The following is a 72089-nucleotide window of genomic DNA, read 5'->3' as shown; positions in this document are numbered from 1 at the left end:
ACCCAACCAACACAACCAACCCAACCAACACAACGAACCGAACCAACACAACCAACCCAACCAACACAACCAACCCAACCAACACAACCAACACAACCAACACAACCAACCAACCAACCAACACAACCAACACAACCAACACAACCTGCACAACCAACACAACCAACACAACCAACACAACCAACCAACCAACCCAACCAACCCAACCAACCCAACCAACCAACCCAACCCAACCCAACCCAACCAACCCAACCAACCCAACCAACCCAACCAAAACAACCAACACAACCAACACAACCAACCCAACCAACACAACCAACCCAACCAACACAACCAACCCAACCAACACAACCAACACAACCAACACCACCAACACAACCAACACCACCAACACAACCAACACAACCAACACAACCAACCAACACAACCACCACAACCAACTAACCAACACAACCAACCAACCAACACAACCAACCAACCAACACAACCAACCAACCAACCAACACAACCAACCAACACAACCAACACAACCAACCAACACACCCAACCAACCAACCAACACAACCAACACAACCAACACAACCAACCAACCAACCAACCAACACAACCAACACAACCAACCCAACCAACCCACCAACCAACCCAACCCAACCAACCCAACCAACACAACCAACCCAACCAACACAACCAACCCAACCAACACAACCAACACAACCAACACAACCAACCAACACAACCAACACAACCAACACATCCAACCAACCAACCAACACAACCAACACAACCAATACAACCAACACAACCAACACAACCAACCAACCAACACAACCAACACAACCAATACAACCAACACAACCAACCAATCAACCAACCCAACCAACCAACAAACCCAACCAACCAACCAACCCAACCAACCAACCCAACCCAACCAAACCAACCAACCAACCAACTACCAACCAACCAACCAACAACCAACCAACCAACCAACCAACACAACCAACCAACCAACACAACCAACACAACCAACACAACACAACCAACACAACCAACACAACCAACACAACCAACCAACACAACCAACCAACCAACCAACACAACCAACCAACCAACCAACCCAACCAACCAATCAACCAACCCAACCAACCAACCAACCCAACCCAACCCAACCAATCAACAAAACCCAACCCAACCAACCCAACCCAAACAACCAACCAACCCCAACCAACCAACCAACCAGCCAACCAACCAACCAACCCAACCAAGCAACCAACCCAACCAACCAACCCAACCACCCAACCCAACCAACCAACCAACCCAACCAACCAACCAACCCAACCAACCAACAAACCCAACAAACCAACCAAACCAACCAACCCAACCAACCAACCAACACAACCAACCCAACGAACCAACCCAACACAACCAACACAACCAACACAACCAACCAACCAATGCAACCAACTAACCAACACAACCAACCAACCAACACAACCAACCAACACAACCAACCAACCAACACAACCAACCAACACAACCAACCAATCAACACAACCAACCAACACAACCAACACAACCAACACAACCAACACAACCAACCAACCAAGCAAACAACCAACCAACCAACCAACACAACCAACCAACCAACACAACCAACACAACCAACACAACCAACACAACCAAGACAACCAACCAACACAACCAACCAACCAACACAACCAACCAACCAACCAACCAACCCAACCAACCAACCAACCCAACCAACCAACCAACCAACCCAACCCAACCAATCAACAAAACCCAACCCAACCCAAACAACCAACCAACCCAACCAACCCAACCAACCCAACCAACCCAACCAACCAACCAACCAGCCAACCAACCAACCAACCAACCAACCCACCCAACCAACCAACCAACCAACCCAACCAACCAACCAACCCAACCAACCAACCAACCCAACCAACCAACAAACCCAACCAACCAACCCAACCAACCAACAAACCCAACCAACCAACCCAACCAACCCAAAACACCCAACCAACCCAACCAACCCAACCAGCCCAACCAACCCAACCAACACAACCAACCCAACCAACACAACCAACACAACCAACCCAACCAACACAACCAACCCAACCAACATAACCAACCCAAACAACACAACCAACCCAACCAACACAACCAACACAACCAACACAACCAACCAACCAACACAACCAACACAACCAACCAACCAACACAACCAACCAACCAACACAACCAACCAACCAACACAACCAACGAACACAACCAACACAACCAACCAACACAACCAACACAACCAACACAACCAACACAACCAACACAACCAACCAACCAACCAACACAACCAACACAACCAACACAACCAACACAACCAACACAACCAACCAACCAACACAACCAACACAACCAACCAACCAACACAACCAACCAACCAACACAACCAACCAACCAACACAACCAACGAACACAACCAACACAACCAACCAACACAACCAACACAACCAACACAACCAACACAACCAACCAACCAACCAACACAACCAACACAACCAACACAACCAACACAACCAACACAACCAACCAACCAACACAATCAACACAACCAACAAACCAACCAACACAACCAACACAACCAACCAACCAACCATTCAACCAACCAACCCAACCAACCAACCCAACGAACCCACCCAACCCAACCAACCCAACCCAACCAACCCAACCAACCCATCCAACCCAACCAACCCAACCAACCCAACCAACACAACCAACCCAACCAACACAACAAACCCAACCAACACAACCAACACAACCAACACAACTAACACAACCAACACAACCAACCAACACAACCAACACAACCAACACAACCAACACAACCAACACAGCCAACACAACCAACACAACCAACCAACCAACCAACACAACCAACACAACCAACCAACCAACGACACAACCAACACAACCAACACAGCCAACACAACCAACACAACCAACCAACCAGCCAACATAACCAACACAACCAACACAACCAACACAACCAACGCAACCAACACAACCAAGAAAACCAACACAACCAACACAACCAACACAACCAACACAACCAACACAACCAACACAACCAACCAACCAACCATTCAACCAACCAACCAACCCAACCAACCCAACGAACCCACCCAACCCAACGAACCCAACCCAACCAACCCAACCAACCCAACCAACCCAACCAACACAACCAACCCAACCAACACAACCAACCCAACCAACCCAACGAACCCACCCAACCCAACCAACCCAACCCAACCAACCCAACCAACCCATCCAACACAACCAACACAACCAACCCAACCAACACAACCAACCTAACCAACACAACCAACCAACCAACCAACACAACCAACACAACCAACACAACCAACACAACCAACCAACCAACCAACACAACCAACACAACCAACACAACCAACCAACCAACCAACCAACATAACCAACACAACCAACACAACCAACACAACCAACGCAACCAACACAACCAAGACAACCAACACAACCAACACAACCAACGCAACCAACCAACCAACCCAACCAACCCAACCAACACAACCAACACAACCAACACAACCAAACAACACAACCAACCAACCAACACAACCAACACAACCAACACAACAAACACAACCAACACAACCAACACAACCAACACAACAAACACAACCAACACAAAAAACCAACCAAGCAACCAACACAACCAACACAACCAACACAAGCAACACAACAAACCAACCTACCAACCAACACAACCAACACAACCAACACAACCAGCACAACCAACACAACCAACACAACCAACCAACACAACCAACACAACCAGCACAACCAACACAACCAACACAACCAACCAACACAACCAACACAACCAACACAACCAACGCAACCAACACAACCAAGACAACCAAGAAAACCAACGCAACCAACACAACCAACACAACCAACCAACCAACCCAACCAGCCCAACCAACCCAACCAACCCAACCAACACAACCAACACAACCAACACAACCAACCAACCAACACAACCAACCAACCAACCAACACAACCAACACAACCAACCCAACCAACCCACCAACCAACCCAACCCAACCAACCCAACCAACACAACCAACTCAACCAACACAACCAACAGAACCAACCAACACAACCAACACAACCAACACATCCAACCAACCAACCAACACAACCAACACAACCAATACAACCAACACAACCAACACAACCAACCAACCAACACAACCAACACAACCAACACAACCAATACAACCAACACAACCAACCAATCAACCAACCCAACCAACCAACCAACCCAACCAACCAACCAACCAACCAACCCAACCAACCAACCAACCCAACCCAACCAAACCAACCAACCAACCAACTACCAACCAACCAACAACCAACCAACCAACCAACCCAACCAACCACCCAACCCAACCAACCAACCCAACCAACCAACCAACCCAACCAACCAACAAACCCAACCAACCAACCCAACCAACCAACCCAACCAACCAACACAACCAACCCAACCAACCAACCCAACACAACCAACACAACCAACACAACCAACACAACCAACCAACCAACGCAACCAACACAACCAACCAACCAACACAACCAACCAACACAACCAACCAACCAACACAACCAACCAACCAACACAACCAACCAACACAACCAACCAACCAACACAACCAACCAACCAACACAACCAACACAACCAACACAACCAACCAACCAACCCAACCAACCAACCCAACCCAACCAACCAACCAATCAATCAATCAATCAATCAATCAATCATTTTTATTTCTGCCTCAAAAAAGTGACAGAGGAGCTGCAGAAAAAGCTGTCATAGACAGCTTGACTGAGCCGCAGCCCCCATTATACCGGGCAGCAGTGACAGGCGACGAGAAAAAATAACAAAACAAACAAAAGAAAACAATTCAGAGAAAAACACATTAACACAAAAAAAAATCTTACCACTAGATTGTACATGTGGGCAATTTACATGTTCATCCAAACATCATTGCATAAGTATCTTTCAGCAGTACAACAAAAGCACAATGAATCAAACAAAACAAATTAAACAAAACAAAAACACCTCTTAGTGCAGTTTAAAGAAAAAAAAATCATTTTGTAACACAGTCTATGTATAAGCAACGCAGCTCACGATTAGTACAGGTAGACAAGTTGAAATTGGCAGATTTGTATGTGTTTAGAAGAGAAGGAAGTCTATATTGCAGGCGTTGTTTACCGGTATTTATGCGTGGTGTAGGCACCAACCAGGTTTCAGGCTCTCTAAAAGGGTAACTCGCTTCTTTTTCTTTCAAATTTGCCAGACGTCGAATATAACTTATGTTATTTTTGGTTTCTAGTTTAAAACGCACACTCAGTCGATATTGATATAAATCAAAGATTTTGATTATGCCAGTTTCACGAAAGAACGCTTTGCTGGGTGCTCCATAGTCCGCATTAAAGACGTAGCGAAGAAACTTTTTTTGCAGAACATGAATTTTTTGTAATGAGGAATACGTTGCAGTGCCCCATACAAGCTGGCAGTAGTTAATATGGGCACAGAACAGTGTGTTATATAGAAGTAGTTTAATTGATTTAGGAAGAATGTATCTAATGCAGCCAATCGTGCCTGTTACCCTGGCTAACTGCCGGAAAACATGATTTGTGTGATCTTCCCAAGACATGTGCGAAGAAAATACTACACCTAGGCATTTGAAGTGATCAACTATTTCTATTTCTCTCGAGTTAAAGGTAATACTATCGTGTGGGGTGATCGGTTTGTTTCTTGGTCGAAATATTACAGCTTTAGTCTTTCTTTCATTCACGCGCATATAGTTTGATTGTGACCATCTTTCCAGCGTGATCATTGTTGTGTTGCACATTTGTATCAGGTCATGAATGTTACTTCTGGAGAAAAAAATGCTAGTATCATCGGCATATATGATAAACCTGACATTTGGGTTAATGTTCACAATATCATTAAGGTAAATGTTGAAAAGTAGGGGCCCAAGTATGCTTCCCTGTGGGACACCAGAATAAATTTCTTTTATTTCTGAATATGTATTATCTATGTTGACAGTTTGTTTCCTTTTTGACAGGTAAGATTTTATTAGTTCTGCAGCCTGGCCCCGAATTCCGTAGTGCCATAGCTTCTCTAGAAGTAACTTATCATTAACCAAGTCAAATGCCTTTGAGAAGTCTATGAATATTCCTATTACGAGCTCTTTGTGTTCAAACTGTGTCAGAATATATTCTTTTTGCTCTAAGAGTGCTAGTTCAGTCGACTTGTTTTTCCGGAATCCGAACCAACCCAATCAACCAACCCAACCAACCCAATTAACCCAACCAACCAACCAACAACCAACCAACCAACAACCAACCAACCAACCCAACCAACCAACCCAACCAACCAACCCAACCAACCAACCAACCCAACCAACCAACAAACCCAACCAACCAACACAACCAACACAACCAACACAACCAACCAACCAACACAACCAACACAACCAACCAACCAACCAACACAACCAGCACAACCAACACAACCAATACAACCAACACAACCAACACAACCAACCAAACAACCCAACCAACCCAACCAACCAACCCAACCAACCCAACCAACACAACCAACCCAACCAACACAACCCAACACAACTAACACAACCAACACCACCAACACAACCAACAAAACCAACACAACTAACACAACCAACAAACCAACACAACCAACCAACCAACACAACCAACCAACCAACACAACCAACCACACAACCAACCAACCAACCAACCAACCAACACAACCAACACAACCAACCCAACCAACACAACCAACCAACCCAACCAACAAACCCAACCAACCAACCCAACCAACCAACCCAACCAACCAACCAACCCAACCAACCAACAAACCCAGCCAACCAACCAACACAACCAACACAATCAACCCAACCAACCCAACCAACACAACCAACACCACCAACACAACCAACCAACCAACACAACCAACCAACAAACACAACCAACCAACCAACACAATCAACCAACCAACCAACACAACCAACCAACCAACACAACCAACACAACCAACAAAACCAACACAACCAACCAACCAACACAACCAACACAACCAACCAACCAACACAACCAACACAACCAACACAACCAACAGAACCAACCAACCAACCAACCAACACAACCAACACAACCAACACAACCAACCAACCAACCAACCAACCAACACAACCAACACAACCAACCAACCAACCAACACAACCAACACAACCAACACAACCAACCAACCAACACAACCAACACAACCAACCAACTAACCAACACAACCAACACAACCAACCAACCAACCAACCCAACCAACCAACCAACCCAACCCAACCAACCAACCAACACAACCAACCCAACCAACACAACCAACCAACACAACCAACCAACCAACAAAACCAACCAACACAACCAACCAACACAACCAACACAACCAACACAACCAACACAACACAACCAACACAACCAACACAACCAACACAAGCAACACAACCAACCAACACAACCAACCAACCAACCAACACAACCAACCAACCAACCAACCCAACCAACCAATCAACCAACCCAACCAACCAACCAACCAACCCAACCCAACCCAACCAATCAACAAAACCCAACCCAACCAACCCAACCCAAACAACCAACCAACCCCAACCAACCAACCAACCAGCCAACCAACCAACCAACCCAACCAACCAACCAACCCAACCAACCAACCCAACCACCCAACCCAACCAACCAGCCAACCCAACCAACCAACAAACCCAACCAACCAACCCAACCAACCAACCAACACAACCAACCCAACCCAACCCAACCAACCAACCCAACACAACCAACACAACCAACACAACCAACACAACCAACCAACCAATGCAACCAACTAACCAACACAACCAACCAACCAACCAACCAACACAACCAACCAACACAACCAACCAACCAACACAACCAACGAACCAACACAACCAACCAATCAACACAACCAACCAACACAACCAACACAACCAACACAACCAACCAACCAACCAAACAACCAACCGACCAACCAACACAACCAACCAACCAACACAACCAACACAACCAACACAACCAACACAACCAACCAACACAACCAACCAACCAACCAACACAACCAACCAACCAACCAACCCAACCAACCAACCAACCCAACCAACCAACCAACCAACCAACCCAACCCAACCAATCAACAAAACCCAACCCAACCCAACCAACCAACCAACCCAACCAGCCCAACCAACCCAACCAGCCCAACCAACCCAACCAACACAACCAACCCAACCAACACAACCAACCCAACCAACACAACCAACACAACCAACCCAACCAACACAACCAACCCAACCAACATAACCAACCCAAACAACACAACCAACCCAACCAACACAACCAACACAACCAACACAACCAACCAACCAACACAACCAACCAACCAACACAACCAACCAACCAACAAAACCAACCAACCAACACAACCAACGAACACAACCAACACAACCAACCAACACAACCAACACAACCAACACAACCAAGCAACCAACCAACACAACCAACACAACCAACACAACCAACACAACCAACCAACCAACACAACCAACACAACCAACAAACCAACCAACACAACCAACACAACCAACACAACCAACCAACCAACCAACCAACCATTCAACCAACCAACCCAACCAACCAACCCAACGAACCCACCCAACCCAACCAACCCAACCCAACCAACCCAACCAACCCATCCAACCCAACCAACCCAACCAACCCAACCAACCCAACCAACACAACCAACCCAACCAACACAACAAACCCAACAAACACAACCAACACAACCAACACAACTAACACAACCAACACAACCAACCAACACAACCAACACAACCAACACAACCAACACAACCAACACAGCCAACACAACCAACACAACCCACCAACCAACCAACCAACACAACCAACACAACCAACCAACCAACACAACCAACACAACCAACACAGCCAACACAACCAACACAACCAACCAACCAACCAACATAACCAACACAACCAACACAACCAACACAACCAACGCAACCAACACAACCAAGACAACCAACACAACCAACACAACCAACACAACCAACCAACCAACCATTCAACCAACCAACCAACCCAACGAACCCACCCAACCCAACCAACCCAACCCAACCAACCCAACCAACCCATCTAACCCAACCAACCCAACCAACCCAACCAACACAACCAACCCAACCAACACAACCAACCCAACCAACCCAACGAACCCACCCAACCCAACCAACCCAACCCAACCAACCCAACCAACCCATCCAACACAACCAACACAACCAACCCAACCAACACAACCAACACAACCAACCCAACCAACACAACCAACACAACCAACACAACCAGCACAACCAACACAACCAACACAACCAACCAACACAACCAACACAACCAACACAACCAACAAACCAACACAACCAACCAACCAACACAACCAACCAACCAACCAACCAACCAACACAACCAACACAACCAACACAACCAACACAACCAACACAACCAACTAACCAACACAACCAACCAACCAACACAACCAACACAACCAACACAACCAACACATCCAACACAACCAACACAACCAACCAACCAACAAACATAACCAACCAATCCAACGAACCCACCCAACCCAACCAACCCAACCCAACCAACCCAACCAACCCATCCAACCCAACCAACACAACCAACCCAACCAACACAACCAACCCAGCCAACACAACCAACCCAACCAACACAACCAACCCAACCAACACAACCAACACAACCAACACAACCAACACAACCAACACAACCAACCAACCAACACAACCAACACAACCAACACAACCAACACAACCAACCAACCAACACAACCAACACAACCAACCAACCAACACAACCAACACAACCAACACAACCAAGCAACCAACCAACACAACCAACACAACCAACCAACCAACCAACATAACCAACACAACACACAACCAACGCAACCAACACAACCAAGACAACCAACACAACCAACACAACCAACACAACCAACACAACCAACCAACCAACCAACCCAACCAACCCAACCAACCCAACCAACACAACCAACCCAACCAACACAACCAACACAACCAACACAACCAACCAACCAACCCAACCAACCAACCCAACCAACCAACCAACCAACCCAACCAACCAACAAACCCAACCAACCAACCAACACAACCAACCCAACCAACCAACCCAACCCAACCCAAACAACCCAATTAACCAAACCCAACCAACCAACCAACACAACCAACACAACCAACCAACCAAACAACCAACCCAACCAACCCAGCCAACCCAACCAACACAACCAACCCAACCAACACAACCAACACAACCAACCAACCAACCAACACAACCAACACAACCAACCAACCAACACAACCAACACAACCAACACAACCAACCAACCAACACAACCAACACAACCAACAACACCAACACAACCAACACAACCAACACAACCAACCAACCAACCCAACCACCCAACCAACCAACCCAACCAACACAACCAACCCAACCAACACAACGAACCGAACCAACACAACCAACCCAACCAACACAACCAACACAACCAACACAACCAACCAACCAACCAACACAACCAACACAACCAACACAACCTGCACAACCAACACAACCAACAGAACCAACACAACCAACCAACCAACCAACCCAACCAACCCAACCAACCAACCCAACCAACCCAACCAACCAACCAACCCAACCAACCCAACCAACACAACCAACACAACCAACCCAACCAACACAACCAACCCAACCAACACAACCAACCCAACCAACACAACCAACACAACCAACACAACCAACCAACACAACCAACACAACCAACACATCCAACCAACCAACCAACACAACCAACACAACCAATACAACCAACACAACCAACACAACGAACCAACCAACAAAACCAACACAACCAACACAACCAATACAACCAACACAACCAACCAATCAACCAACCCAACCAACCCAACCAACCCAACCAACCAACCCAACCAACCAACCCAACCCAAACCAACCAACCAACCAACCAACCAACTACCAACCAACACAACCAACACAACCAACACAAGCAAGCAACCAACCAACACAACCAACACAACCAACCAACCAACCAACATAACCAACACAACCAACACAACCAACGCAACCAACACAACCAAGACAACCAACACAACCAACACAACCAACACAACCAACCAACCAACCAACCCAACCAACCCAACCAACCCAACCAACACAACCAACCCAACCAACACAACCAACACAACCAACCAACCAACCCAACCAACCAACCCAACCAACCAACCAACCAACCCAACCAACCAACAAACCCAACCAACCAACACAACCAACCCAACCAACCAACCCAACCCAACCCAAACAACCCAATTAACCCAACCCAACCAACCAACCAACACAACCAACACAACCAACCAACCAAACAACCAACCCAACCAACCCAGCCAACCCAACCAACACAACCAACCCAACCAACCCAACCCAACCAACACAACCAACCAACCAACCAACACAACCAACACAACCAACCAACCAACACAACCAACACAACCAACCAACCAACCAACCAACACAACCAACACAACCAACAACACCAACACAACCAACACAACCAACACAACCAACCAACCAACCCAACCACCCAACCAACCAACCCAACCAACACAACCAACCCAACCAACACAACGAACCGAACGAACACAACCAACTCAACCAACACAACCAACCCAACCAACACAACCAACACAACCAACACAACCAACACAACCAACCAACCAACCAACACAACCAACACAACCAACACAACCTGCACAACCAACACAACCAACACAACCAACCAACCAACCAACCCAACCAACCCAACCAACCAACCCAACCAACCCAACCAACCAACCCAACCAACCCAACCAACACAACCAACCCAACCAAAACAACCAACACAACCAACACAACCAACCCAACCAACACAACCAACCCAACCAACACAACCAACCCAACCAACACAACCAACACAACCAACACAACCAACACCACCAACACAACCAACACCACCAACACAACCAACACAACCAACACAACCAACCAACACAACCACCACAACCAACTAACCAACACAACCAACCAACCAACACAACCAACCAACCAACACAACCAACCAACCAACCAACACAACCAACCAACACAACCAACACAACCAACCAACCAACCCAACCAACCAACCAACACAACCAACAGAACCAACACAACCAACCAACCAACCAACACAACCAACACAACCAACCCAACCAACCCAACCAACACAACCAACCCAACCAACACAACCAACCCAACCAACACAACCAACACAACCAACACAACCAACCAACACAACCAACACAACCAACACAACCAACACATCCAACCAACCAACCAACACAACCAACACAACCAATACAACCAACACAACCAACACAACCAACCAACCAACACAACCAACACAACCAACACAACCAATACAACCAACACAACCAACCAATCAACCAACCCAACCAACCAACCAACCCAACCAACCAACCCAACCCAACCAAACCAACCAACCAACCAACCAACCAACTACCAACCAACCAACAACCAACCAACCAACCAACCAACACAACCAACCAACCAACACAACCAACACAACCAACACAACCAACACAACCAACCAACACAACCAACCAACCAACCAACACAACCAACCAACCAACCAACCCAACCAACCAATCAACCAACCCAACCAACCAACCAACCCAACCCAACCAATCAACAAAACCCAACCCAACCAACCCAACCCAAACAACCAACCAACCCCAACCAACCAACCAACCAGCCAACCAACCAACCAACCCAACCAACCAACCAACCCAACCAACCAACCCAACCACCCAACCCAACCAACCAACCAACCCAACCAACCAACCCAACCAACCAACAAACCCAACCAACCAACCCAACCAACCAACCCAACCAACCAACCAACACAACCAACCCAACCAACCAACCCAACACAACCAACACAACCAACACAACCAACACAACCAACCAACCAATGCAACCAACTAACCAACACAACCAACCAACCAACACAACGAACCAACACAACCAACCAACCAACACAACCAACGAACCAACACAACCAACCAATCAACACAACCAACCAACACAACCAACACAACCAACACAACCAACCAACCAACCAAACAACCAACCAACCAACCAACACAACCAACCAACCAACACAACCAACACAACCAACACAAGCAACACAACCAACCAACACAACCAACCAACCAACCAACACAACCAACCAACCAACCAACCAACCCAACCAACCAACCAACCAACCCAACCAACCAACCAACCAACCAACCAACCCAACCCAACCAATCAACAAAACCCAACCCAACCCAAACAACCAACCAACCCAACCAACCCAACCAACCCAACCAACCAACCAACCAGCCAACCAACCAACCAACCAACCAACCAACCAACCAACCCAACCAACCAACCAACCCAACCAACCAACCCAACCAACCAACCAACCCAACCAACCAACAAACCCAACCAACCAACCCAACCAACCAACAAACCCAACCAACCAACCCAACCAACCCAAAACACCCAACCAACCCAACCAACCCAACCAGCCCAACCAACCCAACCAACACAACCAACCCAACCAACACAACCAACACAACCAACCCAACCAACACAACCAACCCAACCAACATAACCAACCCAAACAACACAACCAACCCAACCAACACAACCAACACAACCAACACAACCAACCAACCAACACAACCAACACAACCAACCAACCAACACAACCAACCAACCAACACAACCAACCAACCAACACAACCAACCAACCAACACAACCAACGAACACAACCAACACAACCAACCAACACAACCAACACAACCAACACAACCAACACAACCAACCAACCAACCAACACAACCAACACAACCAACACAACCAACACAACCAACACAACCAACCAACCAACACAATCAACACAACCAACAAACCAACCAACACAACCAACACAACCAACCAACCACTCAACCAACCAACCCAACCAACCAACCCAACGAACCCACCCAACCCAACCAACCCAACCCAACCAACCCAACCAACCCATCCAACCCAACCAACCCAACCAACCCAACCAACACAACCAACCCAACCAACACAACAAACCCAACCAACACAACCAACACAACCAACACAACTAACACAACCAACACAACCAACCAACACAACCAACACAACCAACACAACCAACACAACCAACACAGCCAACACAACCAACACAACCAACCAACCAACCAACCAACACAACCAACACAACCAACCAACCAACCAACACAACCAACACAACCAACACAGCCAACACAACCAACACAACCAACCAACCAACCAACATAACCAACACAACCAACACAACCAACACAACCAACGCAACCAACACAACCAAGACAACCAACCCAACCAACACAACCAACACAACCAACACAACCAACACAACCAACACAACCAACCAACCAACCATTCAACCAACCAACCAACCCAAGCAACCCAACGAACCCACCCAACCCAACCAACCCAACCCAACCAACCCAACCAACCCAACCAACCCAACCAACCCAACCAACCCAACCAACACAACCAACCCAACCAACCCAACGAACCCACCCAACCCAACCAACCCAACCCAACCAACCCAACCAACCCATCCAACACAACCAACACAACCAACCCAACCAACCCAACCAACACAACCATCCTAACCAACACAACCAACCAACCAACCAACCAACACAACCAACACAACCAACACAACCAACACAACCAACCAACCAACCAACACAACCAACACAACCAACACAACCAACCAACCAACCAACCAACACAACCAACACAACCAACGCAACCAACACAACCAACACAACCAACACAACCAACACAACCAACGCAACCAACCAACCAACCCAACCAACCCAACCAACCCAACCAACACAACCAACACAACCAACACAACCAACCAACACAACCAACCAACCAACACAACCAACACAACCAACACAACAAACACAACCAACACAACCAACCAACCAAGCAACCAACACAACCAACACAACCAACACAAGCAACACAACAAACCAACCTACCAACCAACACAACCAACACAACCAACACAACCAGCACAACCAACACAACCAACACAACCAACCAACACAACCAACACAACCAGCACAACCAACACAACCAACACAACCAACCAACACAACCAACACAACCAACTCAACCAACGCAACCAACACAACCACGACAACCAAGAAAACCAACGCAACCAACACAACCAACACAACCAACCAACCAACCCAACCAGCCCAACCAACCCAACCAACCCAACCAACACAACCAACACAACCAACACAACCAACCAACCAACACAACCAACCAACCAACCAACACAACCAACACAACCAACCCAACCAACCCACCAACCAACCCAACCCAACCAACCCAACCAACACAACCAACCCAACCAACACAACCAACCAACACAACCAACACAACCAACACATCCAACCAACCAACCAACACAACCAACACAACCAATACAACCAACACAACCAACACAACCAACCAACCAACACAACCAACACAACCAACACAACCAATACAACCAACACAACCAACCAATCAACCAACCCAACCAACCAACCAACCCAACCAACCAACCAACCCAACCAACCAACCCAACCCAACCAAACCAACCAACCAACTACCAACCAACCAACAACCAACCAACCAACCAACCAACCCAACGAACCACCCAACCCAACCAACCAACCCAACCAACCAACCAACCCAACCAACCAACAAACCCAACCAACCAACCCAACCAACCAACCCAACCAACCAACACAACCAACCCAACCAACCAACCCAACACAACCAACACAACCAACACAACCAACCAACCAACGCAACCAACACAACCAACCAACCAACACAACCAACCAACACAACCAACCAACCAACCAACACAACCAACCAACCAACACAACCAACCAACACAACCAACCAACCAACACAACCAACCAACCAACACAACCAACACAACCAACCAACCAACCCAACCAACCAACCCAACCCAACCAACCAATCAATCAATCAATCAATCAATCATTTTTATTTCTGCCTCAAAAAAGTGACAGAGGAGCTGCAGAAAAAGCTGTCATAGACAGCTTGACTGAGCCGCAGCCCCCATTATACCGGGCAGCAGTGACAGGCGACGAGAAAAAATAACAAAACAAACAAAAGAAAACAATTCAGAGAAAAACACATTAACACAAAAAAAAATCTTACCACTAGATTGTACATGTGGGCAATTTACATGTTCATCCAAACATCATTGCATAAGTATCTTTCAGCAGTACAACAAAAGCACAATGAATCAAACAAAACAAATTAAACAAAACAAAAACACCTCTTAGTGCAGTTTAAAGAAAAAAAAAATCATTTTGTAACACAGTCTATGTATAAGCAACGCAGCTCACGATTAGTACAGGTAGACAAGTTGAAATTGGCAGATTTGTATGTGTTTAGAAGAGAAGGAAGTCTATATTGCAGGCGTTGTTTACCGGTATTTATGCGTGGTGTAGGCACCAACCAGGTTTCAGGCTCTCTAAAAGGGTAACTCGCTTCTTTTTCTTTCAAATTTGCCAGACGTCGAATATAACTTATGTTATTTTTGGTTTCTAGTTTAAAACGCACACTCAGTCGATATTGATATAAATCAAAGATTTTGATTATGCCAGTTTCACGAAAGAACGCTTTGCTGGGTGCTCCATAGTCCGCATTAAAGACGTAGCGAAGAAACTTTTTTTGCAGAACATGAATTTTTTGTAATGAGGAATACGTTGCAGTGCCCCATACAAGCTGGCAGTAGTTAATATGGGCACAGAACAGTGTGTTATATAGAAGTAGTTTAATTGATTTAGGAAGAATGTATCTAATGCAGCCAATCGTGCCTGTTACCCTGGCTAACTGCCGGACAACATGATTTGTGTGATCTTCCCAAGACATGTGCGAAGAAAATACTACACCTAGGCATTTGAAGTGATCAACTATTTCTATTTCTCTCGAGTTAAAGGTAATACTATCGTGTGGGGTGATCGGTTTGTTTCTTGGTCGAAATATTACAGCTTTAGTCTTTCTTTCATTCACGCGCATATAGTTTGATTGTGACCATCTTTCCAGCGTGATCATTGTTGTGTTGCACATTTGTATCAGGTCATGAATGTTACTTCTGGAGAAAAAAATGCTAGTATCATCGGCATATATGATAAACCTGACATTTGGGTTAATGTTCACAATATCATTAAGGTAAATGTTGAAAAGTAGGGGCCCAAGTATGCTCCCCTGTGGGACACCAGAATAAATTTCTTTTATTTCTGAATATGTATTATCTATGTTGACAGTTTGTTTCCTTTTTGACAGGTAAGATTTTATTAGTTCTGCAGCCTGGCCCCGAATTCCGTAGTGCCATAGCTTCTCTAGAAGTAACTTATCATTAACCAAGTCAAATGCCTTTGAGAAGTCTATGAATATTCCTATTACGAGCTCTTTGTGTTCAAACTGTGTCAGAATATATTCTTTTTGCTCTAAGAGTGCTAGTTCAGTCGACTTGTTTTTCCGGAATCCGAACCAACCCAATCAACCAACCCAACCAACCCAATTAACCCAACCAACCAACCAACAACCAACCAACCAACAACCAACCAACCAACCAACCCAACCAACCAACCAACCCAACCAACCAACCAACCAACCCAACCAACCAACAAACCCAACCAACCAACACAACCAACACAACCAACACAACCAACCAACCAACACAACCAACACAACCAACCAACCAACACAACCAGCACAACCAACACAACCAATACAACCAACACAACCAACACAACCAACCAAACAACATAACCAACCCAACCAACCAACCCAACCAACCCAACCAACCCAACCAACACAACCAACCCAACCAACACAACCAACACAACTAACACAACCAACACCACCAACACAACCAACAAAACCAACACAACTAACACAACCAACAAACCAACACAACCAACCAACCAACACAACCAACTAACCAACACAACCAACCACACAACCAACCAACCAACCAACCAACCAACACAACCAACACAACCAACCCAACCAACACAACCAACCAACCCAACCAACAAACCCAACCAACCAACCCAACCAACCAACCCAACCAACCAACCAACCAACCAACCCAACCAACCAACAAACCCAGCCAACCAACCAACACAACCAACACAATCAACCCAACCAACCCAACCAACACAACCAACACCACCAACACAACCAACCAACCAACACAACCAACCAACAAACACAACCAACCAACCAACACAATCAACCAACCAACCAACACAATAAACCAACCAACACAACCAACACAACCAACAAAACCAACACAACCAACCAACCAACACAACCAACACAACCAACCAACCAACACAACCAACACAACCAACACAACCAACCAACCAACACAACCAACACAACCAACACAACCAACAGAACCAACCAACCAACCAACACAACCAACACAACCAACCAACCAACCAACACAACCAACACAACCAACCAACCAACCAACACAACCAACACAACCAACACAACCAACCAACCAACACAACCAACACAACCAACCAACTAACCAACACAACCAACACAACCAACCAACCAACCAACCCAACCAACCAACCCAACCAACCCAACCCAACCAATGAACCCAACCAACACAACCAACCCAACCAACACAACCAACCCAACCAACACAACCAACCCAACCAACACAACCAACACAACCAACACCACCAACACAACCAACACCACCAACACAACCAACACAACTAACACAACCAACCAACACAACCACCACAACCAACTAACCAACACAACCAACCAACCAACACAACCAACCAACCAACACAACCAACCAACCAACCAACACAACCAACACAACCAACACAACCAACCAACCAACCCAACCAACCAACCAACACAACCAACACAACCAACACAACCAACCAACCAACCAACACAACCAACACAACCAACCCAACCAACCCACCAACCAACCCAACCCAACCAACCCAACCAACACAACCAACCCAACCAACACAACCAACCCAACCAACACAACCAACACAACCAACCAACACAACCAACACAACCAACACATCCAACCAACCAACCAACACAACCAACACAACCAATACAACCAACACAACCAACACAACCAACCAACCAACACAACCAACACAACCAATACAACCAACACAACCAACCAATCAACCAACCCAACCAACCAACCAACCCAACCAACCAACCAACCCAACCAACCAACCAACCAACCAACCCAACCAACCAACCCAACCCAACCAAACCAACCAACCAACCAACTACCAACCAACCAACAACCAACCAACCAACCCAACCAACCAACCAACCCAACCACCCAACCCAACCAACCAACCAACCGAACCAACCAACCCAACCAACAAACCCAACCAACCAACCCAACCAACCAACACAACCAACCCAACCAACCCAAACAACCAACCCAACCCAACCAACACAACCAACACAACCAACACAACCAACCAACCAACGCAACCAACACAACCAACCAACCAACACAACCAACCAACACAACCAACCAACCAACACAACCAACCAACACAACCAACCAACACAACCAACCAACACAACCAACACAAACAACACAACCAACACAACCAACACAACACAACCAACACAACCAACACAACCAACCAACACAACCAACCAACCAACCAACACAACCAACCAACCAACCAACCCAACCAACCAATCAACCAACCCAACCAACCAACCAACCAACCCAACCCAACCCAACCAATCAACAAAACCCAACCCAACCAACCCAACCCAAACAACCAACCAACCCCAACCAACCAACCAACCAGCCAACCAACCAACCAACCAACCCAACCAACCAACCAACCAACCCAACCAACCAACCAACCCAACCACCCAACCCAACCAACCAACCAACCCAACCAACCAACCCAACCAACCAACAAACCCAACCAACCCAACCAACCAACCAACACAACCAACCCAACCCAACCCAACCAACCAACCCAACACAACCAACACAACCAACACAACCAACACAACCAACCAACCAATGCAACCAACTAACCAACACAACCAACCAACCAACCAACACAACCAACCAACACAACCAACCAACCAACACAACCAACGAACCAACACAAACAACCAATCAACACAACCAACCAACACAACCAACACAACCAACCAACCAACCAAACAACCAACCGACCAACCAACACAACCAACCAACCAACACAACCAACACAACCAACACAACCAACACAACCAACCAACACAACCAACCAACCAACCAACACAACCAACCAACCAACCAACCCAACCAACCAACCAACCAACCCAACCAACCAACCAACCAACCCAACCCAACCCAACCAATCAACAAAACCCAACCCAACCCAACCAACCAACCAACCCAACCAACCCAACCAACCCAACCAGCCCAACCAACCCAACCAACACAACCAACCCAACCAACACAACCAACCCAACCAACACAACCAACACAACCAACCCAACCAACACAACCAACCCAACCAACATAACCAACCCAAACAACACAACCAACCCAACCAACACAACCAACACAACCAACACAACCAACCAACCAACACAACCAACACAACCAACCAACCAACACAACCAACCAACCAACACAACCAACCAACCAACACAACCAACGAACACAACCAACACAACCAACCAACACAACCAACACAACCAACACAACCAAGCAACCAACCAACACAACCAACACAACCAACACAACCAACACAACCAACCAACCAACACAACCAACACAACCAACAAACCAACCAACACAACCAACACAACCAACCAACCAACCAACCATTCAACCAACCAACCCAACCAACCAACCCAACGAACCCACCCAACCCAACCAACCCAACCCAACCAACGCATCCAACCCAACCAACCCAACCAACACAACCAACCCAACCAACACAACAAACCCAACAAACACAACCAACACAACCAACACAACTAACACAACCAACACAACACAACCAACACAACCAACACAACCAACACAACCAACACAGCCAACACAACCAACACAACCCACCAACCAACCAACCAACACAACCAACACAACCAACCAACCAACACAACCAACACAACCAACACAGCCAACACAACCAACACAACCAACCAACCAACCAACATAACCAACACAACCAACACAACCAACGCAACCAACACAACCAAGACAACCAAGACAACCAACCATTCAACCAACCAACCAACCCAACGAACCCACCCAACCCAACCAACCCAACCCAACCAACCACACCAACCCATCCAACACAACCAACACAACCAACCCAACCAACCCAACCAACAAAACCAACCAACCAACCAACACAACCAACACAACCAACACAACCAACCAACCAACACAACCAACAGAACCAACACAACCAACACAACCAACACAGCCAACACAACCAACACAACCAACCAACCAACCAACATAACCAACACAACCAACACAACCAACACAACCAACGCAACCAACACAACCAAGACAACCAACACAACCAACCAACCAACCCAACCAACCCAACCAACACAACCAACACAACCAACACAACCAACACAACCAACCAACCAACACAACCAACCAGCACAACCAACACAACCAACACAACCAGCCAACCAACCAACCAACACAACCAACACAACCAACACAACAAACACAACCAACACAACCAACACAACAAACACAACCAACACAACCAACCAACCAAGCAACCAACACAACCAACACAACCAACACAACCAACACAACAAACCAACCAACCAACCAACACAACCAACACAACCAACACAACCAGCACAACCAACACAACCAACACAACCAACACAACCAACCAACACAACCAACACAACCAACACAACCAATGCAACCAACACAACCAACACAACCAAGAAAACCAATGCAACCAACACAACCAACACAACCAACACAACCAACACAACCAACCAACCAACACAACCAACCAACACAACCAACACAACCAACCAACCAACCAACACAACCAACACAACAAACACAACCAACACAACCAACCAACCAACACAACCAACACAACCAACACAACCAACACAACCAACCAACCAACACAACCAACACAACCAACACAACCAGCACAACCAACACAACCAACACAACCAACCAACACAACCAACACAACCAACACAACCAACACAACCAACCAACCAACACAACCAACCAACCAACCAACACAACCAACCAACCAACACAACCAACACAACCAACCCAACCAACACAACCAACACAACCAACACAACCAACACAACCAACTAACCAACACAACCAACCAACACAACCAACACAACCAACCAACCAACACAACCAACCAACCAACACAACCAACACAACCAACCAACCAACACAACCAACACAACCAACACAACCAACCAACCAACACAACCAACGCAACCAACACAACCAACACAACCAACCAACCAACAAACATAACCAACCAACCCAACGAACCCACCCAACCCAACCAACCCAACCCAACCAACCCAACCAAACCATCCAACCCAACCAACACAACCAGCCCAACCAACACAACCAACCCAGCCAACACAACCAACCCAGCCAACACAACCAACACAACCAGCACAACCAACACAACCAACACAACCAACACAACCAACCAACCAACACAACCAACACAACCAACACAACCAACACAACCAACCAACCAACACAACCAACACAACCAACCAACCAACACAACAAACACAACCAACACAACCAAGCAACCAACCAACACAACCAACACAACCAACCAACCAACCAACATAACCAACACAACCAACACAACCAACGCAACCAACACAACCAAGACAACCAACACAACCAACACAACCAACACAACCAACACAACCAACCAACCAACCAACCCAACCAACCCAACCAACCCAACCAACACAACCAACCCAACCAACACAACCAACACAACCAACCAACCAACCCAACCAACCAACCCAACCAACCAACCAACCAACCAACCAACCCAACCAACCAACAAACCCAACCAACCAACCAACACAACCAACCCAACCAACCAACCCAACCCAAACAACCCAATTAACCAAACCCAACCAACCAACCAACACAACCAACACAACCAACCAACCAAACAACCAACCCAACCAACCCAGCCAACCCAACCAACACAACCAACACAACCAACACAACCAACCAACCAACCAACACAACCAACACAACCAACCAACCAACCAACACAACCAACACAACCAACACAACCAACACAACCAACCAACCAACCAACACAACCAACACAACCAACAACACCAACACAACCAACACAACCAACACAACCAACCAACCAACCCAACCACCCAACCAACCAACCCAACCAACACAACCAACCCAACCAACACAACGAACCGAACGAACACAACCAACCCAACCAACACAACCAACCCAACCAACACAACCAACACAACCAACACAACCAACCAACCAACCAACACAACCAACACAACCAACACAACCTGCACAACCAACACAACCAACACAACCAACACAACCAACCAACCAACCAACCCAACCAACCCAACCAACCAACCAACCCAACCAACCCAACCAACCAACCCAACCAACCCAACCAACACAACCAACCCAACCAACACAACCAACACAACCAACCCAACCAACACAACCAACCCAACCAACACAACCAACACAACCAACACCACCAACACAACCAACACCACCAACACAACCAACACAACCAACCAACACAGCCACCACAACCAACTAACCAACACAACCAACCAACACAACCAACCAACCAACACAACCAACCAACCAACCAACACAACCAACCAACACAACCAACACAACCAACCAACCAACCCAACCAACCAACCAACCAACACAACCAACACAACCAACACAACCAACCAACCAACCAACACAACCAACACAACCAACCCAACCAACCCACCAACCAACCCAACCCAACCAACCCAACCAATACAACCAACCCAACCAACACAACCAACCCAACCAACACAACCAACACAACCAACACAACCAACCAACACAACCAACACAACCAACACAACCAACACATCCAACCAACCAACACAACCAACACAACCAATACAACCAACCCAACCAACACAACCAACCCAACCAACACAACCAACACAACCAACACAACCAACACAACCAACACAACCAACCAACCAACACAACCAACACAACCAACACAACCAACACAACCAACCAACCAACACAACCAACACAACCAACCAACCAACACAACCAACACAACCAAGCAACCAACCAACACAACCAACACAACCAACCAACCAACCAACCAACATAACCAACACAACCAACACAACCAACGCAACCAACACAACCAAGACAACCAACACAACCAACACAACCAACACAACCAACACAACCAACCAACCAACCCAACCAACCCAACCAACACAACCAACACAACCAACCCAACCAACACAACCAACACAACCAACACAACCAACCAACCAACCCAACCAACCAACCCAACCAACCAACCAACCCAACCAACCAACAAACCCAACCAACCAACCAACACAACCAACCCAACCAACCAACCCAACCCAACCCAAACAACCCAATTAACCAAACCCAACCAACCAACCAACACAACCAACACAACCAACCAACCAAACAACCAACCCAACCAACCCAGCCAACCCAACCAACACAACCAACCCAACCAACACAACCAACACAACCAACCAACCAACCAACACAACCAACACAACCAACCAACCAACCAACACAACCAACACAACCAACACAACCAACACAACCAACCAACCAACCAACACAACCAACACAACCAACAACACCAACACAACCAACACAACCAACACAACCAACCAACCAACCCAACCACCCAACCAACCAACCCAACCAACACAACCAACCCAACCAACACAACGAACCGAACCAACACAACCAACCCAACCAACACAACCAACCCAACCAACACAACCAACACAACCAACACAACCAACCAACCAACCAACACAACCAACCCAACCAACACAACCAACACCACCAACACAACCAACACCACCAACACAACCAACACAACCAACCAACACAACCACCACAACCAACTAACCAACACAACCAACCAACCAACACAACCAACCAACCAACACAACCAACCAACCAACCAACACAAGCAACCAACACAACCAACACAACCAACACAACCAACCAACCAACCCAACCAACCAACCAACACAACCAACACAACCAACACAACCAACCAACCAACCAACACAACCAACACAACCAACCCAACCAACCCACCAACCAACCCAACCCAACCAACCCAACCAATACAACCAACCCAACCAACACAACCAACCCAACCAACACAACCAACACAACCAACACAACCAACCAACACAACCAACACAACCAACACAACCAACACATCCAACCAACCAACACAACCAACACAACCAATACAACCAACACAACCAACACAACCAACCAACCAACACAACCAACACAACCAATACAACCAACACAACCAACCAATCAACCAACCCAACCAACCAACCCAACCAACCCAACCAACACAACCAACCAACCAACACAACCAACACAACCAACCAACCAACACAACCAACACAACCAAGCAACCAACCAACACAACCAACACAACCAACACCACCAACACAACCAACACCACCAACACAACCAACACAACCAACCAACACAGCCACCACAACCAACTAACCAACACAACCAACCAACACAACCAACCAACCAACACAACCAACCAACCAACCAACACAACCAACCAACACAACCAACACAACCAACCAACCAACCCAACCAACCAACCAACCAACACAACCAACACAACCAACACAACCAACCAACCAACCAACACAACCAACACAACCAACCCAACCAACCCACCAACCAACCCAACCCAACCAACCCAACCAATACAACCAACCCAACCAACACAACCAACCCAACCAACACAACCAACACAACCAACACAACCAACCAACACAACCAACACAACCAACACAACCAACACATCCAACCAACCAACACAACCAACACAACCAATACAACCAACCCAACCAACACAACCAACCCAACCAACACAACCAACACAACCAACACAACCAACACAACCAACCAACCAACACAACCAACACAACCAACACAACCAACACAACCAACCAACCAACACAACCAACACAACCAACCAACCAACACAACCAACACAACCAAGCAACCAACCAACACAACCAACACAACCAACCAACCAACCAACCAACATAACCAACACAACCAACACAACCAACGCAACCAACACAACCAAGACAACCAACACAACCAACACAACCAACACAACCAACACAACCAACCAACCAACCAACCCAACCAACCCAACCAACACAACCAACACAACCAACCCAACCAACACAACCAACACAACCAACACAACCAACCAACCAACCCAACCAACCAACCCAACCAACCAACCAACCCAACCAACCAACAAACCCAACCAACCAACCAACACAACCAACCCAACCAACCAACCCAACCCAACCCAAACAACCCAATTAACCAAACCCAACCAACCAACCAACACAACCAACACAACCAACCAACCAAACAACCAACCCAACCAACCCAGCCAACCCAACCAACACAACCAACCCAACCAACACAACCAACACAACCAACCAACCAACCAACACAACCAACACAACCAACCAACCAACCAACACAACCAACACAACCAACACAACCAACACAACCAACCAACCAACCAACACAACCAACACAACCAACAACACCAACACAACCAACACAACCAACACAACCAACCAACCAACCCAACCACCCAACCAACCAACCCAACCAACACAACCAACCCAACCAACACAACGAACCGAACCAACACAACCAACCCAACCAACACAACCAACCCAACCAACACAACCAACACAACCAACACAACCAACCAACCAACCAACACAACCAACCCAACCAACACAACCAACACCACCAACACAACCAACACCACCAACACAACCAACACAACCAACCAACACAACCACCACAACCAACTAACCAACACAACCAACCAACCAACACAACCAACCAACCAACACAACCAACCAACCAACCAACACAAGCAACCAACACAACCAACACAACCAACACAACCAACCAACCAACCCAACCAACCAACCAACACAACCAACACAACCAACACAACCAACCAACCAACCAACACAACCAACACAACCAACCCAACCAACCCACCAACCAACCCAACCCAACCAACCCAACCAATACAACCAACCCAACCAACACAACCAACCCAACCAACACAACCAACACAACCAACACAACCAACCAACACAACCAACACAACCAACACAACCAACACATCCAACCAACCAACACAACCAACACAACCAATACAACCAACACAACCAACACAACCAACCAACCAACACAACCAACACAACCAATACAACCAACACAACCAACCAATCAACCAACCCAACCAACCAACCCAACCAACCCAACCAACCAACCAACCCAACCAACCAACCAACCCAACCAACCAACCAACCCAACCCAACCAAACCAACCAACCAACCAACCAACTACCAACCAACCAACAACCAACCAACCAACCAACCAACCAACACAACCAACCAACACAACCAACACAACCAACACAACACAACCAACACAACCAACACAACCAACACAAGCAACACAACCAACCAACACAACCAACCAACCAACACAACCAACCAACCAACCCAACCAACCAATCAACCAACCCAACCAACCAACCAACCCAACCCAACCAATCAACAAAACCCAACCCAACCAACCCAACCCAAACAACCAACCAACCCCAACCAACCAACCAACCAGCCAACCAACCAACCAACCCAACCAACCAACCAACCCAACCAACCCAACCACCCAACCCAACCAACCAACCAACCAACCCAACCAACCAACCAACCCAACCAACCAACAAACCCAACCAACCAACCAACCCAACCAACCAACCAACACAAACAACCCAACCAACCAACCCAACACAACCAACACAACCAACACAACCAACACAACCAACCAACCAATGCAACCAACTAACCAACACAACCAACCAACCAACACAACCAACCAACACAACCAACCAACCAACACAATCAACGAACCAACACAACCAACACAACCAACACAACCAACACAACCAACCAACCAACCAAACAACCAACCAACCAACCAACCAACCAACCAACCAACACAACCAACCAACCAACACAACCAACACAACCAACACAACCAACACAAGCAACACAACCAACCAACACAACCAACCAACCAACCAACACAACCAACCAACCAACCAACCAGCCAACCAACCAACCAACCAACCAACCAACCAACCCAACCAACCAACCAACCAACCAATCCAACCAACCAACCCAACCAACCAACCAACCCAACCAACCAACAAACCCAACCAACCAACCCAACCAACCAACAAACCCAACCAACCCAAAACACCCAACCAACCCAACCAACCCAACCAGCCCAACCAACCCAACCAACACAACCAACCCAACCAACACAACCAACACAACCAACCCAACCAACACAACCAACCCAACCAACATAACCAACCCAAACAACACAACCAACCCAACCAACACAACCAACACAACCAACACAACCAACCAACCAACACAACCAACACAACCAACCAACCAACACAACCAACCAACCAACACGACCAAGCAACCAACACAACCAACCAACCAACGAACACAACCAACGAACACAACCAACACAACCAACCAACACAACCAACACAACCAACACAACCAACACAACCAACACAACCAACCAACCAACCAACACAACCAACACAACCAACACAACCAACCAACCAACACAACCAACACAACCAACAAACCAACCAACACAACCAACACAACCAACACAACCAACCAACCAACCAACCATTCAACCAACCAACCCAACCAACCAACCCAACGAACCCACCTAACCCAACCAACCCAACCCAACCAACCCAACCAACCCATCCAACCCAACCAACCCAACCAACCCAACCAACCCAACCAACACAACCAACCCAACCAACACAACAAACCCAACCAACACAACCAACACAACCAACACAACTAACACAACCAACACAACCAACACAGCCAACACAACCAACACAGCCAACACAACCAACACAACCAACCAACCAACATAACCAACACAACCAACACAACCAACCAACCAACCAACACAACCAACACAACCAACACAGCCAACACAACCAACACAACCAACCAACCAACCAACATAACCAACACAACCAACACAACCAACGCAACCAACACAACAAAGAGAACCAACACAACCAACACAACCAACACAACCAACCAACCAACCATTCAAACAACCAACCAACCCAACCAACCCAACCAACCCAACGAACCCACCCAACCCAACCAACCCAACCCAACCAACCCAACCAACCCATCCAACCCAACCAACCCAACCAACACAACCAACCCAACCAACACAACCAACACAACCAACCAACCAACACAACCAACACAACCAACACAGCCAACACAACCAACACAACCAACCAACCAACCAACATAACCAACACAACCAACACAACCAACACAACCAACGCAACCAACGCAACCAAGACAACCAACACAACCAACACAACCAACACAACCAACCAACCAACCCAACCAACACAACCAACACAACCAACCAACCAACACAACCAACCAGCACAACCAACACAACCAACACAACCAGCCAACCAACCAACCAACACAACCAACACAACCAACACAACAAACACAACCAACACAACCAACACAACCAACACAACAAACACAACCAACACAACCAACCAACCAAGCAACCAACACAACCAACACAACAAACCAACCTACCAACCAACACAACCAACACAACCAACACAACCAGCACAACCAACACAACCAACACAACCAACCAACACAACCAACACAACCAGCACAACCAACACAACCAACACAACCAACCAACACAACCAACACAACCAACACAACCAACGCAACCAACACAACCAAGACAACCAAGAAAACCAACGCAACCAACACAACCAACACAACCAACCAACCAACCCAACCAGCCCAACCAACCCAACCAACCCAACCAACACAACCAACACAACCAACACAACCAACACAACCAACCAACCAACACAACCAACCAACCAACCAACCAACCAACACAACCAACACAACAAACACAACCAACACAACACAACCAACACAACCAACACAACCAACACAACCAACCAACCAACACAACCAACACAACCAACACAACCAACCAACACAACCAACACAACCAACCAACCAACACAACCAACCAACCAACCAACCAACACAACCAACCAACCAACCAACCAACACAACCAACACAACCAACCCAACCAACACAACCAACACAACCAACTAACCAACACAACCAACCAACCAACACAACCAACCAACACAACCAACCAACCAACACAACCAACACAACCAACCAACCAACACAACCAACACAACCAACACAACCAACCAACCAACACAACCAACACAACCAACACATCCAACACAACCAACACAACCAACCAACCAACAAACATAACCAACCAACCCAACGAACCCACCCAACCCAACCAACCCAACCCAACCAACCCAACCAACCCATCCAACCCAACCAACACAACCAACCCAACCAACACAACCAACCCAGCCAACACAACCAACCCAACCAACACAACCAACCCAACCAACACAACCAACACAACCAACACAAGCAACACAACCAACACAACCAACCAACCAACCAACCAACACAACCAACACAACCAACACAACCAATACAACCAACACAACCAACCAACCAACACAACCAACACAACCAACCAACCAACCAACACAACCAACACAACCAAGCAACCAACCAACACAACCAACACAACCAACCAACCAACCAACCAACATAACCAACACAACCAACACAACCAACGCAACCAACACAACCAAGACAACCAACACAACCAGCACAACCAACACAACCAACCAACCAACCAACCCAACCAACCCAACCAACCCAACCAACACAACCAACCCAAGCAACACAACCAACACAACCAACACAACCAACCAACCAACCCAACCAACCAACCCAACCAACCAACCAACCAACCCAACCAACCAACAAACCCAACCAACCAACCAACACAACCAACCCAACCAACCAACCCAACCCAACCCAAACAACCCAATTAACCCAACCCAACCAACCAACACAACCAACACAACCAACACAACCAACCAACCAAACAACCAACCCAACCAACCCAGCCAACCCAACCAACACAACCAACCCAACCAACACAACCAACACAACCAACACAACCAACCAACCAACCAACACAACCAACACAACCAACACAACCAACACAACCAACCAACCAACCAACACAACCAACACAACCAACAACACCAACACAACCAACACAACCAACACAACCAACCAACCCAACCACCCAACCAACCAACCCAACCACCCAACCAACCAACCCAACCAACACAACCAAACCAACCAACACAACGAACCGAACCAACACAACCAACCCCACCAACACAACCAACCCAACCAACACAACCAACACAACCAACCAACCAACCAACACAACCAACACAACCAACACAACCTGCACAACCAACACAACCAACACAACCAACACAACCAACACAGCCTACACAACCAACCAACATAACCAACACAACCAACACAACCAACGCAACCAACACAACCAAGACAACCAACACAACCAACACAACCAACACAACCAACCAACCATCCAACCATTCAACCAACCAACCAACCCAACCAACCAACCCAACCAACCCAACGAATCCACCCAACCCAACCAACCCAACCCAACCAACCCAACCAACCCATCCAACCCAACCAACACAACCAACCCAACCAACCCAACCAACACAACCAACCCCACCAACACAACCAACCCAACCAACACAACCAACCCAACCAACCCAACGAACCCACCCAACCCAACCAACCCAACCCAACCAACCCAACCAACCCATCCAACCCAACCAACACAACCAACACAACCAACACAGCCAACACAACCAACACAACCAACCAACCAACCAACCAACCAACACAACCAACACAACCAACCAACCAACCAACACAACCAACACAACCAACACAACCAACACAGCCTACACAACCAACACAACCAACCAACCAACCAACCAACCAACATAACCAACACAACCAACACAACCAACACAACCAACGCAACCAACACAACCAAGACAACCAACACAACCAACACAACCAACACAACCAACCAACCAACACAACCAACCAACCAACACAACCAACCAACCAACACAACCAACACAACCAACCAACCAACACAACCAACACAACCAACACAACCAACACGGCCAACACAACCAACAAAACCAACCAACCAACCAACATAACCAACCAACCCAACCAACCCAACGAACCCACCCAACCCAACCAACCCAACCCAACCAACCCAACCAACCCATCCAACCCAACCAACACAACCAACCCAACCAACACAACCAACCCAGCCAACACAACCAACCCAACCAACACAACCAACCCAACCAACACAACCAACACAACCAATACAACCAACCAACCAACACAACCAACACAACCAACACAACCAACACAACCAACACAACCAACCAACCAACCAACACAACCAACACAACCAACACAACCAACCAACCAACCAACACAACCAAGACAACCAACACAACCAACACAACCAACACAACCAACCAACCAACCAACACAACCAACCAACCAACACAACCAACCAACCAACACAACCAACACAACCAACCAACCAACACAACCAACCAACCAACCAACACAACCAACACAACCAACACAACCAACCAACCAACCAACACAACCAAGACAACCAACACAACCAACACAACCAACACAACCAACCAACCAACCAACACAACCAACCAACCAACACAACCAACCAACCAACATAACCAACACAACCAACACAACCAACGCAACCAACACAACCAACACAACCAACACAACCAACACAACCAACCAACCAACCCAACCAACCCAACCAACCCAACCAACACAACCAACCCAACCAACACAACCAACACAACCAACCAACCAACCAACCCAACCAACCAACCCAACCAACCAACCAACCAACCCAACCAACCCAACCAACCCAACCCAACCCAACCAACCCAACCAACCCAACCAACACAACCAACCCAGCCAACACAACCAACCCAACCAACACAACCAACCCAACCAACACAACCAACACAACCAACACAACCAACCAACCAACACAACCAACACAACCAACACAACCAACACAACCAACACAACCAACACAACCAACCAACCAACACAACCAACACAACCAACACAACCAACACACCAACACAACCAACACAACCAACCAACCAACCAACACAACCAACACAGCCAACACAACCAACACAACCAACCAACCAACCAACACAACCAACACAACCAACCAACCAACCAACACAACCAACACAACCAACCAACCAACCAACACAACCAACACAACCAACACAACCAACACAGCCTACACAACCAACACAACCAACCAACCAACATAACCAACACAACCAACACAACCAACACAACGAACGCAACCAACACAACCAAGACAACCAACACAACCAACACAACCAACACAACCAACCAACCAACCAACCATTCAACCAACCAAGCAACCCAACCAACCAACCCAACCAACACAACCAACACAACCAACACAACCAACACAGCCTACACAACCAACCAACATAACCAACACAACCAACACAACCAACACAACCAACGCAACCAACACAACCAAGACAACCAACACAACCAACACAACCAACCAACCATCCAACCATTCAACCAACCAACCAACCCAACCAACCAACCCAACCAACCCAACGAACCCACCCAACCCAACCAACCCAACCCAACCAACCCAACCAACCCATCCAACCCAACCAACACAACCAACACAACCAACCCAACCAACACAACCAACACAACCAACCCCACCAACACAACCGACCCAACCAACACAACCAACCCAACCAACCCAACGAACCCACCCAACCCAACCAACCCAACCAACCCATCCAACCCAACCAACAACCCAACACAACCAACACAACCAACACAGCCAACACAACCAACACAACCAACCAACCAACCAACCAACACAACCAACACAACCAACCAACCAACCAACACAACCAACACAACCAACACAACCAACACAGCCTACACAACCAACACAACCAACCAACCAACCAACCAACATAACCAACACAACCAACACAACCAACACAACCAACGCAACCAACACAACCAAGACAACCAACACAACCAACACAACCAACACAACCAACCAACCAACACAACCAACCAACCAACACAACCAACACAACCAACCAACCAACACAACCAACACAACCAACACGGCCAACACAACCAACACAACCAACCAACCAACCAACATAACCAACCAACCCAACGAACCCACCCAACCCAACCAACCCAACCCAACCAACCCATCCAACCCAACCAACACAACCAGCACAACCAACACAACCAACCCAGCCAACACAACCAACCCAACCAACACAACCAACCCAACCAACACAACCAACACAACCAACACAACCAACCAACCAACACAACCAACACAACCAACACAACCAACCAACCAACACAACCAACACAACCAACCAACCAACCAACACAACCAACACAACCAACACAACCAACCAACCAACCAACACAACCAACACAGCCAACACAACCAACACAACCAACCAACCAACCAACCAACCAACACAACCAACACAACCAACCAACCAACCAACACAACCAACACAACCAACACAACCAACACAGCCTACACAACCAACACAACCAACCAACCAACCAACATAACCAACACAACCAACACAACCAACACAACCAACGCAACCAACACAACCAACACAACCAACCAACCAACCATTCAACCAACCAAGCAACCCAACCAACCAACCCAACCAACACAACCAACACAACCAACACAACCAACACAGCCTACACAACCAACCAACATAACCAACACAACCAACACAACCAACGCAACCAACACAACCAAGACAACCAACACAACCAACACAACCAACACAACCAACCAACCATCCAACCATTCAACCAACCAACCAACCCAACCAACCAACCCAACCAACCCAACGAATCCACCCAACCCAACCAACCCAACCAACCCATCCAACCCAACCAACCCAACCAACCCAACCAACACAACCAACCCCACCAACACAACCAACACAACCAACCCCACCAACACAACCGACCCAACCAACACAACCAACCCAACCAACCCAACGAACCCACCCAACCCAACCAACCCAACCAACCCATCCAACCCAACCAACAACCCAACACAACCAACACAACCAACACAGCCAACACAACCAACACAACCAACCAACCAACCAACCAACACAACCAACACAACCAACCAACCAACCAACCAACACAACCAACACAACCAACACAACCAACACAGCCTACACAACCAACACAACCAACCAACCAACCAACATAACCAACACAACCAACACAACCAACACAACCAACGCAACCAACACAACCAAGACAACCAACACAACCAACACAACCAACACAACCAACCAACCAACACAACCAACCAACCAACACAACCAACACAACCAACCAACCAACACAACCAACACAACCAACATGGCCAACACAACCAACACAACCAACCAACCAACCAACATAACCAACCAACCCAACCAACCCAACGAACCCACCCAACCCAACCAACCCAACCCAACCAACCCATCCAACCCAACCAACACAACCAACACAACCAACACAACCAACCCAGCCAACACAACCAACCCAACCAGCACAACCAACCCAACCAACACAACCAACACAACCAACACAACCAACCAACCAACACAACCAACACAACCAACACAACCAACACAACCAACCAACCAACACAACCAACACAACCAACCAACCAACCAACACAACCAACACAACCAACACAACCAACCAACCAACCAACACAACCAACACAGCCAACACAACCAACACAACCAACCAACCAACCAACCAACCAACCAACCAACACAACCAACACAACCAACCAACCAACCAACACAACCAACACAACCAACACAACCAACACAGCCTACACAACCAACACAACCAACCAACCAACCAACATAACCAACACAACCAACACAACCAACACAACCAACGCAACCAACACAACCAACACAACCAACCAACCAACCATTCAACCAACCAAGCAACCCAACCAACCAACCCAACCAACACAACCAACACAACCAACACAACCAACACAGCCTACACAACCAACCAACATAACCAACACAACCAACACAACCAACGCAACCAACACAACCAAGACAACCAACACAACCAACACAACCAACACAACCAACCAACCATCCAACCATTCAACCAACCAACCAACCCAACCAACCAACCCAACCAACCCAACGAATCCACCCAACCCAACCAACCCAACCAACCCATCCAACCCAACCAACCCAACCAACACAACCAACCCCACCAACACAACAAACCCAACCAACACAACCAACCCAACCAACCCAACGAACCCACCCAACCCAACCAACCCAACCAACCCATCCAACCCAACCAACACAACCAACACAACCAACACAGCCAACACAACCAACAATAACCAACCAACCAACCAACACAACCAACACAACCAACCAACCAACCAACACAACCAACACAACCAACACAACCAACACAGCCTACACAGCCTACACAACCAACACAACCAACCAACCAACCAACCAACCAACCAACATAACCAACACAACCAACACAACCAACACAACCAACGCAACCAACACAACCAAGACAACCAACACAACCAACACAACCAACACAACCAACCAACCAACCAACACAACCAACCAACCAACACAACCAACCAACCAACACAACCAACACAACCAACCAACCAACACAACCAACACAACCAACACGGCCAACACAACCAACACAACCAACCAACCAACCAACATAACCAACCAACCCAACCAACCCAACGAACCCACCCAACCCAACCAACCCAACCCAACCAACCCAACCAACCCATCCAACCCAACCAACACAACCAACCCAACCAACACAACCAACCCAGCCAACACAACCAACCCAACCAACACAACCAACCCAACCAACACAACCAACACAACCAATACAACCAACCAACCAACACAACCAACACAACCAACACAACCAACACAACCAACACAACCAACCAACCAACACAACCAACACAACCAACACAACCAACCAACCAACCAACACAACCAACACAACCAACACAACCAACCAACCAACCAACACAACCAACACAACCAACACAACCAACCAACCAACATAACACACACAACCAACACAACCAACGCAACCAACACAACCAACACAACCAACACAACCAACACAACCAACCAACCAACCAACCAACCCAACCAACCCAACCAACACAACCAACCCAACCAACACAACCAACACAACCAACCAACCAACCAACCCAACCAACCAACCCAACCAACCAACCAACCAACCCAACCAACCCAACCAACCCAACCCAACCAACCCAACCAACCCAACCAACCCATCCAACCCAACCAACACAACCAACACAACCAACCCAACCAACACAACCAACACAACCAACCAACCAACCAACACAACCAACACAACCAACCAACCAACACAACCAACACAACCAACCAACCAACCAACACAACCAACACAACCAACACAACCAAAAACACCAACACAACCCAACCACCCAACCAACCAACCAACCCAACCAACACAACCAACCCAACCAACACAACGAACCGAACCAACACAACCAACCCAACCAACCCAACAACCCAACCAACACAACCAACCCAACCAACACAACCAACACAACCAACCAACCAACCCAACCAACCAACCAACCAACCCAACCAACACAACCAACCCAGCCAACACAACCAACCCAACCAACACAACCAACCCAACCAACACAACCAACACAACCAACACAACCAGCCAACCAACACAACCAACACAACCAACACAACCAACCAACCAACACAACCAACACAACCAACCAACCAACCAACACAACCAACGCAACCAACACAACCAAGACAACCAACACAACCAACACAACCAACACAACCAACACAACCAACACAACCAACACAACCAACCAACCAACCAACCAACCAACCCAACCAACCAAACCAACCCAACCAACACAACCAACCCAACCAACGCAACCAACCAACCAACCCAACCAACCAACCCAACCAGCCAACCAACCCAACCAACCAACAAACCCAACCAACACACCAACACAACCAACCCAACCAACCAACCCAACCCAACCCAAACAACCCAATTAACCCAACCCAACCAACCAACCAACACAACCAACACAACCAACCAACCAAACAACCAACCCAACCAACCAACCCAACCAACCAACCCAACCCAACCCAACCCAACCAACCAACCCAACCAACCCAACCAACCCAGCCAACCCAACCAACACAACCAACCCAACCAACACAACCAACCCAACCAACACAACCAACCCAACCAACACAACCAACACAACCAACCAACCAACCAACCAACACAACCAACACAACCAACACAACCAACATAACCAACACAACCAACACAACCAACACAACCAACGCAACCAAGACAACCAACACAACCAACACAACCAACACAACCAACCAACCAACCAACCCAACCAACCCAACTAACCCAACAAACACAACCAACACAACCAACACAACCAACCAACCAACACAACCAACCAGCACAACCAACACAACCAACACAACCAGCCAACCAACCAACACAACCAACACAACCAACACAACACAACCAACACAACAAACACAACCAACACAACCAACCAACCAAGCAACCAACACAACCAACACAACCAACACAACCAACCAACCAACCAACCAACACAACCAACACAACCAACACAACCAGCACAACCAACACAACCAACACAACCAACCAACACAACCAACACAACCAACACAACCAACCAACCAACCAACACAACCAACACAACCAATACAACCAGCACAACCAACACAACCAACACAACCAACCAACACAACCAACACAACCAACACAACCAACACAACCAACGCAAACAACACAACCAACACAACCAAGAAAACCAACGCAACCAACACAACCAACACAACCAACCAACCAACCCAACCAGCCCAACCAGCCCAACCAACCCAACCAACCCAACCAACACAACCAACACAACCACCACAACCAACCAACCAACACAACCAACCAACACAACCAACACAACCAACCAACCAACCAACCAACACAACAAACACAACCAACACAACCAACCAACCAACACAACCAACACAACCAACACAACCAACCCAACCAACCAACCAACACAACCAACACAACCAACACAACCAGCACAACCAACACAACCAACACAACCAACCAACACAACCAATACAACCAACACAACCAACACAACCAACCAACCAACCAACACAACCAACCAACCAACCAACACAACCAACCAACACAACCAACACAACCAACCCAACAAACACAACCAACACAACCAACACAACCAACTAACCAACACAACCAACCAACCAACACAACCAACCAACACAACCAACCAACCAACACAACCAACCAACCAACACAACCAACACAACCAACACAACCAACACGGCCAACACAACCAACACAACCAACCAACCAACCAACATAACCAACCAACCCAACCAACCCAACGAACCCACCCAACCCAACCAACCCAACCCAACCAACCCAACCAACCCATCCAACCCAACCAACACAACCAACACAACCAACCCAACCAACACAACCAACCCAGCCAACACAACCAACCCAACCAACACAACCAACCCAACCAACACAACCAACACAACCAACCAACCAACACAACCAACACAACCAACACAACCAACCAACCAACACAACCAACACAACCAACCAACCAACACAACCAACACAACCAACCAACCAACCAACACAACCAACACAACCAACCAACCAACCAACATAACCAACACAACCAACACAACCAACGCAACCAAGACAACCAACACAACCAACACAACCAACACAACCAACACAACCAACCAACCAACCAACCAACCCAACCAACCCAACCAACACAACCAACCCAACCAACCCAACCAACCCAACCAACACAACCAACCAACCAACCCAACCAACCAACCCAACCAACCAACCAACCAACCAACCAACCAACCCAACCAACCCAACCAACACAACCAACCCAACCAACACAACCAACACAACCAACCAACCAACCCAACCAACCAACCCAACCAACCAACCAACCAACCCAACCAACCAACAAACCCAACCAACCAACACAACCAACCCAACCAACCAACCCAACCCAAACAACCCAATTAACCCAACCGAACCAACCAACCAACACAACCAACACAACCAACACAACCAACCAACCAAACAACCAACCCAACCAACCCAACCAACCAACCAACCCAACCCAACCAACCAACCCAACCAACCAACCAACCAACCCAACCCAACCAACCAACCCAACCAACCCAACCAACACAACCAACCCAACCAACACAACCAACCCAACCAACACAACCAACACAACCAACCAACCAACCAACACAACCAACACAACCAACCAACCAACACAACCAACACAACCAACCAAGCAACCAACACAACCAACACAACCAACACAACCAACAACACCAACACAACCAACACAACCAACACAACCAACCAACCAACCCAACCAACACAACCAACCCAACCAACACAACCAACACAACCAACCAACCAACCAACCAACACAACCAACACAACCAACAACACCAACACAACCAACACAACCAACACAACCAACCAACCCAACCAACACAACCAACACAACCAACCAACCAACCAACCAACACAACCAACACAACCAACCAACCAACACAACCAACACAACCAACACAACCAACCAACCAACCAACCAACCAACACAACCAACACAACCAACACAACCAAAAACACCAACACAACCAACACAACCAACACAACCAACCAACCCAACCAACACAACCAACCCAACCAACACAACGAACCGAACCAACCCAACCAACCCAACGAACCCAACCAACACAACCAACCCAACCAACACAACCAACACAACCAACCAACCAACCCAACCAACCAACCCAACCAACCAACCAACCCAACCAACCAACAAACCCAACCAACCAACCAACACAACCAACCCAACCAACCAACCCAACCCAACCCAAACAACCCAATTAACCCAACCCAACCAACCAACCAACACAACCAACACAACCAACCAACCAAACAACCAACCCAACCAACCCAACCAACCAACCCAACCCAACCAACCAACCCAACCAACCAACCCAACCCAACCAACCCAACCAACCCAGCCAACCCAACCAACACAACCAACCCAACCAACACAACCAACCCAACCAACACAACCAACCCAACCAACACAACCAACACAACCAACCAACCAACCAACACAACCAACACAACCAACACAACCAACACAGCCAACACAACCAACACAACTAACCAACCAACCAACACAACCAACACAACCAACCAACCAACCAACACAACCAACACAACCAACACAACCAACACAGCCTACACAACCAACACAACCAACCAACCAACCAACACAACCAACACAACCAACACAACCAACGCAACCAACACAACCAACACAACCAACACAACCAACACAACCCACACAACCAACACAACCAACCAACCAACCAACCATTCAACCAACCAACCAACCCAACCAACCAACCCAACCAACACAACCAACACAACCAACACAACCAACACAGCCTACACAACCAACCAACATAACCAACACAACCAACACAACCAACACAACCAATGCAACCAACACAACCAACACAACCAACACAATCAACCAACCAACCATTCAACCAACCAACCAACCCAACCAACCCAACGAACCCACCCAACCCAACCAACCCAACCCAACACACCCAACCAACCCATCCAACCCAACCAACACAACCAACACAACCAACCCAACCAACACAACCAACACAACCAACCAACCAACCAACACAACCAACACAACCAACCAACCAACACAACCAACACAACCAACACAACCAACCAACCAACACAACCAACACAACCAACACAACCAAAAACACCAACACAACCAACACAACCAACACAACCAACCAACCAAACCACCCAACCAACCAACCCAACCAACACAACCAACACAACGAACCGAACCAACACAACCAACCCAACCAACCCAACCAACCCAACCAACACAACCAACCCAACCAACACAACCAACACAACCAACCAACCAACCCAACCAACCAACCAACCAACCCAACCAACACAACCAACCCAGCCAACACAACCAACCCAACCAACACAACCAACCCAACCAACACAACCAACACAACCAACGCAACCAGCCAACCAACACAACCAAGACAACCAACACAACCAACACAACCAACACAACCAACACAACCAACCAACCAACCAACACAACCAAGACAACCAACACAACCAACCCAACCAACACAACCAACACAACCAACCAACCAACCCAACCAACCAACCCAACCAACCAACCAACCAACCCAACCAACCAACAAACCCAACCAACCAACCAACACAACCAACCCAACCAACCAACCCAACCCAAACAACCCAATTAACCCAACCGAACCAACCAACCAACACAACCAACACAACCAACACAACCAACCAACCAAACAACCAACCCAACCAACCCAACCAACCAACCAACCCAACCCAACCAACCAACCCAACCAACCAACCAACCCAACCCAACCAACCAACCCAACCAACACAACCAACCCAACCAACACAACCAACCCAACCAACACAACCAACACAACCAACCAACCAACACAACCAACACAACCAACCAACCAACACAACCAACACAACCAACCAAGCAACCAACACAACCAACACAACCAACACAACCAACAACACCAACACAACCAACACAACCAACCAACCAACCCAACCAACACAACCAACCCAACCAACACAACCAACACAACCAACCAACCAACCAACCAACCAACACAACCAACACAACCAACAACACCAACACAACCAACACAACCAACACAACCAACACAACCAACCAACCCAACCAACACAACCAACACAACCAACCAACCAACCAACCAACCAACACAACCAACACAACCAACCAACCAACACAACCAACACAACCAACACAACCAACCAACCAACCAACCAACACAACCAACACAACCAACACAACCAAAAACACCAACACAACCAACACAACCAACACAACCAACACAACCAACCAACCCAACCAACACAACCAACCCAACCAACACAACGAACCGAACCAACCCAACCAACCCAACGAACCCAACCAACACAACCAACCCAACCAACACAACCAACACAACCAACCAACCAACCCAACCAACCAACCAACCCAACCAACCAACCAACCCAACCAACCAACAAACCCAACCAACCAACCAACACAACCAACCCAACCAACCAACCCAACCCAACCCAAACAACCCAATTAACCCAACCCAACCAACCAACCAACACAACCAACACAACCAACCAACCAAACAACCAACCCAACCAACCCAACCAACCAACCCAACCCAACCAACCAACCCAACCAACCAACCAACCCAACCCAACCAACCAACCCAACCAACCCAACCAACCCAGCCAACCCAACCAACACAACCAACCCAACCAACACAACCAACCCAACCAACACAACCAACCCAACCAACACAACCAACACAACCAACCAACCAACCAACACAACCAACACAACCAACACAACCAACCAACCAACACAACCAACACAACCAACACAACCAACACAGCCTACACAACCAACACAACCAACCAACCAACCAACCAACCAACATAACCAACACAACCAACACAACCAACACAACCAACGCAACCAACACAACCAAGACAACCAACACAACCAACACAACCAACCAACCAACACAACCAACCAACCAACACAACCAACCAACCAACACAACCAACACAACCAACCAACCAACACAACCAACACAACCAACACAACCAACACGGCCAACACAACCAACACAACCAACCAACCAACCAACATAACCAACCAACCCAACCAACCCAACGAACCCACCCAACCCAACCAACCCAACCCAACCAACCCAACCAACCCATCCAACCCAACCAACACAACCAACCCAACCAACACAACCAACCCAGCCAACACAACCAACCCAACCAACACAACCAACCCAACCAACACAACCAACACAACCAATACAACCAACCAACCAACACAACCAACACAATTAACACAACCAACCAACACAACCAACACAACCAACACAACCAACCAACCAACCAACACAACCAACACAACCAACACAACCAACCAACCAACCAACACAACCAACACAACCAACACAACCAACATAACCAACACAACCAACACAACCAACGCAACCAACACAACCAACACAACCAACACAACCAACACAACCAACCAACCAACCAACCAACCCAACCAACCCAACCAACACAACCAACCCAACCAACACAACCAACCAACCAACCAACCCAACCAACCAACCCAACCAACCAACCAACCAACCAACCAACCCAACCAACCCAACCAACCCAACCCAACCAACCCAACCAACCCAACCAACCCAACCAACACAACCAACACAACCAACCCAACCAACACAACCAACACAACCAACCAACCAACCAACCAACCAACACAACCAACACAACCAACCAACCAACACAACCAACACAACCAACACAACCAACCAACCAACCAACACAACCAACACAACCAACACAACCAAAAACACCAACACAACCAACACAACCAACCAACCCAACCACCCAACCAACCAACCAACCCAACCAACACAACCAACCCAACCAACACAACGAACCGAACCAACACAACCAACACAACCAACCCAACAACCCAACCAACACAACCAACCCAACCAACACAACCAACACAACCAACCAACCAACCCAACCAACCAACCAACCCAACCAACACAACCAACCCAGCCAACACAACCAACCCAACCAACACAACCAACCCAACCAACACAACCAACACAACCAACACAACCAGCCAACCAACACAACCAACACAACCAACACAACCAACCAACCAACACAACCAACACAACCAACCAACCAACACAACCAACACAACCAACCAACCAACACAACCAACACAACCAACCAACCAACCAACCAACATAACCAACACAACCAACACAACCAACGCAACCAACACAACCAAGACAACCAACACAACCAACACAACCAACACAACCAAAACAACCAACACAACCAACCAACCAACCAACCAACCCAACCAACCAAACCAACCCAACCAACACAACCAACCCAACCAACGCAACCAACCAACCAACCCAACCAACCAACCCAACCAGCCAACCAACCCAACCAACCAACAAACCCAACCAACACACCAACACAACCAACCCAACCAACCAACCCAACCCAACCCAAACAACCCAATTAACCCAACCCAACCAACCAACCAACACAACCAACACAACCAACCAACCAAACAACCAACCCAACCAACCAACCCAACCAACCAACCCAACCCAACCCAACCCAACCCAACCAACCAACCCAACCAACCCAACCAACCCAGCCAACCCAACCAACACAACCAACCCAACCAACACAACAAACCCAACCAACACAACCAACCCAACCAACACAACCAACACAACCAACCAACCAACCAACCAACACAACCAACACAACCAACACAACCAACATAACCAACACAACCAACACAACCAACACAACCAATGCAACCAAGACAACCAACACAACCAACACAACCAACACAACCAACCAACCAACCAACCCAACCAACCCAACTAACCCAACAAACACAACCAACACAACCAACACAACCAACCAACCAACACAACCAACCAGCACAACCAACACAACCAACACAACCAGCCAACCAACCAACACAACCAACACAACCAACACAACACAACCAACACAACAAACACAACCAACACAACCAACCAACCAAGCAACCAACACAACCAACACAACCAACACAACCAACCAACCAACCAACCAACCAACACAACCAACACAACCAACACAACCAGCACAACCAACACAACCAACACAACCACCCAACACAACCAACACAACCAACACAACCAACCAACCAACCAACCAACCAACACAACCAACACAACCAATACAACCAGCACAACCAACACAACCAACACAACCAACCAACACAACCAACACAACCAACACAACCAACACAACCAACGCAAACAACACAACCAACACAACCAAGAAAACCAACGCAACCAACACAACCAACACAACCAACCAACCAACCCAACCAGCCCAACCAACCCAACCAACCCAACCAACACAACCAACACAACCACCACAACCAACCAACCAACACAACCAACCAACACAACCAACACAACCAACCAACCAACCAACACAACAAACACAACCAACACAACCAACCAACCAACACAACCAACACAACCAACACAACCAACACAACCAACCAACCAACACAACCAACACAACCAACACAACCAGCACAACCAACACAACCAACACAACCAACCAACACAACCAATACAACCAACACAACCAACACAACCAACCAACCAACCAACACAACCAACCAACCAACCAACACAACCAACCAACACAACCAACACAACCAACCCAACAAACACAACCAACACAACCAACACAACCAACACAACCAACTAACCAACACAACCAACCAACCAACACAACCAACCAACACAACCAACCAACCAACACAACCAACCAACCAACACAACCAACACAACCAACACAACCAACACGGCCAACACAACCAACACAACCAACCAACCAACCAACATAACCAACCAACCCAACCAACCCAACGAACCCACCCAACCCAACCAACCCAACCCAACCAACCCAACCAACCCATCCAACCCAACCAACACAACCAACACAACCAACCCAACCAACACAACCAACCCAGCCAACACAACCAACCCAACCAACACAACCAACCCAACCAACACAACCAACACAACCAACCAACCAACACAACCAACACAACCAACACAACCAACCAACCAACACAACCAACACAACCAACACAACCAACCAACCAACCAACACAACCAACACAACCAACCAACCAACCAACACAACCAACACAACCAACCAACCAACCAACATAACCAACACAACCAACACAACCAACGCAACCAAGACAACCAACACAACCAACACAACCAACACAACCAACACAACCAACCAACCAACCAACCAACCCAACCAACCCAACCAACACAACCAACCCAACCAACCCAACCAACCCAACCAACACAACCAACACAACCAACCAACCAACCCAACCAACCAACCCAACCAACCAACCAACCAACCAACCAACCAACCCAACCAACCCAACCAACACAACCAACCCAACCAACACAACCAACACAACCAACCAACCAACCCAACCAACCAACCCAACCAACCAACCAACCCAACCAACCAACAAACCCAACCAACCAACCAACACAACCAACCCAACCAACCAACCCAACCCAAACAACCCAATTAACCCAACCGAACCAACCAACCAACACAACCAACACAACCAACACAACCAACCAACCAAACAACCAACCCAACCAACCCAACCAACCAACCAACCCAACCCAACCCAACCAACCAACCCAACCAACCAACCAACCCAACCCAACCAACCAACCCAACCAACCCAACCAACACAACCAACCCAACCAACACAACCAACCCAACCAACACAACCAACACAACCAACCAACCAACCAACCAACACAACCAACACAACCAACCAACCAACACAACCAACACAACCAACCAAGCAACCAACACAACCAACACAACCAACACAACCAACAACACCAACACAACCAACACAACCAACACAACCAACCAACCAACCCAACCAACACAACCAACCCAACCAACACAACCAACACAACCAACCAACCAACCAACCAACCAACACAACCAACACAACCAACAACACCAACACAACCAACACAACCAACACAACCAACCAACCCAACCAACACAACCAACACAACCAACCAACCAACCAACCAACACAACCAACACAACCAACCAACCAACACAACCAACACAACCAACACAACCAACCAACCAACCAACACAACCAACACAACCAACACAACCAAAAACACCAACACAACCAACACAACCAACACAACCAACCAACCCAACCAACACAACCAACCCAACCAACACAACGAACCGAACCAACCCAACCAACCCAACGAACCCAACCAACACAACCAACCCAACCAACACAACCAACACAACCAACCAACCAACCCAACCAACCAACCCAACCAACCAACCAACCCAACCAACCAACAAACCCAACCAACCAACCAACACAGCCAACCCAACCAACCACCCCAACCCAACCCAAACAACCCAAATAACCCAACCCAACCAACCAACCAACACAACCAACACAACCAACCAACCAAACAACCAACCCAACCAACCCAACCAACCAACCCAACCCAACCAACCAACCCAACCAACCAACCCAACCCAACCAACCAACCCAACCAACCCAACCAACCCAGCCAACCCAACCAACACAACCAACCCAACCAACACAACCAACCCAACCAACACAACCAACCCAACCAACACAACCAACACAACCAACCAACCAACCAACCAACACAACCAACACAACCAACACAACCAACACAGCCAACACAACCAACACAACTAACCAACCAACCAACACAACCAACACAACCAACCAACCAACCAACACAACCAACACAACCAACACAACCAACACAACCAACACAGCCTACACAACCAACACAACCAACCAACCAACCAACACAACCAACACAACCAACACAACCAATGCAACCAACACAACCAACACAACCAACACAACCAACACAACCCACACAACCAACACAACCAACCAACCAACCAACCATTCAACCAACCAACCAACCCAACCAACCAACCCAACCAACACAACCAACACAACCAACACAGCCTACACAACCAACCAACATAACCAACACAACCAACACAACCAACACAACCAACGCAACCAACACAACCAACACAACCAACACAACCAACACAATCAACCAACCAACCATTCAACCAACCAACCAACCCAACCAACCCAACCAACACAACCAACCAACCAAGCAACACAACCAACACAACCAACCAACCAACACAACCAACACAACCAACACAACCAACCAACCAACACAACCAACACAACCAACACAACCAAAAACACCAACACAACCAACACAACCAACACAACCAACCAACCAAACCACCCAACCAACCAACCCAACCAACACAACCAACACAACGAACCGAACCAACACAACCAACCCAACCAACCCAACCAACCCAACCAACACAACCAACCCAACCAACACAACCAACACAACCAACCAACCAACCCAACCAACCAACCAACCAACCAACCCAACCAACACAACCAACCCAGCCAACACAACCAACCCAACCAACACAACCAACCCAACCAACACAACCAACACAACCAACGCAACCAGCCAACCAACACAACCAACACAACCAACACAACCAACACAACCAACACAACCAACCAACCAACCAACACAACCAACACAACCAACACAACCAACCCAACCAACACAACCAACACAACCAACCAACCAACCCAACCAACCAACCCAACCAACCAACCAACCAACCCAACCAACCAACAAACCCAACCAACCAACCAACACAACCAACCCAACCAACCAACCCAACCCAAACAACCCAATTAACCCAACCGAACCAACCAACCAACACAACCAACACAACCAACACAACCAACCAACCAAACAACCAACCCAACCAACCCAACCAACCAACCAACCCAACCCAACCAACCAACCAACCCAACCAACCAACCAACCCAACCCAACCAACCAACCCAACCAACACAACCAACCCAACCAACACAACCAACCCAACCAACACAACCAACACAACCAACCAACCAACACAACCAACACAACCAACCAACCAACACAACCAACACAACCAACCAAGCAACCAACACAACCAACACAACCAACACAACCAACAACACCAACACAACCAACACAACCAACCAACCAACCCAACCAACACAACCAACCCAACCAACACAACCAACACAACCAACCAACCAACCAACCAACCAACACAACCAACACAACCAACAACCCCAACACAACCAACACAACCAACACAACCAACACAACCAACCAACCCAACCAACACAACCAACACAACCAACCAACCAACCAACCAACACAACCAACACAACCAACCAACCAACACAACCAACACAACCAACACAACCAACCAACCAACCAACCAACACAACCAACACAACCAACACAACCAACCAACCAACCAACCAACACAACCAACACAACCAACACAACCAACATAACCAACACAACCAACACAACCAACACAACCAATGCAACCAAGACAACCAACACAACCAACACAACCAACACAACCAACCAACCAACCAACCCAACCAACCCAACTAACCCAACAAACACAACCAACACAACCAACCAACCAACACAACCAACCAGCACAACCAACACAACCAACACAACCAGCCAACCAACCAACACAACCAACACAACCAACACAACACAACCAACACAACAAACACAACCAACACAACCAACCAACCAAGCAACCAACACAACCAACACAACCAACACAACCAACCAACCAACCAACACAACCAACACAACCAACACAACCAGCACAACCAACACAACCAACACAACCAACCAACACAACCAACACAACCAACACAACCAACCAACCAACACAACCAACACAACCAATACAACCAGCACAACCAACACAACCAACCAACACAACCAACACAACCAACACAACCAACGCAAACAACACAACCAACACAACCAAGAAAACCAACGCAACCAACACAACCAACACAACCAACCAACCAACCCAACCAGCCCAACCAACCCAACCAACCCAACCAACACAACCAACACAACCACCACAACCAACCAACCAACACAACCAACCAACACAACCAACACAACCAACCAACCAACCAACACAACAAACACAACCAACACAACCAACCAACCAACACAACCAACACAACCAACACAACCAACACAACCAACCAACCAACACAACCAACACAACCAACACAACCAGCACAACCAACACAACCAACACAACCAACCAACACAACCAATACAACCAACACAACCAACACAACCAACCAACCAACACAACCAACCAACCAACCAACACAACCAACCAACACAACCAACACAACCAACCCAACAAACACAACCAACACAACCAACACAACCAACTAACCAACGCAACCAACCAACGAACACAACCAACCAACACAACCAACCAACCAACACAACCAACCAACCAACACAACCAACACAACCAACACAACCAACACGGCCAACACAACCAACACAACCAACCAACCAACCAACATAACCAACCAACCCAACCAACCCAACGAACCCACCCAACCCAACCAACCCAACCCAACCAACCCAACCAACCCATCCAACCCAACCAACACAACCAACACAACCAACCCAACCAACACAACCAACCCAGCCAACACAACCAACCCAACCAACACAACCAACCCAACCAACACAACCAACACAACCAACCAACCAACACAACCAACACAACCAACACAACCAACACAACCAACCAACCAACACAACCAACACAACCAACACAACCAACCAACCAACCAACACAACCAACACAACCAACCAACCAACCAACACAACCAACACAACCAACCAACCAACCAACATAACCAACACAACCAACACAACCAACGCAACCAAGACAACCAACACAACCAACACAACCAACACAACCAACACAACCAACCAACCAACCAACCAACCCAACCAACCCAACCAACACAACCAACCCAACCAACCCAACCAACCCAACCAACACAACCAACACAACCAACCAACCAACCCAACCAACCAACCCAACCAACCAACCAACCAACCAACCAACCAACCCAACCAACCCAACCAACACAACCAACCCAACCAACACAACCAACACAACCAACCAACCAACCCAACCAACCAACCCAACCAACCAACCAACCAACCCAACCAACCAACAAACCCAACCAACCAACCAACACAACCAACCCAACCAACCAACCCAACCCAAACAACCCAATTAACCCAACCGAACCAACCAACCAACACAACCAACACAACCAACCAACCAAACAACCAACCCAACCAACCCAACCAACCAACCAACCCAACCCAACCAACCAACCCAACCAACCAACCAACCCAACCCAACCCAACCAACCAACCCAACCAACCCAACCAACACAACCAACCCAACCAACACAACCAACCCAACCAACACAACCAACACAACCAACCAACCAACCAACCAACACAACCAACACAACCAACCAACCAACACAACCAACACAACCAACCAAGCAACCAACACAACCAACACAACCAACACAACCAACAACACCAACACAACCAACACAACCAACACAACCAACCAACCAACCCAACCAACACAACCAACCCAACCAACACAACCAACACAACCAACCAACCAACCAACCAACCAACCAACACAACCAACACAACCAACAACACCAACACAACCAACACAACCAACACAACCAACCAACCCAACCAACACAACCAACACAACCAACCAACCAACCAACCAACACAACCAACACAACCAACCAACCAACACAACCAACACAACCAACACAACCAACCAACCAACCAACCAACACAACCAACACAACCAACACAACCAAAAACACCAACACAACCAACACAACCAACACAACCAACCAACCCAACCAACACAACCAACCCAACCAACACAACGAACCGAACCAACCCAACCAACCCAACGAACCCAACCAACACAACCAACCCAACCAACACAACCAACACAACCAACCAACCAACCCAACCAACCAACCCAACCAACCAACCAACCCAACCAACCAACAAACCCAACCAACCAACCAACACAACCAACCCAACCAACCACCCCAACCCAACCCAAACAACCCAAATAACCCAACCCAACCAACCAACCAACACAACCAACACAACCAACCAACCAAACAACCAACCCAACCAACCCAACCAACCAACCCAACCCAACCAACCAACCCAACCAACCAACCCAACCCAACCAACCAACCCAACCAACCCAACCAACCCAGCCAACCCAACCAACACAACCAACCCAACCAACACAACCAACCCAACCAACACAACCAACCCAACCAACACAACCAACACAACCAACCAACCAACCAACCAACACAACCAACACAACCAACACAACCAACACAGCCAACACAACCAACACAACTAACCAACCAACCAACACAACCAACACAACCAACCAACCAACCAACACAACCAACACAACCAACACAACCAACACAACCAACACAGCCTACACAACCAACACAACCAACCAACCAACCAACACAACCAACACAACCAACACAACCAATGCAACCAACACAACCAACACAACCAACACAACCAACACAACCCACACAACCAACACAACCAACCAACCAACCATTCAACCAACCAACCAACCCAACCAACCAACCCAACCAACACAACCAACACAACCAACACAGCCTACACAACCAACCAACATAACCAACACAACCAACACAACCAACACAACCAACGCAACCAACACAACCAACACAACCAACACAACCAACACAATCAACCAACCAACCATTCAACCAACCAACCAACCCAACCAACCCAACCAACACAACCAACCAACCAACCAACACAACCAACACAACCAACCAACCAACACAACCAACACAACCAACACAACCAACCAACCAACACAACCAACACAACCAACACAACCAAAAACACCAACACAACCAACACAACCAACACAACCAACCAACCAAACCACCCAACCAACCAACCCAACCAACACAACCAACACAACGAACCGAACCAACACAACCAACCCAACCAACCCAACCAACCCAACCAACACAACCAACCCAACCAACACAACCAACACAACCAACCAACCAACCCAACCAACCAACCAACCAACCAACCCAACCAACACAACCAACCCAGCCAACACAACCAACCCAACCAACACAACCAACCCAACCAACACAACCAACACAACCAACGCAACCAGCCAACCAACACAACCAACACAACCAACACAACCAACACAACCAACACAACCAACCAACCAACCAACACAACCAACACAACCAACACAACCAACCCAACCAACACAACCAACACAACCAACCAACCAACCCAACCAACCAACCCAACCAACCAACCAACCAACCCAACCAACCAACAAACCCAACCAACCAACCAACACAACCAACCCAACCAACCAACCCAACCCAAACAACCCAATTAACCCAACCGAACCAACCAACCAACACAACCAACACAACCAACACAACCAACCAACCAAACAACCAACCCAACCAACCCAACCAACCAACCAACCCAACCCAACCAACCAACCAACCCAACCAACCAACCAACCCAACCCAACCAACCAACCCAACCAACACAACCAACCCAACCAACACAACCAACCCAACCAACACAACCAACACAACCAACCAACCAACACAACCAACACAACCAACCAACCAACACAACCAACACAACCAACCAAGCAACCAACACAACCAACACAACCAACACAACCAACAACACCAACACAACCAACACAACCAACACAACCAACCAACCAACCCAACCAACACAACCAACCCAACCAACACAACCAACACAACCAACCAACCAACCAACCAACCAACACAACCAACACAACCAACAACCCCAACACAACCAACACAACCAACACAACCAACACAACCAACCAACCCAACCAACACAACCAACACAACCAACCAACCAACCAACCAACACAACCAACACAACCAACCAACCAACACAACCAACACAACCAACACAACCAACCAACCAACCAACCAACACAACCAACACAACCAACACAACCAAAAACACCAACACAACCAACACAACCAACACAACCAACCAACCCAACCAACACAACCAACCCAACCAACACAACGAACCGAACCAACCCAACCAACCCAACGAACCCAACCAACACAACCAACCCAACCAACACAACCAACACAACCAACCAACCAACCCAACCAACCAACCAACCCAACCAACCAACCAACCCAACCAACCAACAAACCCAACCAACCAACCAACACAACCAACCCAACCAACCAACCCAACCCAAACAACCCAATTAACCCAACCCAACCAACCAAACAACACAACCAACACAACCAACCAACCAAACAACCAACCCAACCAACCCAACCAACCAACCCAACCCAACCAACCAACCCAACCAACCAACCCAACCCAACCAACCAACCCAACCAACCCAACCAACCCAGCCAACCCAACCAACACAACCAACCCAACCAACACAACCAACCCAACCAACACAACCAACCCAACCAACACAACCAACACAACCAACCAACCAACCAACACAACCAACACAACCAACACAACCAACACAACTAACCAACCAACCAACACAACCAACACAACCAACCAACCAACCAACACAACCAACACAACCAACACAACCAACACAACCAACACAGCCTACACAACCAACACAACCAACCAACCAACCAACACAACCAACACAACCAACACAACCAATGCAACCAACACAACCAACACAACCAACACAACCAACACAACCCACACAACCAACACAACCAACCAACCAACCAACATAACCAAGACAACCAACACAGCCAACACAACCAACACAACCAACCAACCAACCCGAACAAACCAACCAACCCAACCAACCCAACCAACCCAACCAACCCAACCAACACAACCAACACAACAAACACAACCAACACAACCAACCAACCAAGCAACCAACACAACCAACACAACCAACCAACCAACCAACCAACACAACCAACACAACCAACACAACCAGCACAACCAACACAACCAACACAACCAACACAACCAACCAACACAACCAACACAACCAACACAACCAACCAACCAACCAACACAACCAACCAACACAACCAACCAACCAACCAACCAACACAACCAACCAACCAACCAACCAACACAACCAACACAACCAACACAACCAACCAACCAACCAACCAACCAACCCAACCAACCAACCAACCCAATCAACACAACCAACTAACCAACACAACCAACCAACCAACACAACCAACCAACACAACCAACCAACCAACACAACCAACCAACACAACCAACCAACACAACCAACACAACCAACACAGCCAACACAACCACCAACCAACCAACCAAACAACCCAATCAACACAACCAACCCAACCAACACAACCAACCCAACCAACACAACCAACACAACCAACAAACCAACCCAACCAACACAACCAACCCAACCAACACAACCAACCCAACCAACACAACCAACCCAACCAACCCAACCAACACAACCAACCCAACCAACACAACCAACACAATCAACACAACCAACACAACCAACCCAACCAACACAACCAACCCAACCAACACAACCAACCCAACCAACCCAACCAACCCAACCAACAACCCCAACCCAACCAACACAACCAACACAACCAACCAACCAACCAACACAACCAACACAACCAACACAACCAACAAAACCAACCAACCAACCAACACAACGAACACAACCAACACAACCAACACAACCAACACAACCAACACACCCAACCAACCAACCAACCCAACCAACCCAACACAACCAACCCAACCAACACAACCAACCCAAACAATCCAATCAACACAACCAACCCAACCAACACAATTAACCCAACCAACACAACCAACAAACCAACCCAACCAACACAACCAACCCAACCAACACAACCAACCCAACCAACACAACCAACCCAACCAACACAACCAACACAACCAACCCAACCAACACAACCAACACAACCAACACAACCAACACAACCAACACAACCAACCAACCAACCAACCAACACTACCAACACAACCAACACAACCAACACAACCAACACAACCAACCAACCAACCAACCAACCAACCATTCAACCAAGCAACCATTCAACCAACCAACCATCCAACCAACCAACACAACCAACGCAACCAACACAACCAACACAACCAACACAACCAACACAACCAACACAACCAACCAACCAACCAACCAAACCAACCAACCCAACCAACCAAACAACCCAACCAACCCAACCAACCAACCCAACCAACCCAACCCAACCAACCCAACCCAACCAACCCAACCAACACAACCAACCCAACCAACACAACCAACCCAACCAACACAACCAACACAACCAACACAACCAACACAACCAACACAACCAACACACCAACACAACCAACTAACCAACACAACCAACCAACACAACCAACCAACCAACCAACCAACACAACCAACCCAACCAACACAACCAACACAACCAACACAACCAACCAACCAACACAACCAACACAACCAACACAACCAACACAACCAACCAACCAACCAACCAACCAACCAACACAACCAACACAACCAACACAACCAACACAACCAACCAACCAACCAACCATTCAACCAACCAACCAACCAACACAACCAACGCAACCAACACAACCAACACAACCAACCAACCAACACAACCAACCAACCAACCAACACAACCAACACAACCAACCAACCAACACAACCAACACAACCAACACAACCAACACAACCAACCAACCAACACAACCAACACAACCAGCACAACCAGCACAACCAACACAACCAACACAACCAACTAACACAACCAACACAACCATCACAACCAACCAACCAACACAACCAACCAACCAACCCAACCAACCCAACCAACCAACCCAACCAACCCAACCCAACCAACCCATCCAACCCAACCCAACCCAACCAACCCAACCAACACAACCAACACAACCAACCCAACCAACACAACCAACCCAACCAGCACAACCAACACAACCAACCAACCAACCAACCAACCAACACAACCAACCAACCAACCAACCCAATCAACACAACCAACACAACCAACCAACCAACACAACCAACTAACCAACACAACCAACCAACACAACCAACCAACACAACCAACCAACCAACACAACCAACCAACACAACCAACACAACCAACACAACCAACACAACCAACCAACCAACACAACCAACACAACCAACACAACCAACCAACCAACCAACCAACACAACCAACACAACCAACACAACCAACACAGCCAAAACAACCAACACAACCAACCAACCAACCAACCAACATAACCAACACAACCAACACAACCAACACAACCAACCAACCAACCCGAACAAACCAACCAACCCAACCAACCCAACCAACACAACCAACCCAACCAACACAACCAACACAACCAACACAACAAACACAACCAACACAACCAACCAACCAAGCAACCAACACAACCAACACAACCAACCAACCAACACAACCAACACAACCAACACAACCAGCACAATCAACACAACCAACACAACCAACACAACCAACCAACACAACCAACACAACCAACCAACCAACACAAGCAACCAACCAACCAACACAACCAACCAACCAACCAACCAACACAACCAACTCAACCAACACAACCAACCAACCAACCAACCCAACCAACCAACCAACCCAATTAACACAACCAACACAACCAACCAACCAACACAACCAACTAACCAACACAACCAACCAACCAACACAACCAACCAACCAACACAACCAACCAACCAACACAACCAACCAACCAACACAACCAACCAACACAACCAACACAACCAACACAGCCAACACAACCAACCAACCAAACAACCCAATCAACACAACCAACCCAACCAACACAACCAACACAACCAACACAACCACCAAACCAACCCAACCAACACAACCAACCTAACCAACACAACCAACCCAACCAACACAACCAACCCAACCAATGCAACCAACACAACCAACCCAACCAACACAACCAACACAACCAACCCAACCAACACAACCAACCCAACCAACACAACCAACCCGACCAACACAACCAACCCAACCAACCCAACCAACACAACCAACACAACCAACACAACCAACACAACCAACCAACCAACCAACACAACCAACACAACCAACACAACCAACACAACCAACACAACCAACGAACCAACCAACACAACCAACCAACCAACACAACCAACCAACACAACCAACCAACCAACACAACCAACCAACACAACCAACACAACTAACAAAACCAACACAACGAACACAACCAACCCAACCAACACAACCAACACAACCAACACAACCAACACAACCAACCAACCAACCAACACTACCAACACAACCAACACAACCAACACAACCAACACAACCAACACAACCAACCAACCAACCAACCATTCAACCAAGCAACCATTCAACCAACCAACCATCCAACCAACCAACACAACCAACGCAACCAACACAACCAACACAACCAACACAACCAACACAACCAACACAACCAACCAACCAACCAACCAAACCAACCAACCCAACCAACCAAACAACCCAACCAACCCAACCAACCCAACCAACCAACCCAACCAACCCAACCCAACCAACCCAACCCAACCAACCCAATTAGCCCAACCAACACAACCAACCCAACCAACACAACCAACACAACCAACTCAACCAACCAACCAACCCAACCAACCAACCCAATCAACCAACCAACCCAACCAACCAACCCAACCATCCCAACCAACCAACCCAACCAACCCAACCAACCCAACCAACACAACCAACCCAACCAACACAACCAACCCAACCAACACAACCAACACAACCAACACAACCAACACACCAACACAACCAACTAACCAACACAACCAACCAACACAACCAACCAACCAACACAACCAACCCAACCAACACAACCAACACAACCAACACAACCAACCAACCAACACAACCAACACAACCAACACAACCAACACAACCAACCAACCAACCAACCAACACAACCAACACAACCAACACAACCAACACAACCAACACAACCAACCAACCAACCATTCAACCAACCAACCATTCAACCAACACACAACCAACACAACCAATGCAACCAACACAACCAACACAACCAACCAACCAACACAACCAACCAACCAACCAACACAAGCAACCAACACAACCAGCACAACCAACACAACCAACACAACCAACACAACCAACCAACCAACCAACCAACACAACCAACACAACCAACACAACCAACACAACCAACCAACCAACACAGCCAACACAACCAACACAACCAACCAACCAACCAACACAACCAACCAACCAACACAACCAACACAACCAACACAACCAACACAGCCAAAACAACCAACACAACCAACCAACCAACCAACCAACATAACCAAGACAACCAACACAGCCAACACAACCAACACAACCAACCAACCAACCCGAACAAACCAACCAACCCAACCAACCCAACCAACCCAACCAACCCAACCAACACAACCAACACAACAAACACAACCAACACAACCAACCAACCAAGCAACCAACACAACCAACACAACCAACCAACCAACCAACACAACCAACACAACCAACACAACCAGCACAACCAACACAACCAACACAACCAACACAACCAACCAACACAACCAACACAACCAACACAACCAACCAACCAACACAACCAACCAACACAACCAACCAACCAACCAACCAACCAACACAACCAACCAACCAACCAACCAACACAACCAACACAACCAACACAACCAACCAACCAACCAACCCAACCAACCAACCAACCCAATCAACACAACCAACTAACCAACACAACCAACCAACCAACACAACCAACCAACACAACCAACCAACCAACACAACCAACCAACACAACCAACCAACACAACCAACACAACCAACACAGCCAACACAACCAACCAACCAACCAAACAACCCAATCAACACAACCAACCCAACCAACACAACCAACACAACCAACAAACCAACCCAACCAACACAACCAACCCAACCAACACAACCAACCCAACCAACACAACCAACCCAACCAACCCAACCAACACAACCAACCCAACCAACACAACCAACACAATCAACACAACCAACACAACCAACCCAACCAACACAACCAACCCAACCAACACAACCAACCCAACCAACCCAACCAACAACCCCAACCCAACCAACACAACCAACACAACCAACCAACCAACCAACCAACACAACCAACACAACCAACACAACCAACAAAACCAACCAACCAACCAACACAACGAACACAACCAACACAACCAACACAAAACAACACAACCAACCAACCAACCCAACCAACCAACCAACCCAACACAACCAACCCAACCAACACAACCAACCCAAACAATCCAATCAACACAACCAACCCAACCAACACAATTAACCCAACCAACACAACCAACAAACCAACCCAACCAACACAACCAACCCAACCAACACAACCAACCCAACCAACACAACCAACCCAACCAACCCAACCAACACAACCAACACAACCAACCCAACCAACACAACCAACACAACCAACACAACCAACACAACCAACCAACCAACCAACCAACACTACCAACACAACCAACACAACCAACACAACCAACCAACACAACCAACCAACCAACCAACCAACCATTCAACCAAGCAACCATTCAACCAACCAACCATCCAACCAACCAACACAACCAACGCAACCAACACAACCAACACAACCAACACAACCAACACAACCAACACAACCAACCAACCAACCAACCAAACCAACCAACCCAACCAATCAAACAACCCAACCAACCCAACCAACCAACCCAACCAACCCAACCCAACCAACCCAACCCAACCAACTCAACCAACCCAATTAGCCCAACCAACACAACCAACCCAACCAACACAACCAACCCAACCATCACAACCAACACAACCAACTCAACCAACCAACCAACCCAACCAACCAACCCAATCAACCAACCAACCCAACCAACCAACCCAACCATCCCAACCAACCAACCCAACCAACCCAACCATCCCAACCAACACAACCAACCCAACCAACACAACCAACCCAACCAACACAACCAACACAACCAACACAACCAACACAACCAACACACCAACACAACCAACTAACCAACACAACCAACCAACACAACCAACCAACCAACCAACCAACACAACCAACCCAACCAACACAACCAACACAACCAACCAACCAACACAACCAACACAACCAACACAACCAACACAACCAACCAACCAACCAACCAACACAACCAACACAACCAACACAACCAACACAACCAACACAACCAACCAACCAACCAACCATTCAACCAACCAACCATTCAACCAACACACAACCAACACAACCAATGCAACCAACACAACCAACACAACCAACCAACCAACACAACCAACCAACCAACCAACACAACCAACACAACCAACCAACCAACACAACCAACACAACCAACACAACCAACACAACCAACACAACCAACCAACCAACACAACCAACACAACCAGCACAACCAGCACAACCAACACAACCAACTAACACAACCAACTAACACAACCAACACAACCAACACAACCAACCAACCAACCAACCAACACAACCAACCAACCAACCCAACCAACCAACAAACCCAACCAACCAACCCAACCAACCCAAACAACCCAACCAACCAACCCAACCAACCCAACCAACACAACCAACCCAACCAACACAACCAACACAACCAACCCAACCAACACAACCAACCCAACCAACACAACCAACCCAACCAACACAACCAACCCAACCAACCCAACCAACACAACCAACACAACCAACACAACCAACCAACCAACACAACCAACACAACCAACCAACCAACAAAACCAACCAACCAACACAACCAACCAACCAACACAACCAACCAACCAACACAACCAACCAACACAACCAACACAACCAACCAACACAACCAACACAACCAAAACAACCAACCAACCAACACAACCAACGAACACAACCAACACAACAACACAACCAACCAACCAACCAACACAACCAACCAACACAACCAACCAACCAACACAACCAACACAACCAACCCAACCAACCCAACCAACACAACCAACAGAACCAACCCAACCAACACAACCAACCCAACCAGCACAACCAACACAACCAACCAACCAACACAACCAACCAACCAACCAACACAACCAACCAACCAACACAACCAACCAACACAACCAACCAACCAACACAACCAACACAACTAACAGAACCAACACAACGAACACAACCAACACAACCAACACAACCAACCAACCAACCAACCAACACAACCAACCAACCAACCAACCAACACAACCAACCAACCAACCAACCAACACAACCAACACAACCAACTCAACCAACCAACCAACCCAACCAACCAACCCAATCAACCAACCAACCCAACCAACCAACCCAACCATCCCAACAAACCAACCCAACCAACCCAGCCAACCCCACCAACACAACCAACCCAACCAACACAACCAACCCAACCAACACAACCAAGACAACCAACACAACCAACACAACCAACCAACCAACACAACCAACTAACCAACACAACCAACCAACACAACCAACCAACACAACCAACCAACCAACCAACACAACCAACCAACACAACCAACACAACCAACACAACCAACCAACCAAACAACCAACCAACCAACACAACCAACACAACCAACCAACACAACCAACCAACCAACCAACACAACCAACCAACCAACCAACCCAACCAACCAACCAACCCAACCAACCAACCAACCCAACCCAACCCAACCAATCAACCCAACCAACCCAACCCAAACAACCAGCCAACCCAACCAACCCAACCAACCAACCAACCAGCCAACCAACCAACACAACCAACACAACCAAGACAACCAACACAGCCAACACAACCAACACAACCAACACAACCAACCAACCAACCCGAACAAACCAACCAACCCAACCAACCCAACCAACCCAACCAACCCAACCAACACAACCAACACAACAAACACAACCAACCCAACCAACCAACCAAGCAACCAACACAACCAACACAACCAACCAACCAACCAACCAACACAACCAACACAACCAACACAACCAGCACAACCAACACAACCAACACAACCAACCAACACAACCAACACAACCAACACAACCAACCAACCAACACAACCAACCAACACAACCAACCAACCAACCAACACAACCAACCAACCAACCAACACAACCAACACAACCAACACAACCAACCAACCAACCAACCCAACCAACCAACCCAATCAACACAACCAACTAACCAACACAACCAACCAACCAACACAACCAACCAACACAACCAACCAACCAACACAACCAACCAACACAACCAACACAACCAACACAGCCAACACAACCAACCAACCAACCAAACAACCCAATCAACACAACCAACCCAACCAACACAACCAACCCAACCAACACAACCAACAACCAACAAACCAACCCAACCAACACAACCAACCCAACCAACACAACCAACCCAACCAACACAACCAACCCAACCAACCCAACCAACACAACCAACCCAACCAACACAACCAACACAATCAACACAACCAACACAACCAACCCAACCAACACAACCAACCCAACCAACACAACCAACCAACCAACCAACACAACCAACAAAACCAACCAACCAACCAACACAACGAACACAACCAACACAACCAACACAACCAACACAACCAACCAACCAACCCAACCAACCAACCAACCCAACACAACCAACCCAACCAACACAACCAACCCAAACAATCCAATCAACACAACCAACCCAACCAACACAATTAACCCAACCAACACAACCAACACAACCAACAAACCAACCCAACCAACACAACCAACCCAACCAACACAACCAACCCAACCAACACAACCAACCCAACCAACACAACCAACCCAACCAACCCAACCAACACAACCAACACAACCAACCCAACCAACACAACCAACACAACCAACACAACCAACACAACCAACCAACCAACCAACCAACCAACACAACCAACACAACCAACACAACCAACACAACCAACACAACCAACCAACCAACCAACCAACCATTCAACCAAGCAACCATTCAACCAACCAACCATCCAACCAACCAACACAACCAACGCAACCAATACAACCAACACAACCAACACAACCAACACAACCAACACAACCAACCAACCAAACCAACCAAACCAACCAACCCAACCAACCAAACAACCCAACCAACCCAACCAACCCAACCAACCAACCCAACCAACCCAACCCAACCAACCCAACCCAACCCAACCAACCCAATTAGCCCAACCAACACAACCAACCCAACCAACACAACCAACCCAACCATCACAACCAACACAACCAACTCAACCAACCAACCAACCCAACCAACCAACCCAATCAACCAACCAACCCAACCAACCAACCCAACCATCCCAACCAACCAACCCAACCAACCCAACCAACCCAACCAACACAACCAACCCAACCAACACAACCAACCCAACCAACACAACCAACACAACCAACACAACCAACACAACCAACACACCAACACAACCAACTAACCAACACAACCAACCAACACAACCAACCAACCAACACAACCAACCCAACCAACACAACCAACCAACCAACACAACCAACACAACCAACACAACCAACACAACCAACCAACCAACCAACCAACACAACCAACACAACCAACACAACCAACACAACCAACCAACCAACCATTCAACCAACCAACCATTCAACCAACACACAACCAACACAACCAATGCAACCAACACAACCAACACAACCAACCAACCAACACAACCAACCAACCAACCAACACAACCAACACAACCAACCAACCAACACAACCAACACAACCAACACAACCAACCAACCAACACAACCAACACAACCAGCCTAACCAGCACAACCAACAAAACCAACACAACCAACTAACACAACCAACACAACCAACACAACCAACCAACCAACCAACCAACGCAACCAACCAACCCAACCAACCAACAAACCCAACCAACCAACCCAACCAACCCAAACAACCCAACCAACCCAACCAACACAACCAACCCAACCAACACAACCAACACAACCAACCCAACCAACACAACCAACCCAACCAACACAACCAACCCAACCAACACAACCAACCCAACCAACCCAACCAACCCAACCAACACAACCAACACAACCAACACAACCAACACAACCAACCAACCAACACAACCAACACAACCAACCAACCAACAAAACCAACCAACCAACACAACCAACCAACCAACACAACCAACCAACCAACCAACACAACCAACCAACACAACCAACCAACACAACCAACCAACACAACCAACACAACCAACACAACCAAAACAACCAACCAACCAACACAACCAACGAACACAACCAACACAACAACACAACCAACCAACCAACCAACACAACCAACCAACACAACCAACCAACCAACACAACCAACACAACCAACCCAACCAACCCAACCAACACAACCAACAGAACCAACCCAACCAACACAACCAACCCAACCAGCACAACCAACACAACCAACCAACCAACACAACCAACCAACCAACCAACACAACCAACCAGCCAACACAACCAACCAACACAACCAACACAACTAACAGAACCAACACAACGAACACAACCAACACAACCAACACAACCAACCAACCAACCAACCAACCAACACAACCAACCAACCAACCAAACAACCAACACAACCAACCAACCAACCAACACAACCAACACAACCAACTCAACCAACCAACCAACCCAACCAACCAACCCAATCAACCAACCAACCCAACCAACCAACCCAACCATCCCAACAAACCAACCCAACCAACCCAACCAACCCAACCAACACAACCAACCCAACCAACACAACCAACCCAACCAACACAACCAACACAACCAAGACAACCAACACAACCAACACAACCAACACAACCAACCAACCAACACAACCAACTAACCAACACAACCAACCAACACAACCAACCAACACAACCAACCAACCAACACAACCAACACAACCAACCAACCAACCAAACAACCAACCAACCAACACAACCAACACAACCAACCAACACAACCAACCAACCAACCAACACAACCAACCAACCAACCAACCCAACCAACCAACCAACCCAACCAACCAACCAACCCAACCCAACCCAACCAATCAACCCAACCCTACCAACCCAACCCAAACAACCAGCCAACCCAACCAACCCAACCAACCAACCAACCAGCCAACCAACCAACCAACCCAACCAACCCAACCAACCCAATCAACACAACCAACCCAACCAACCCAACCAACACAACCAACACAACCAACACAACGAACCCATCCAACACAACCAACCCAACCAACACAACCAACCCAACCAACCCAACCAACACAACCAACCCAACGAACACAACCAACACAACCAACACAACCAACACAACCAACCAACCAACCAACACAACCAACACAACCAACACAACCAACCAACCAACCAACACAACCAACACAACCAACACAACCAACACAACCAACCAACCAACAGAACCAACTAACCAACACAACCAAACAACCAACACAACCAACCAACACAACCAACCAACACAACCAACCAACACAACCAACACAACCAACACAACCAACCAACCAACCAAGCAAACAACCAACCAACCAACCAACCAACACAACCAACCAACCAACACAACCAACACAACACAACCAACACAACCAACACAACCAACCAACACAACCAACCAACCAACTCACACAACCAACCAACCAACCAACCCAACCAACCCAACCAACCAACCAACCAACCCAACCCAACCCAACCAATCAACCAACCAACCCAACCCAACCCAACCCAAACAACCAACCAACCCAACCAACCCAACCAACCAACCAACCAACCAGCCAACCAACCAACCAACCAACCAACCAACCAACCCAACCAACACAACCAACCAACCAACACAACCAACACAACCAACACAACCAACACAACCAACCAACCAACCAAACAACCAACCAACCAACCAACCAACACAACCAAACAACCAACCAACCAACACAACCAACACAACACAACCAACACAACCAACACAACCAACACAACCAACCAACACAACCAACCAACCAACCAACCAACACAACCAACCAACACAACCAACCAACACAACCAACCAACACAACCAACCAACCAACCCAACCAACCCAACCAACACAACCAACACAACCAACACAACCAACACAACCAACCAACCAACACAACCAACACAACCAACACAACCAACACAACCAACCAACCAACCAACACAACCAACACAACCAACACAACCAACACAACCAACCAACCAACCAACCATTCAACCAACCAACCATTCAACCAACACACAACCAACACAACCAACGCAACCAACACAACCAACACAACCAACCAACCAACACAACCAACCAACACAACCAACCAACCAACACAACCAACCAACACAACCAACACAACTAACAGAACCAACACAACGAACACAACCAACACAACCAACACAACCAACCAACCAACCAACACAACCAACCAACCAACCAACACAACCAACACAACCAACCAACCAACAAAACCAACCAACCAACACAACCAACCAACCAACACAACCAACCAACCAACCAACACAACCAACCAACACAACCAACCAACACAACCAACCAACACAACCAACACAACCAACACAACCAAAACAACCAACCAACCAACACAACCAACGAACACAACCAACACAACAACACAACCAACCAACCAACCAACACAACCAACCAACACAACCAACCAACCAACACAACCAACACAACCAACCCAACCAACCCAACCAACACAACCAACAGAACCAACCCAACCAACACAACCAACCCAACCAGCACAACCAACACAACCAACCAACCAACACAACCAACCAACCAACCAACACAACCAACCAGCCAACACAACCAACCAACACAACCAACACAACTAACAGAACCAACACAACGAACACAACCAACACAACCAACACAACCAACCAACCAACCAACCAACCAACACAACCAACCAACCAACCAAACAACCAACACAACCAACCAACCAACCAACACAACCAACACAACCAACTCAACCAACCAACCAACCCAACCAACCAACCCAATCAACCAACCAACCCAACCAACCAACCCAACCATCCCAACAAACCAACCCAACCAACCCAACCAACCCAACCAACACAACCAACCCAACCAACACAACCAACCCAACCAACACAACCAACACAACCAAGACAACCAACACAACCAACACAACCAACACAACCAACCAACCAACACAACCAACTAACCAACACAACCAACCAACACAACCAACCAACACAACCAACCAACCAACACAACCAACACAACCAACCAACCAACCAAACAACCAACCAACCAACACAACCAACACAACCAACCAACACAACCAACCAACCAACCAACACAACCAACCAACCAACCAACCCAACCAACCAACCAACCCAACCAACCAACCAACCCAACCCAACCCAACCAATCAACCCAACCCTACCAACCCAACCCAAACAACCAGCCAACCCAACCAACCCAACCAACCAACCAACCAGCCAACCAACCAACCAACCCAACCAACCCAACCAACCCAATCAACACAACCAACCCAACCAACCCAACCAACACAACCAACACAACCAACACAACGAACCCATCCAACACAACCAACCCAACCAACACAACCAACCCAACCAACCCAACCAACACAACCAACCCAACGAACACAACCAACACAACCAACACAACCAACACAACCAACCAACCAACCAACACAACCAACACAACCAACACAACCAACCAACCAACCAACACAACCAACACAACCAACACAACCAACACAACCAACCAACCAACAGAACCAACTAACCAACACAACCAAACAACCAACACAACCAACCAACACAACCAACCAACACAACCAACCAACACAACCAACACAACCAACACAACCAACCAACCAACCAAGCAAACAACCAACCAACCAACCAACCAACACAACCAACCAACCAACACAACCAACACAACACAACCAACACAACCAACACAACCAACCAACACAACCAACCAACCAACTCACACAACCAACCAACCAACCAACCCAACCAACCCAACCAACCAACCAACCAACCCAACCCAACCCAACCAATCAACCAACCAACCCAACCCAACCCAACCCAAACAACCAACCAACCCAACCAACCCAACCAACCAACCAACCAACCAGCCAACCAACCAACCAACCAACCAACCAA

This window comes from Amblyomma mixtum, chromosome 3 (assembly GCF_055824585.1).
Source record: "Amblyomma mixtum isolate Tamu chromosome 3, ASM5582458v1, whole genome shotgun sequence".
Lineage (NCBI taxonomy): Eukaryota > Metazoa > Arthropoda > Arachnida > Ixodida > Ixodidae > Amblyomma > Amblyomma mixtum.
The sequence above is the reverse complement of the archived record's forward strand: the minus strand, read 5'-3'. Positions refer to the sequence as shown.